The 60,948-nt window shown below is 40.6% G+C and overlaps 1 protein-coding gene across 2 annotated transcripts; it reads right to left on the bottom strand.

The window, feature by feature from the left end:
* Nucleotides 1-219: 219 nt before the first annotated feature.
* Nucleotides 220-27,722, bottom strand: LOC121446074 (cytochrome P450 3A9). 2 transcript variants are annotated; one of them, XM_041648445.1, is made up of 13 exons: nucleotides 27,652-27,722; nucleotides 24,531-24,624; nucleotides 23,141-23,193; nucleotides 22,420-22,519; nucleotides 19,697-19,810; nucleotides 19,392-19,480; nucleotides 18,408-18,556; nucleotides 15,915-16,042; nucleotides 14,169-14,235; nucleotides 9,623-9,783; nucleotides 7,703-7,929; nucleotides 3,275-3,437; nucleotides 220-315 (listed from the first exon to the last, which is right to left on the bottom strand). In XM_041648445.1, exons 1-13 carry the CDS (start codon nucleotides 27,720-27,722, stop codon nucleotides 220-222), a joined length of 1,512 nt encoding a protein of 503 aa, XP_041504379.1. The 2 variants fall into 2 exon arrangements, with proteins under 2 accessions (XP_041504379.1, XP_041504380.1); XM_041648446.1 differs by lacking the exon at nucleotides 27,652-27,722 and adding an exon at nucleotides 24,703-24,731.
* Between the last annotated feature and the right edge of the window lie 33,226 nt (nucleotides 27,723-60,948).

Raw genomic sequence — 60,948 nt, 5'->3', positions numbered from 1 at the left:
ACAACGAAGTAGAATTAGGAAGTCCCACAAAAGCCGGGAAGTTGAATGTATCTCCTTGGATTGGTGTCTTCACATCATTTTGTTCCATAGTAAGCTCGATGAATACCCAGAATCCTGCATGCATGCACAAGATTACCACAGTCTTCATTTTGAATTTATCCACAATCTAAATTGGTTTCTTGTCCAGTGGGACACAACATCATAACAAACCACTATACATCAAGCTCCACTTATGGTCCCATCTCTTGACACAACCTTTAGAAGTACTGGTTTTTCTGGTTGAAGAAGTCCTTGCTTGCTTAATTTTAAAGGGATCTGCAACAAGTAAACAAGTATAAGAAGTAGTCAATCAATGACTTCTCAAATTTTGCATGCAAATGGATGGAAATAGAAAATACTATCCTGAGTGAGGTAACCCAGACCCAAAAAGATGAACATGGGATGTACTCACTCATAATTGGTTTCTAGCCATAAATAAAAGTCAGTGAGTCTATAATTTGATATCCTAAAGAAGCTAAATAAGAAGGTGAACCCAAAGAAAAACATATAGCTATCCTCCTGGGTAGGGGAAGTAGACAAGATTGCCAGGCAAAAAATCGGGATCTTGGGGGTGGGGTGGGATGGGGGTAAGGGGAGATGGGGAGAGAAAAGTGAGAAGGATAGGATGGGGAGAACGTGGGGCAACGGGATGATTGGGATAAAGGAAGGTTGGATAGGGGAGCAGGGAAGCACATATCTTAATTAAGGGAGCCATCATAGGGTTGGGAAGAGACTTGGACCTAGAGGGGCTTCCAGGCGCCCAAGGCGAGGTCCCCAGTTAGTTCCTGGGGCAGCTGAAGATAGGGAACCTGAAATGATCCTATCCTATAGCCATACTGATGAATATTTTGCATATCATCATAGAACCTTCATCTGGCGATGGATGGAGATAGAGACAGAGACCCACACTGGAGCACTGGACTGAACTCCCAAAGTGCCAATGAGGAACAGAAGGAGGGAGAACATGAGCAAGGAAGTCAGGACCACGAGGGGTGCACCCACCCACTGAGACAGTGGGGCTGATCTATTGGGAGCTCACCAAGGCCAGCTGGACTGTGACTGAAAAAGCAGGGGATAAAACCGGACTCTCTGAATATGGCGGACAATGAGGGCTGCTGAGAAGCCAAGGACAATGGCACTGGGTTTTGATCCTACTTCATGTTCTGGCTTTGTGGGAGCCTAGCCAGTTTGGATGTTCACCTTCCTAGACCAGGATGGAGGGGGGAGGACTTTGGACTTTCCACAGGGCAGGGAACCCTGACTGCTCTTCAGACTTGAGAGTGAGGGGGAGAGGAGTGGGGGGAGGGGGAGAGGAGTGGGGGGACAGGGAGAGGAGTGGGGGGAGGGGGGAGGAGTGGGAGGCTGGGAGGAGGCGTAAATTTTTTTTCTCAATAAAAAAAAAAAGTAGTCAATGAAGAGACACCAACCACAAATACAGAGATGAGACACAAAAATGCCAAAGTACTTTACAAGCACACAAAAACGACTTTTACCTCCAGTGTCCTTCCTTCGGTGCTACCTACCCTTTTGGAGACAGGATTTCTCACTGGCCTAGAACTCACAAATTATATCGTTTGGGTTACTTAGTGAACTCCTGGAATCTACTGGTCTCTGTCTCCTTGGTTCTGGGATTTTCAGTGCATGTCAACATACCTAGTTGGTAATAGGTGTTGTTTGGTTGTTTGTTTGTTTGGTTGGTTGTTTGTTTGTTTGGTTGGTTGTTTGTTTGTTTGGTTGGTTGGTTGGTTGTTTGGTTGGTTGGTTTGTTGGTGGCTAGGTTTTTTTAGTTGCTATGTTGGGAGTTGTTTGGTTGGTTGTTTGCTTGTTTGCTTTGTTTGCTAGCTTTTAATGGGTTGTGGGGATTAAGCTTAAGTGCACATGCTTTCAAGGAAAGAATCATTATTGGTCTATGATGGAGGAAGGTCATTGGTTAAATAAAAAGAAACTGCTTGGCCCTCATTGGTTAGAAGATAGGTGGGAGGAGTAAACAGAACAGAACGCTGGGAGGAAGAGGAAGTGAGCTCAGACTCCACAGCTCTCCTCTCGGGAGCAGACTCCTCAGAGAGATGCCATGCTCTGCTCTCCCGGTCAGACGCATGCGATGAAGCAAGCCGCCAGGTTAGACATGCTGAATCTTTCCCGGTAAGACTGGTGCTCACAGATTATTAGAGATGGGTTGATCGGGATGTGAGAATTAGCCTGTAAGGGCTAGAGCTAAAGGGCCAAGCAGTGTTTAAATGAATACAGTTTGTGTGTTGTTATTTCGGGGTATAAGCTAGCCGAGCAGGCGGCCGGGGTGCTGGGAACGCAGCCCCGCCGCTCTTATTACTACAGGTCTATCTCCTGCATTTAGACAATCTTTATACTTAGGTCTTTATAGAGGGGCTCCCAGGTGCCCAAGCTGAGGTTCCCAGTTAGTTCCTTGGGCAGCTGAGGATTGGGAACCTGAAATGACCCTATCCTAGAGCAATACTGACGAATATCTTGCATATCATCATAGAACCTTCATCTGGTGATGGATGGAGATAGAGACAGAGACCCACACTGGAGCACTGGACTGAGCTCCCAAGGTCCCAATGAGGAGCAGAAGGAGGGAGAACATGAGCAAAGAAGGCGGGACCACGAGGGGTGCACCCAACCACTGAGACAGTGGAGCTGATCTACTGGGAGCTCACCAAGGCCAGCTGGACTGTGACTGAAAAAGCATGGGATAAAACTGGACTCTCTGAACATGGCGAACAATGAGGGCTGATGAGATGCCAAGGACAATGGCACGGGGTTTTGATCCTACTTAATGTGCTGGCTTTGTGGGAGCCTAGCCAGTTTGGATGTTCACCTTCCTAGATATGGACGGAGGGGGGAGGACCTAGGACTTACCACAGGGCAGGGAACCCGGACTGCTCTGTGGACTGGAGAGGGAGGGGGAGAGGAGTGGGGGAGGGAGAGAAGGGTGAGAGGAGGGGGAGAAGGGTGGCAGGAGGGGGAGGGAAATGGGAGGCTGGGAGGAGGTGGAAACTTGGTTTTTGTTTTTGTTTTTTTTCTCCTTTTCTCAATAAAAAAAATATATGAGAAAAAAAAGATAACAATTCTAAAACTGAAATACATAAACTCTCCAATAAATACTGCAAAGAAATTCTTTGGATAAATAGATCAGTATAGTTCTCTACAAATCAATAGCCCAGTTAAAAAGATAAACTCCCATAAAACATAAAACTTACTGAAAAAGCACACTGACCTGAGTTTCCTTACAAGGTTGGAAGGAGAAGTTCTGCAGGATGCTGACAAGAGCAATTTTCATGTTCATGAGAGCAAATCTCATGCCAATGCAATTCCTGGGTCCATCCCCAAAGGGCAGATACGTGTAAGGATTAATGTTGTTCTCGTTCTTCTTGCTGAACCTGGTTCCACAGGAGTAGAGGAAGACAAGTTAACAAAACATAAAACCCACAACAGTCACTTACTTGATATTTTTAGATACCCATAAGCAGTAATAAACAGGAAGCTTTTCTGATCTGGTTGTGAAAATTTTAGTGTTACTCGTACAATTTCTTGCTTGTTTATAATATATTGTGATTATTTTCCCCTTCCACATTAACTTCTTGTATAATCTCCCCAACTCTATTCACGTTATTTACAACTTGTCCCCTTCCTATTTCCATGTCTTTTTGTGAGAGTCTTTCACAGGAAGTCACAAACGTTGTATGTTCATAATGGGGATGGCCATGTTCTAGCCAGAAGACATTTAACACTCCTCCCTCATTCTTTAGCTCCTCATCTTTCCATCCCTTCTTCCACAGTGTTCTCTGAGCCTTGGAGTAGGTGATATGCCACAGGAATTAAAAAGTTACAAGTCTTCCCTCTCGCTTTACCATGGAGGAGCTTGTAGTCATATTGAGATGAGGTGAATGCTGTTTAATAGAATGTTTATCTTTAAACATGATTGTTGCATTTAGTGTGATATGTTCATTCTCTGAGACATAAGAAATAAGACCAAGTGAAGAAAAGTATCTTATTGGCTAAATTAATAGTCATAGAAGTGGGAGGATAAAATAGTCATCACTTCTGTGTAGCATGAATACTAAAAGCCCAGAGACAGATATTGGGTTCAACCTGAAGATCATAAAAGTAAAGCAGCCAGACACTGGAGAAGTCTTATCTCTACCAAGGCTGGGTGACTACAGACTGAGTCCTAAACCTCTGTTTCCTCCTGTTTTATATTCCCCTCTAGGACTAGGATTAAAGGCATGTGACTCCCTCATAGTGGGATTAAAGGTGTGAACATCACCACCTGGATCTGTTTCTGCATTGATCTTGTGTAGCCCAGGATGGCCATGAACATTCAGAGATCCATCTGCCTCTGTCTCCCAAATCGTGGGATTCAAGGTGTGTGCAACCACTGCCTGGCCTGTATGGTTGACTAGTATTACTGTTTTGTGTAAAGAAAATATACAATGAAATATCACTACACTACTGAAATTGTTTTCCTTACTCTTTCTTCTCACTGTTATTCTTTTTTCTCTTCTCTATTATTCTTTTTTCTTCTTTCTTCCTCTTATTTATTCCCTTATTGCTTTACCTTCCCTTTCTCTCTACTCCTCTCTATCTCTCTGTTCTTTCCTACTTCCCATCCTCCTTTCCTCTACCATTCTCTTCACTTGTGCTTTACCCTCCCTCCTTTTTTCTTTCCTTCTCTTTCTTTTCCTTCCTTCCTTCTTATATCCCTACTAGCCTCCCTTTACTTTCCCTCCTGTTCCTTCTTTTTCTTCCTGCACTTCCCTTTCTTCTTCACTGAATATTTTAAGTCAGATAATTTACAAAGACATACAATGCTACTATAGCATGATATTTTCATTAATTTATTTATCTGTGTTTTCTTTTGGGTATAAAATATGGTAGGGTAGATAACCTATTCAAATTAGATTACATATAAATGATATCTAAGAGAAAATTTGTTGGTTCCTAGAAAAAGCAGCAATTGCAATGTGACTTTGTGTTTTAAGCTGTTTTTTCAATATTTGAAAAATTTTTGAGTCTTAAGTATATTATATTTCCAAAAACATAATGATGGTTGTGGAGGTGTGTGAATAAACACCACACATGAATGAATGGTTGCTGTTCACACAGAATTCTATTGAGAGTGCTGTGGATATTGATTTGTTTTGATTTCAGAAATTTGATGACTATTTTATTCATCAAGTTCCATTAATAGAAACATATTCAAAAGTCTAAGTTAAAGACAGAGATTGAAAAATATTATAAAGGAAACAGACAAAAGAGCTCTAGCTGTAAATTTCTTCATCTAGCAGAAATGATACTTGGAAAATTATTTATTGATATTTTTAATGTAATAGGAAATTGTTAGTACTCAAGAGTGCTAATATAGCACAGTTGAAAAGGAAGTGTTTGGCCTCACAGAATAGGACTTGTGTTCAGATCCCCATAAACTAGGTAAAATTATAGTTTAGGAACATTAATGAACATTTCAATCTATATTAGAATACAGACCACAGAGATAGGCGGATCTGTCAACTTCATTGGCTAATCAGTATCAATGAACTGCATCTTATGTGAGAAAGACCCACCAATTGGATCTCTGGTGTATACTACACCACACACACACACACACACACACACACACACACACACACACCAGAGAGATCAAGAGAGAGAGAAACAAAATTCACATATGTGAGTACACACATATATAAATAAATTTATACTTGTACACACAGACACACAAATACACACATACAAACACACAAAAACACTATGACCTAATAAACTGTATTGCCTATCCTTTATTTCTTCTATATAATTTTGTCTTCAAAATTTTTTATTTTAAAACAATTGTTTTTCATTTTATTTATCAATCCCAGTTTCTACTTCCTCTCCTCCCCCATCCACACCTCAAAGAATGGTTTTCCCATGGGGAGCCAACAAAGTTTGGCATATCAGTCTGAGGCATAACCAAAGACCTCCCCCTATATCTAGGTTGAGCAAGGTATCCCTCCAAAGAGAATGGGTTTCAAAAAGTCAGTTCCAGCACTAGAGGTAAGTCCTGATCTCACTGGCAGTGAACCCATAGACATCCCCTGTCTCACAACTATCACCCACATTCAGAGAACCCTGGGAGAGATATGCATGGATTCCCCTGGAAGGGGAAATAGACAAGATCTCCTGAGAAAACTGGGAGCATGGAAATGGAGAAGGGAAGAGGGAAGAGAAGGGAAGGGGGAAGGGAATGGGAGAGATGGGGGAGGACAACATGAGAGAGTGGGATGGCTGAGATGGGGGAAGGACAGAGAGGGAGAGAAAGGAAATAGATATCCTGATTGAGGGAGCCATTGTGGGGTTAGCAAGAAACCTGGCACAAAGTAAATACCCAGGAATCCACAAGGATGACCCCAGATAAGACACTAAGCAACAGTGGAGAGGATGCCTAAACTAGCCTACTGTAATATTGATAATTACTTTAATTGAAATTATAGAACCTTCATCCAGTAACTGATGGAAACAGAAGCAGAGATACACAGCTAAGCACTGGGCTGAGCTCCCAGAGTCCAGTAGAAGAAAGGAAGAAATGATAATATGAAAAAGGGATAGCCAAAGAAACATCTGACCTGAGCTAGTGGGAGCCCACTAAAGATGAGTGCTGAAGATGTTGGTTTGTACACAGTACCTTTGTGAATTTGTCAAATATTTTCTGTTGTAGATATTGATCAACATATTCATTGATCTGTGTTTGAGGTAGTTTCACATAACACAGTAAACACAGACTATCTGTTTCATTATTAAATGAATATAATAACAGCAGCACAGTCAATTGTCTGTGTGCCACAAAACTATAGGACGTGTAATTACTGAGACTGGAAGGAACACAGAAGCCATCTAGTCTAGAAGACAGAAGAACTGATGAGCTCTGGTTAGCTTCTTCAGCAAGTACTATACATAGACTTAATTATATCTAAATGGTACATCATGGCCAAAAACATAAGGTGTCAGAAATCAGGAGGTGCATAATTAGAAGCAATGTCTCTCTAGATCCTAAGCCTCTGCCCTAGAAACACCATTCTTCATTTTGCTTGCCAAGAAAACAATTAGACTGTAGACTGTGACTAAAGCCTGACCTTGCCTCTGGCTTCCTAGAAGAGCCTGCTTGAGAAGAAGGATGCCTCAGACTTCTAGACAGCAGGCCACATGGCTTTGGAAAATTCACATAGTGTAAGAGAGTGTCCAGGACAACATCCAGAGGTAAGAATGGAAAGATCTGTGGTCTCTTCTCTGTCCTCAGTAGAGCTGCTCAAACAAGACCCTCAGATTACATCATCACAGTCACACTGGAGGACCCAGGAGGCAAAGCCTAGTTAAATGAAAAATGTAAATAGTCCTTAAAGGTTATAGGAGCAGTTAAAGGTAACAGCAAAAAAAAACCTAGGAATGAAAAGACTAATACATTAAAATAAGGTAGTGCTAAGAACATTGTGACAGATGCTACTCTTGTCTTAAAAGTTTGTATAGGTATATAGGTGAATAGATAGATAGATGATAAGTAAACGCAGACAGACTGCTCTTGCTACTTGTGTGTTTTCAACACCAAGAGACAGCACGTCACGCTTGGACTAGCCCAGTTTTAGGTAGTTTATCTTTCCCCACGTCCCTGTACCTTTCAGGGCGGAACTCCTCAGGCTCTGGCCAGTACTTTGGGTCTTTGTGAAGAACAAGAATTGGTACTATCACCACAGTCCTTTTGGGAATGAGAACCCCATTAACTTCCACATCTGCCTTACAGACCCTCTCTAGTCTTCCAGCAATTGGATATAATCTGAGAGTTTCATTTATCACCATGTCCAGATATTCCATCTGGACCAGGGCATCATAGGTGGGGGGTGCCTGCAAAGAGGGAAAGAGATTTTAGTAAATTACGGCTTTGAACTAACTTTCATCTGTGGAGAACTATTAGCAGGTTACACTGCCAAAGAAAAACTCCCACTGATGCAAGACCTTAGCATTTACAAATCATTTTAATAACTGAAACTTCAACCTGCTCAATATACCTATAAGAAATGTTGGGTAATTATGAAATACTGGAAGACTTTGTGACAATCCAGAAGTCAGGACCTAAAATCCTCGGTATTGCTATATACAACTTTTTCCTTCTTATGGTGAGGAACCATAACCAGCAGATCATGATAATTAGAGTCAACAACAACTTGAGACTCTTAGAGTTACCTTTCCACAGAGAGATCCACACATGTACTTGAAAGTAAATAAACACAGAAAGAAGGAAAACCCCTATTGTTCTTATTTGAAAATATCCCATGTGGTCAATCTTTTGATTATATATCACACTTGGAAGCATCAAATAGGATAAAATTTTAAATGATCTGGGGAGATACTAGTCTCTACTCTATTAAAGGACAAAAGACAGATAGAGTCATTGCTATCAAAATGGTCCATTCCAACCCTGGTATAAAAGTCACAATGAGAAAAGGATCCATCACTCAGCTCTATTCTTTGTGGCTGGTTCATTCTGGTGGCTGTTCCTTCAGGGCTTGCCTGTGAGATCTGAAGAGAATGATAAACCAGACAGACTACCACCACACAGACCACATAACCTCACACCCTGGTGCGGGAGAATTGTCTGTAATCTGTCAACCATGTTTTAAATAAACGCTGATGGGCAAGGCAGAATATATAGGTGGGAAAACCAGACAGGAAGTAGAAATGATGTAATGAGAACAGGAGAATTCTGGGAAGGAGGAAGTTGATTCTTCCCACTCCTGCCCAGACCACCACTAAAGCAGCAGGATGTGATCAGCCCCACTGAAAAAAGGTACTAAGCCACATGGCTAACATAGATCAGAAAAATGGGTTAATCAAGATGTGAGAGTTAGCCAATGAGAGACTAGAGCTAATGGGCCAATCAGCTTATAATTTATGGAGACCTATGTGTGATTTTCTTTGGGCCTAAACAGTTGTGGGGTACCGGGCAGGACAGAAACTCAAACAAGCAGGCCCCTGTTCATGTTACAACACCCCACAGCTCCCCAGTTTGGACAGAGTTGTAAAGACTAATATAGGGAACATTTGACTATTACTTTATGGGAGCTTTGAACAGATGATAATGATGGGTTAAGAGTTTGACTCAGGCCACCTATGAGTGGAGAGAGATGTGTGGGGCAGAGCTAAATCAGTCTGCCTAGCCAGGCAAGGTCAGTCACAGTCAGACAACAGCAGGCAACAGCACACCCTACAATATCAGCAGAGCTGAATATACAGACATTGAGTAACCAATGTTCACACTTCCCTGCCACTGTGATTTTGAGGCTGTTTCTTAGTAGGTTTTGATAGCATATAATAGATAAAGATGTGCCAACATTCATCTACAAAGACATTATTTTCCTAAAAGCAGAATCCAATGCCTGTTTCCCATCAATATCTCTTTCCAGAACCTTCTTACATAAAGGTGGTGACGGGATCAATACTTATCACTATTGAAAAATTCTCACTGGATGTGATAAGGGGCCATTAGTGTCAATGCATCTCCTCTTCCCTTCCTCCCTCTCCAGACCAATCCTCTCACCTTATTGGGCAGAGCTGCATCAATTTCATCCTGCAGTTTCTTCTGGACATCAGGATGAGTGGCCAGTAAATACAAAGCAAAGGAAAGAGCGCTGCTAGTGGTCTCATAGCCAGCGAAAATAAATATAACTGACTGAGCCACAATCTCCAGGTCGGACAAAGCTAATGGGAAAGGAAATACACTTTATTTTATATTTCATTCGTGTGTGAGTGTGCGTGTGTGTGTGTGCGTGTGTGCGTGCGTGCGTGCGTGCGTGTGTGTGTGTGTGTGTGTGTGTGTGTATGAAAGGGTATACCATGGTATTCTTGTTAGGGTAGAAGACAACTTGCAAGAATGAGTTCTCTCCTTGCAACATTTGGATCCTGGGGTTTGAACTCAGGTCTTTGACTTGGTATCAAGTACCTTTATCTGCTCACCTATATTGAGGGCCCAATAGATACATTTTAGGAAAAGGAGAACAGTATTAAGAAATGTATTATTTGGATAAAAAATAAATATTCCAAATCCCTGAAAAGATTATGAGAAAGCAATTCAGGATCACAGTGGCCATGGTTTTCATTCTCACAATCAATCTGACAAGGGATTGAAATGAGAAAGTCACTTCTGTCGAGTTTCCTAAGGTCTACACTCCTCTTGACTATCTGCCCCTCATTCTGACATCCTCCACCACTGAACAATATCAAGAGGAAGAATTTCTGTCTATTACACAGTTTCTTTGGTATGCCCTGTAGATAATTAGAAATATACCTTGTTTGTTCAATTTTTATTTTGTTTCTTTGTGAGAACTGAAATCGTAACTGCTCATTTACTGGAAAGCTAGTACAGCATATTTTAACTTACCATCTGCACAATTCAATTTTTATTTATTTTATTAAGTTTCAGTTTATTTGCATGTGTGTGAATGTATGTGTGCGCTCCTGCACATGGTGTATACAGGTAGGCCATGAACATGGGTGTGCAGGTGTGTATGGACATAGACTCAGGGCAGGATTTCTGGTGTCTTCCTCCATTATTCTGTGTGTCATTGCTTTGGGACAGAGTTTCCTACTGAACTAGAAGCTCATCATTTCAGCTAGTTCAGCAGGATACTGAACTCTGTGTCCTCCTGTCTCTACCCTCTGGTTCTGAGCATATTCAGGAACTTGCAGCCATGCCCAGCTTTTTATGTGGGTACTGTGCATTCAGACTAAAGTCTTCATGCTTACAAAGTAAGTGTTCTTACCCACTGAGCCATTGCCCCAACCCTAGGAAATCTACTTCATATAAGCAAAATAAATGGTACTTCCTTAAGGAAAATAATTATTCTGCCTAAAACTTAGCTTGTAACATTTTGAGTGACTATGAAATAGAAATGTTTGAGTGCATGGGACATTAGCAGACCTATGAAGTATATAGGTATTAAAGAAACTGAGGCAATGATATTAAAATTACTCAAAGTGAGGTCTATGAACCGGTAGCAACATTTTGGAGGTTCTCAGTAGTGTAGCATCTCAAAGCCACCCCATGTCTCCCTGGTCAGTGTCTGAACTTTCATAAACTGTGATGTTAACATGCATAATCCATTGGGCAAACAAGTATTACCAATCTTCAAAATGCAATTTAGAAGTTAGAAAAGCTACAGAGAAAAAAGAATAGCTACAAAGCACTGAATGATGGGCTGGAGAAATGACTGGGTCTGTTAAGAATGTAGGTTGTAGCTGAGTGGTAGTGGTACATCCCTTTAATTCCAGCACTCAGGAGGCAGAGGCAGGTGTATCTCTGAGTTTGAGGGTCTATAATGCAAGTTCCAATACAGCCACGGACACACAGAGGAACCCCTATTAAAAAGAAAACAGGAATGCAGGCTTCTCTTCCCTTGCAGAGCACCTGAGTTCAGTTGTGGGCAGCCCACAACCACCCTTCACCTAAGCACCAGGGGATCTGATCGCCTCCTCTGGCCTCCACAGGAACCTTTACTCATCCGTTCACACAGACATACACACATACACAGAAACAAGTTAGAAAATAATTCTTTTATTTAAAGGGCAATGACTAGCAATATTCTAGTAAATGGATCCTCATTAGAGAATTTTTAAATCTCAAATGAAAGAAACATCAATTCCAGAAAAATTGCATCTGTGGAGTGCTGTACCTTGATGCTTCAAACTGCAGCCCTGTTATCCAAGACCCAAAGTTTTGACTAAGGCTGAATGTAGGCCAAGCAGGACCGCCCTTATGTGTGTGCTCCTTATTTACATGGTTCTTCTTTACAGGGCAGGGATTACAACAGGGAGTTGCATGCACAATGACTCATGCTATCTTCCCACAAAGTACAAACTAGCCAGTCAAGTATAAACCTGCCCACTGTCATCGGGCATGAATCATATGCCATGGACAAGACCAACAATGAGTCCTATTTATAACTGTGAGCTTTCAGTGATAATATGAGCATGTAGGTTCAATGCTCATAACAAATATACTACTTTGATGAGTGTTAAAAACGGGAGAGTATGGGGTAGGGCAAGATGTCTCAACAGGGAAAGGGACTGCTGCCAAGCCTGATGAACTGAGTTTCATTCCCCAGAACCAAAAGGAGGGAAGGTGAAAACAGAATTGTGTAAGTTGTCCTCTGACCCTCATATGCACACCATTGCATGCGCATGCCTGCATACACACACAAACAAAATAAGTGATTTTCTAAAATTTATTCAAAAAAAGAACAGGAGACTGTGCAGGTATGAGAGCAAGAATATATGAAAGTCTGTATAAATTCAGCTGGAACTGACTGAGAGCCTATAATTTCTCTGAAATTTGTAAACTACTTTTTAAAAATTAGAGAAGAATAAGAAAGAACTCAGTCTGTTGCAAAGAGAAGTTTTTTTGATGAGGGATGAAGACTACACTCATCTGTGGGTATAAGGACAAGTGTTCAGACTGTTAGAGATTGTGATGATATAGCAAAGTAGTGGCTGTAGATTGTCATCTAAGATCCATGACTTCATGAGCACTGAGTACTTAGCTGGTTGTAAGAAACCAGGCACGGTTTCTCTGTTGTTGAGCAAGTCTTAAGTCCAATTAGAGAACTGCTGGTTAACACCAAGGTATATATGCCACTACTGCTGTGGAGCCCAGTCCCAGTAGATTTATCTCCAAAACGCTCCCATACATAAGGTTCAGGGAACATTGCAGATGAGGGGGCAAGAAGAATGTAAGAGCCAGGAGATCAGGAAATGTTCTGTGATATTGTGTCTCCTAATAATGTCAGAAACTACACCCATAAAGTCTCGGCAACATGAATGCCCAAACATGAGCTGAACAAGGACATGCCAATGTGGATGGGGAAATTTCAGGAGGCCTCTACCCTATGCAAAGAACAGTATTCAGCTAACGAATGTAGAAAGGGGGAGAAATAGTCTCCTCCAGAGAAGAGCACAGTTATTCAGTGCCAAATGGCCAGACCCAAAATCATACATACATGCAAAATTATACAGACTAAGCAGATTATACTTAAGAACATATATGTACATGCATATCTGTTAATTCAATAACAATTAATGAAAAAAGAGAGTGAAGTTGAAAGAGCGCATGGAGGGGTCCATGTAAGGGTTTGGAGAAAGGGAGGGATAAGTGTTTTGATTGTGTTGTGATCTCAAAAAAGGAACTCAGGTGCCCGTATGAAAGGTTGACTCAATGCACATGTCTGAATGAACATGAATGTCCTAATGAGTAATGACAGTGAGGGAGCAGAATTAATTTATGGTATTATGCAGGAGAAGGTGAGGAACAGGAGGAGGAGAAAGAAGGGAGAGAGAAGGAAGAAGTGTAAGAGGAAAAGGGAGAAGGAAGAGGGGGAGTTTTGGAGAATGAAGGAAAAAAGGAAGAGCAGGAAGGAGGGCATAAGGAGGAAAAAGAAAAGATGAAACAGAAAACAGACAGCTTGCCCCTCTCTTACACAGAACATTACTCATAGCTGAATGGGACAGGATGGAATTAGAAAGCCATCATTCTTCAACTACCACAGCAAAGGTGGAAAAGCTAATAAGAGTAGTGGGATATATGCTTAGTCCCAAGGCTTCCTCCATATGTTCTTTATCAGCTACATGGGAAATTAACGCTTGGCTGTAAATCAAGAGCTGGAGAAGCATTCATTCCAGGTTTCCAAAGACCATCACCACTGTGGGGCTGTTCCTCCCACTAGATGTCTAGATACAAATCTCCAGGCAGAGCTTTTGACTCAGTGGATCTAGACGAGGCCCTGACGGTATTTGTTCTGTGGTACAAGATTCAGAGGCCACTGGTAACCTCCAGGCCCAAATCACATGCTTATGGCTGCCCTTTAGGCTTTTAACACAATTATAATCCAGTACTTCTAGAAAGTTCCTCTGGCTACTACATATACTGTCTACATTTGTGGTTGGGTTGGGTTGGGTTAGGTTGGGTTTGGAGGGGTTGGAGTTATTTGAAATTTGGAGGCATATTCGTCTACCTGAAAGCCTACTGCATATTTCCAGGACAAAGCCCCCACTCTGAGGTTCCCTATCAATGAACATGAAACATCCATGCTTACCTTTATGAGACTCCTTGATGTTGGAATTCTGGGAGTTTATCATCAGTTGAAGAAAATCCACTCTTTGCTGAAAGAAAATGGTTTTTGAAAGATTCAAGGTCAGTTGAGAGGTCAGAGTGAGTCACAAGTGCTGAACTAGTCACCATTCTGAGAATAATATTTAGCTAAAATCTAGAAGTCTGGCTGTGGTTCCCAAAGTCAACGATAAACAAAAATGTACATGCACATGGTTTGGAGAAAAGAATGCTTTCCTGAGTGACACTGTCTGTGTGTCCAATGACTTTGGTCTTTCTCGTCTTTGACCATGAGTTGTCTGACTTCTGCACAGTCCAGGTGGTCCCTTCCCTTTGCATGTGTGCTCACACAGTAAGAAATTCTGGACTTCAATCTCCTGTCCTCCCATATTAATCTCAGACTGTTGTCCTTATCGAGGAAACTTGGAAGCACAATGACTGGGAGAAGCAAGCCTGAGCTACATAGTAAGACTCTCCCAAAAGATAAAAATTAAAAATAAAGCGGACTATACTGTGCTGGGTAGAATGAAATGACCTTTATGAAAATGTGTAAAATAATAGGGTTGGAAATGAAGTGATTTCTTGCCAGTATAAGGTCTGGGAAATTAAAGGACTTAGAAAGAATTTTTAAGTAGAATCATTTTCCTTTTGGGAAAGAAAAATGGCAATTTTGTCTCATTTTCTAAATTTGCATTAAATGATGCATTAAAATTGTACATGGAAATGGAATTAAATGAAATTTTGATGCATGCATATATTGAATGTTGTTTAAATAAGGTTAAGCATATTTTTTCAATATCCATTACTCATCAATGATGAGAACTTTCAAAGTCCATTCCTCTATAGTTTTCAGACTTTTTTGAATGGCTTCAGCGAGCATAGAAGTACAAATGTCTAGCACATAAGCATATGTCATTATAAGACCAACAAGAAGATGGTTGGGTCACATAGGAGATCTATTTTTTACTTTCTGCCCAACTTTTTACTCTGATGTGGACTAAGATCACTGAAGGTTTAACCCTCGAAGAAATGAGCCTTTAATAATGTTTGTTCCTGTCTGGGTGTGATGGCCCACACCTTTATTCCCAGAATCAGGAGCCAGAAGAAAATGAAAACCAAAATAATAATAATAATAAATAATAATAGTTGCTCCAGTTGGGATCTCCTGATCCAACACCAAAGTCATAAGTTCTGTTTCTGACGTGAAATTCTAGAATAAGATTAAGCTAGATACCCAGGGCAACTTGAGCCATTGTTCAAGAACGGCATGTTTGCTGACCTTGTGGAAGGGCCATTGTTTTATCCCCAGTACTGAAAAATAAAAAAAAAACTTTGATTTTTTGAGTTGTATTCATATAGTTTTCCATAATTCCCCTGATTTACATCCCCACAAATCATAAGCAAGGAATCTCTTTTTACTAGCATGTGGTAAAATTTTTGCCTTGAAGTATTTATTCTGTGCTAAACTAATTGTCAAGCATATCATTAATTTTAAACAGTTTTCCTAACTCATTTCATTTCTCTATTCACAATCACTACACTCTTCATTCTCTTCCAAATATCAAAAATCCCCTGTCCTTAAACTACACTCCTCCATCTGACTTTCAAAGATGCACAGGAAACACACACACAAACACACACACACACACACACACACACATATGCGCATATTTTTATACAGAGGGAAAACACATTATGAATAAATGAAAGTCCTTGTGTGAGCAGCTATTACCTTTTCTTTCTCTTGCATGCGATTCTCTTTCATTCGTTGCACAGAAGTTTTAAAAAAGCTTATGACATCTTTTGGAAACAGGCAGAAACCTAATACATCAAGTATTGGGGCAAGGAATGGAAAGAGTGCTAGAGGAGAAAGAAAAGAGAAACTGTGGTGAAAAGACAAATTTGACCTAGAATAATTGCATTTTTCTAATACTCAGAACAGTAAAATTTATCAGGATCTCAATTGAGACTCTGTCTCTTGGTCAGGTTTCAGGCCACTGCCTGGAAAAGGGCATGTCAATGTATGTATGACCACCAACAAAGAAGTGATATCAATGGCTCTTGACTCACAGTGTTAGGGTTAAATTCCTTGACCTCTTACCCCTTGATATGTTGGACTAAGGTCTTCTTGGATTGATCAGGGTTCAGTCCAGTGCTACAATTAATCAAAGTGCTCAAGAAAGAACTTTCAAGGCTGGAAAGATGGCTCAGTGGGTAATGTATTTGCCTTGCAAATAAATGTGAGGACCTATGTTTGGTTCCCATATTAAAAGCCAAGAGCAGTGGCTCAGCAATCGCAGTGTGAGAGGTGGAGAAATGAATTCCTGGGAGCTTAATGGGCAAGTTCACCTAACTACTTGGTGACACTCCAGGCTAGTGAGAGAGACTGCCTTGAACAAAAGGTAGCAGATGCCTGAGGTTTTCCTCTTATCTCTGCACTCTTATGTATACCCATATACGCAAGTGCACCTACCTGCCCACCCATGAATACACACACACATAAATAACAATAATGATAACATTAACCAAAAACACAAAACAAAGTAAGCTTTATAAAAGTGGAGACAAAATAATAAGCAGAAGGGAGTTTATGGGTATTGAGGAAACCCTGATCTCATGGCAATGCTTTATAGCATGTGCCACTAAAAGAGAAGAGAAAACACACTTTAGGCAGAGAGAGAGTGGGTTCTATTGACCAAAATGCAAACTAATGAAATAAAAAAACATGGAGGAAATCAATGAAAACAAAAGATGCTTCTTTGAAAATATCTTCAGAGTTTGCAAAACATTAGCTGGGATAGTTCTGGAATTCGAGTGATGGCTCAGATTACTAGCATTCACAGTGAAGTGGGAGCCAAAATATGTCATGAAAAGCACAAGGGCATAAAAATGAATCCTATTAATGGTCGGAGGACTAGGACAATAGCTGCAATTACACAACTTACTGGAATATACAAATTCTTAGAAATACACAAATTATAGAAACTAACTCAGAAAAAAGCTGCACACCATGCATAATATACCTCTGACGTAATGCAAGGTTATTTGTTGCAAAGAAAATACAAAGAGACCCATAGTTTTTCTCGCAGTCTAAAGAAAATGGAGAACTATGGTAAAAAGGAGATTATCATATAAACGTGTTCCAGGATCATACTTAATCTTTACCTCCTCCTACCTTACCATATGTACAGAATTAAAAGTGCTCCTGATTTTTTTTTAATTTCTAGCCACAGGAAAATCCTAAAATCAGAACGTTGTGATGCTGAATTTTAATAGATATTAAGGAAAGCATATGCCATTTCTTCCTGAACACTTTCAAAATACAGAAAGGATGCGAAAACATCTCCAAAATTCTCCTTAAGAAGAACAGTGCCCTAATACTAAGACCAGACAAATATTTCACAGGAAAAGAACTGAAAACTGATATCACTTGTAAATGTGGTTGCAAGATTTTCAGCACAATGTTAGTATACTGAATCAAGTGACTATAAGAATTTTATCACCCTAACTAGGTAGGATTCATCTCAAAAATTCTCTGCTGTATAGTTGAGCATATCAATGCTAGTGAAAATGAGCAAAACAGATGAATAAATGCAAAACATTTGAGAAATGTGATTAGACACATCTTTAATTAGTTCAGTGCATTATGTTAGACATTACTATATAACTGGGCACCCTTGGGTAGACATCCAAAAACAACCAAAATGTGTGCTGAAACACAAACTTGCATAAGAATATTCACTGAAGCACTATTCACAACAGCCAAAAAGTCAAAACATTCCAAATATCCATCAGTCACAAACAAAACGTGGCATGCATGTCCATACAATAGAATATGATTCAGTCATAGAAGAAATGCAATACTGATTCATACTTCAAGATATGACATTTTTAAAACATACCAATTTGAAAGCCAGACACAAAAGGTGACATTATACTCTTCTATTTATATGAAGTGTTTAAGAATATGCAAATCTGAGCAGTTAGAAAATAGATTGCTTTTTGCTTATGCCTGAGGTAAATAAGGAGTAATCATTAAAAGTATAGAGTTTCTGGGATGGCAAAAAGATTCCACAGATGACAATATTGATAGCTGAAAATATTTTAAATAGATTGAAAACCTTCTTTTGGCCTATTTAAGTGGGCTACTTACAACATATGTGGATTATATTTCACTACACTGTTACTTAAAAAAACAGAAAGAATGAAACATTAGGTCACGTACTCACTGTGAGGATCAAAGGATCGAAGACATCAAATTTTAAGAGCTTCTTGATTTTTTCCACAAAAGGGTCCTGAGGATTGTTGAGGGAATCAACATTTACTCCAAATGATGTGGAAGTGATCACATCCATGCTGTAGGCCCCAAAGATGCTGGAGAGAGAGAGAGAGATGGAAATTAACAGCCACACCTCTTCCTACTCCACCTAAGATACATAAGGTATGAAGTAGGAGTAAGTTCACATGTCCAGCCAGGACGGTCATAGTGCCAACCTTTCTGTGATATCCTTGTTCCTAACATACTCAACTGTGAGAAGTTTGTCAGGTAACAGTGTTGTGTCTGCCTTTCTGTTGTGGGATGACACAGATACATGAGGGATAGTTTTAATTATCAAAATAACATAATCTAGAAATGCCTGGGAAGAAACTCTCAAAGAGGTATTGTTTATATCAAGTTGGACAGGGCCATGGGGTGTTGCCTTGTTTGTATAAATTGATGTGGGAAGGTGTGAGCCAATGTGGGTGGCAACATTCCCTGGGTGTGATAGTTTAAATGCAATTGGCCCCCATAAGCTCATAAGGAGTGGCACTCTATTAGGAGGTGTGGTCTACTTCAACAAGTTTGAGTACTTGGTCGCCAACTAGTGGCACTGTCTGAGAAAAAAATGTGGAAACTTAGAGGTAGAGCCACATTACAAGAAGCAGGTATTTTGGCCAGGCCTTGAGTGTGTGTGTGTGTGTGTGTGTGTGTGTGTGTGTGTGTGTGTAGCTTAGCCATATTTCCTTCTTCCTGACCATAGATGCAGTGTGATCAGCTAGCTTCCTGCTCATGCCACTGTGTCTTCATGCTGTGATGAATGGATATATCTGCCTAGAACTGTAAGCCAAAATGAAACCTTTCTTCTTTCAGTTGCTTTGGCAAGGTCTTTAGTCACAGAAAAGTAATCAACACAACAACCCAACAAACAATGACTGTACTAGTACTTACTCTTTCATGCTGATGGGATCCCCATTCTCTGATTTCTTCCTCATGTTTTTCACCAACACATCTGCATACTGCTTAATGATGGGGAGCATCTATACGCAAAACAAAATACCATCCATAGTGAGATGAGGGGCTCAGTTCCCAGTAGACACAGTTTTCCCAAGGACAAAGCAAAAGGTCCCATTAACACGAAAGGATATTCTTAAGAAGTTTCAGCCCAGAGGTCACTGATTGGAAAAGGGCTGTGATCTTCCATGTCCCCTGATGTGTTTCTCATATTTACAATGACCACCTTATTATTTCATTACCTCCTTGAGCTTTCCACTGGTGAAGGTTGGAGACAGCAATGCTCGGATTCTCTTCCATTCTTCATTCTCAGCGACGGAGATGGCTTTTTTCATAATTCCCACTGGACCAAAAGTCTAAAATTCAAAGCAAAAGAGATGTTATCCTATAGAGTTCTGGGTAACTGCAAGGCTGTGGGGAACAAACATCACTTATGTACAAACTATTTAGAACTATGTCATTAAATGGTACAGGAAATGTGTGTTTCAAATGCGTCACTCTCTAGGAAGCTGGAGGAGAGAAAGGAGGGTCTGTCAGTGGTGGAGGTTCAATAAAGGTAGGTTGAATTGATCAATGTATTAATTTTCATGCATTTTTATCATGCCTAACTCCACTAATAATATGTAATAAATAAATGCAATGGAAAAATATTAAGCATATGTGTTGTATGGAAAGTCACAAAAACTTAGGAACAGCAGCTAAAAGTGAGCACAACTGTGGAAGATTAAAGTTTATAACCTTTAAAAGTAAAGGCACACTGAATATTCTGTTCATCATTGTACTGGAACTCCCAGCTAGCACAGCAAGTAAAGACAAAATAACATAAAAATTATGTAGAAAGAAAAGACTTCCCTATTTATTAATAAAATAATGTCAAGATAAAGAATTCATGGAGGACATAAACAAACAAGCATCTGGAACTTACAGATGAGTCAATGACAAAAACTCAGGCACAGTAAGGTAAGTAAGGAAAATGCAAAACCTCGTGAAATACGCAATGATTTTCACAATAATTCCAAAGAAAATGAAACACTTTACATATAAATCTAACAAAATCTAACAACAGCAATAAAAAATGCTCATTAAAAAACAGTGAAAATTTGAAGGAATAAAGAAACAAAGTATTCACAGATCAAAACAACATAGATCTAACATACACGGGAAGTAGAAAAAGACAAGATCTCCTGAGTAAACTGGGAGCATGGGAACCTTGGGGGAGGGTTGAAGGGGAGGGGAGAGTCAGGGAGGGGAGCAGAAAAAAATGTAGAGCTCAATAAAAATCAATAAATAAAAACAACAGCTGGGGAGATGGCTCTGATGGAAAGATCCTTGTTGCTAAAGCATAAGGACCTGGGTTTGAATCTGCAGCAGCCACATTTTAAAGCATGTTGGCTATGGCCATGGGTGCCTGTAACGCAGTGTTAGGGGAATGGAAACAGGTAGCCCTGGCCAGCCAGAGTAGCCAAGAAGGCAGGGTAGTGCAGTAAGACACCTAACATCTTCCTCGGGTCCTCTGCTGGTTCACACAGGCACACACATTGTACATACACATATATACAACTCTCACAAACAGAAGATTCAAAATACTAAAGTACTGTGCTTTAGACACACAAACACACACAAAGGAGTTTTATTCCGTCATAAAGAAGAGCAAAATTATATTATTTCCAGGAAAATAGACGGAATGAAGACCATGTTAAGTGAAGAAAGATCCATAAAAACTAGTATCACCTATCAATGTTAATAATAGATTTTTAAACTATGTACATATAACAAAACATTTTAGAGATTGGACCGAAGGCTCAGAACTTAAGAAGATTTGCTGCTTTTACAGAGGACAGGAGTTTGGTTCCCAGCATGCATCAGGTCACTTATAAATACCAGTAACTGTGGCTCTGAAGGACACTGCACCCTCTTCTGGCCTCTGTGGGCACCTACACACATGTTCACATGCACACAAGCACAGAGAGACACATAAAACATACACATAAACAAATATAAAATAACTATTTTAAAAAGTCACAAGAAAACCCACTATTTTGTATGATAAACATATGCCAATGGTGTAGGAACTAAAGATGAAATGCTTTCCAACTAAGAAGAAAATACAAGTTCTGTGTGGCAACTCTATAGACTAGGATATGAAAACCTTGCAGCAAACGAAAAATTCTTTATCTTTTCTACTGATTATACAGAGGTGCACAACTATATATGCATGAAGTTACATGCCTGTATGCACACACACTACAAAATAAGGACATGTAAAATTACTACTAAATAAAATATATAGGTTATACAAATTTTCTGTCACAGAAACACACTAAATTTACAGTTATGTAAAGCATTAAGACAAACAACATGAAGAACAAATGGACCACAGTTAGACATTTGACCCAATGTCCTATGAAATTATAATTATTTCATGATAAAAACTAACGTATTGACAGGCTGTGGTGGTGCATGCCTTTAATCCCAGTTCTTGGGAGACAGGGGAAGGCAGATTTCTATGAGTCTGATGCCAGCCTGGTCTACAAAACAAGTTCCAGAAAGCCAGAGCAGTTACACAGAAAAACCCTGTCTCAAAAAAAAAATAAATAATTACTAAAATATAAATGGGGCACTGGAGAGATGGCTTAGTAGGAAGAGTACTTGCTGTGTAAACATAAGGATCTGACTTTGAATATCAAACAAATACTTAAAAAGCTGGATATGACCCCATGCAACTTTAACCCTAGCTCTGTGAGGGGCAGAAACAGTGCTTGCTGACTGACAGCCTAGCTCCAGGTTCAATGAGAGACCCTATCTGAAGGGAATAAGGAGGAAAGAACAGAACACCCAATGTCCTCCTCCAACTTCCATATGTGTGTAGGGTGTGTGTAGGCACATGTGTACATATAATTCATGCATCAAAAAGACCTTACTATATAAACAAATAGAGATTACAATATTTTAAATAAATGCCTACCCGCCGATTTGTGAAGGTAGAATAACATTCCTTCACCAGCACTGTTTTGATCATGTCTGGATCCGTGATAGCCAAAAGAGGGTTTCGGCCCTCATAAAACCTGCATTGGCAAAGCAAAGAAGATTAAACCCAATCATCTGGACTTGATAGTTGGAAGCATGCCCAGGAACCCAGAATCTGATCAAAATGTTATATAACTAACATCTTAGTTATACAACATGCTGCCACATGAGAACCAGCTGCAAGTCAGGGATTCTGACCATGGGTCACTGGTATCTCATGAAATGAAGTATAATATAGCTCATTCAGGAAAGAATCAAATGCAAAATAGCTCCACAAAGAAGCCACAATCAAAACTAAATTAGAACATTTGCTAAGCCTGGATGAATATTGCCCACATACTATTTTTAATAATTTTGCATGATCAAAATATCAGATTACCAAAAATTATATTAAGTGAATGGAAAACTGAAAGTGAGTAATTTAAGTACAAAGTAGTGGATTATTCAGACACTGGATTGAAACTCCGGTGAACCATTCCCTGAACCAGCAAGTCCTGGAAAAAAGTCAAATTATGCAACTTTCTCAGCCAAATTCAGTATGTGAGACATATGAAACCTTTGGTAGAAAAATCCCCCCAAAATCTTCATAATAGATAGCTAACACTCAAGATCCTGTCAACATTTCACATCTTCCCTGTGGAAATTGACAGAATACTTACCCCCACATTTCCCCATATTTTTTATGACATTGTGTGTCAAATTCCCAGAAACCCTGGAAAGAGAAAAAAATTAAAAATCCATAACTGTGTTAAATATACTGTCCTCCCATACTGTCCTTACCTTTAGTTGGGATACAAATGATTCCAGTCTTACAAAATCAGGCTTACTATCCCTCAGTAGCACTGAGAGGGACATTCTTATTTACAGCTTTCTGAGTGGAAAGGAATTAAATGCTAGAGGTATTTGAAATAGGGATATTAAAGATTCCCACATTATCTCCCAACTTTGCAAATGTACAAAAACTCAGCCTTGGTTATGAATAATTTTGCTTGGGGTTATTAACTATGAATAATAGCATGTTTCTAAAGACTTTGCTTCTCATGCTGTCAGGAAAATTCTCAAACTCTCTGAATTGTTCCTTCCATAGACACAATGAAGAAATGGAAACTAAAGGAACGTCAATGAGATCCAATGAACTCCTTATTCAGCATCTTTTTTTATTTATTTTATGACCACTTCCTTAGAAGACTAATAGAATCATGACACTGAAAAAGTCAGGAGCCTCTTTTAATTTAGAGTTTTTAAATCTCAGGCAAGTTACTGAGTGAGAAAGCAACTGAATAAGGATGGCAAAAGAGTGACTGAAGAGATGGCACAGTGATTAAGAGCATTACCTGCTGTATCAGAGGACCAGAGTTCAGTTCCTAGCACCCACATGATAGCTAAAGTCAGTAATTTTAGCTCTAGGGAGACTCCTTTGTGGGCATCCAGCACTCATACACACACTTATAAGCACATAAAATACTCATACACATAAAAATGTTTTTAAAAGTAGCTAAGAGAATTTGCCTTTATGGCTCCCTGGAAACATAAGAAAATAGGGAGTTGCCTCCTCTATACAGAACACAACAAAGGAAAATGTTTTCTCCTCCACACATAACATTGGCGATTAAATACTTGCTCTGAGTCTCTAAAACTTAAAAAGAAAACCTCTGCTAAGTTTCAGTTATATTTTGATTATGCCAATAAAAGTTCCGGAACCATGGCTTTCCCGTGCTAGAATCTACACTGGGGAAAAAAGAACATTTCCTTTCAAGAATCACAAGTCTGAACATCAAGACCTCAGCATGCCCTTGTGGTACTATTGAGCATCCTTTGGATACATACCATGAGTGCTGATATGACAGAGGTCTGAGTTGATCAACTGCGCCAAACCAGATTCTCCAAAGACTAACATCAAGGCCTTTGAGAAGCTGATCTTGCTTCAGATGGAACGTGATTTTTTAAATGCATTCTCAGTTCTCCTCAAGATTTTATCTTTTTATTGATGGAACTAAGCCAGTATGGGCAACCACAAGGGGAAAGACCAGGAGCCCAATGAACACTCACCTTCCTATAAGCAAGAATTGACCCAAAGAAAGGCAGAGGTTTGGGCCCAGGAATTCCCAACTTTTTAAAAAGTCCATGCGAATGAGTTCCATATCTATGAAGTGAAAGAGAAAACTAGTACATTGGGATTGCCATTATATGTTATAGTGGCTCACCTGTCATGTATATAGACACTATAAAATTCAAAAGAAGGAGCAACATATAGGCAACAAATAACAACAAAAACGCCAACAGTAATAATTATTTTTGGTCTTTACTTCTCTAGAGGTCTCTGTGGGACTCTCAAAAACCTCAAAGGTTATCTTAAAAGGTAAGTAAAACTTTGGGGGTCTAAATCCTAAAGTTAATGTGGAGCACTGGACTGAGCTCCCAAGGTCCAAATGAGGAACAGAAGGAGGGAGAACATGAGCAAGGAAGTCAGGACCGCGAGGGGTGCACCCACCCACTGAGACAGTGGGGCTGATCTATTGGGAGCTCACCAAGGCCAGCTGGACTGTGACTGAAAAAGCATGGGATAAAACCGGACTCTTTGAACATGGCGGACAATGAGGGCTGATGAGAAGCCAAAGACAATGGCACTGGGTTTTGATCCTACTTCATGTTCTGGCTTTGTGGGAGCCTAGCCAGTATGGATGTTCACCTTCCTAGACCTGGATGGAGGGGGGAGGACCTTGAACTTTCCACAGGACAGGGAATCCTGACTGCTCTTCGGACTGGAAAGGGAGGGGGAGAGAAGTGGGGGGAGGGGGAGGGAAATAGGAGGCAGGGAGGAGGCAGAAATTTTTTTCAATAATAATAAAAAAGAAAAAACGAAAAAAAATCCCAAAGTTTATTATTAATCATTAATAAATGTTTGGAAAATTGAGTTTGAATGTTCATGTGAAATCCAAGCTGAATTCTTATGTATCATTTTTTTCACTTGTTTTTATTTAGAAAATTGATTAGACGCTAATCAACTATCCTTCTAGTGATCTTCAGTAAGAGTCACACCCCGCAAGTGTATTTGAGAGTTCTCTCTTAATAGAAGAGGCATATTCCCCACTTCCTCCTAACTAATACCTGAAGGTATTGCATTTCATCATGGGCTCATCCTCTTCCTTCTCCGCCTACACTAAGATATTTGCATGACTGGACAGACAGGTATATCAAACACTGATGATTTTTTTTAAAACCTGATAAGCAAGTTTATTTCAAAGCAGATGTGCAATCTGTGCCATGTATTTATGCATTAGGCTCCTGTTCCTGACACTATTGTGAACAAATGAAGTCGCTGTGAATACATCAGTTCTCACAAATATTGAAAGCAACAGTCCCACTTTAACTCTTGGAAGGAAGGTGCTAGGATTACCTCAAAGAAGTGCTACAGCTGAATAGAAGGAAATAAAAATTTTAAGTTAATTGCAAAATACCATCAGATGGAAAAGATGTTGTCACAATACTTTAAATGCCTATTTCTTTAAAGAATAACTACCTTTAAAGTGAAGCTATCTCTGAATTTTTCATGTTCATATCACTATGAGTTTCTACCTTTCCTTCGTAGAAAATGATGACAGAAGTTAGATGTGAGGGAGCATCTACTACCCACAGACTCATAGGCAGAGAGAGACAAAGGAGAGAGAGAGAGAGACAGAGAGAGGGAGAGAGAGGGAGAGAGAGAGAGAGAAAGAGAGAGAGAGAGAGGAGAGACAATACAGTGGTTCTCATCTTCCTAATAAAGTGATCCTTTAATACAGTTCCCCATGAGATGGTGACCCGACAACCATAACATTATTTCGTCACTACTTCATAACCATAATTTTGCTATGGTTATAAATTACAATGTAAATATCAGATAAACTGGATAACTGATATTCGATCCCTGATAAACGTTCATTTGACCTAAAGGAGGTCACAACCCACAGGCTGAGAACAATTGCAGTAGAATGAGCTGGGGATGGTGGCCACATATGCTTTGAGTTCTGGAACTCAGGGTAACCTCTCTCCTGTCCTCACAGGAATCCCTTCATTGGAAGGAAATTCTGAGATGGACGTTCTTACTGAAGCTCCCAGAAGCACTTAAAGGGAAAATATTTAACATTCTATTTGTTTCAGAGTGTCCGATATTTGAGAAGACCAGTAAATCTCATAATCAGGAAGGAGTAACTCCTTATGCTGATGCTATGGACTTGAAGGGGAATGGTGAAGGAAAAGAACCAAAGTCAGGTCTCCTTTACTCTAAAGATTCATCGTTTAATAGTACTAGAGAGATGCTTAGTGGTTAAGAACACTTGTTGCTCTTGTTGAGGACCTGGGTTCAATTCCAAAATTTATATAGTGGCTCACAGCCAGATATCTGTATGTAACTCCAGTTATAAGGGATAAGATGTCCTCTTCCAACCTCCTTGGGCAACAAATACACATGTATATGCACATACATACATGCAGGCTAAACACTAATATAAAATAAAATGACCTAATGTATTTTTTTAAAAAGACTCATTACTTAGAAGCAAATAGCTCATCATATTATAGGTAGAAAGACTGAGTTTGGGGAAGACAGAGAGCTCCAGGGAAGGCTAGCAAAACAAGGAATAATCTCAGCCTACCATATGGCCTTGGATATGCACTAAGGACATTGTATAAACAGTCCTAGAGGGGAGAGAAGGGAATAGAAAAGAGCCATGTGCACATGGGACAACATTATACATCTCCGACATCAGAGGACACAGGTGAAGATGGAAAAAAAAAAAAGCTCCTCCTATCCCCACAATCCTGAGACCTTGCAGAAGAGACCTCCCAAAATACACAGGGACCAATTATGTGTCATCCATGTCTGCTGAGCTCTGGTTGGTTAATCTGGGGGAAACCTGAGATTCAATCAGAGTATACCCACGTCTAACTGATGTCTCTCAATCCTCCTATCTACAGAAAGTGGAGCTGAGTAGAAGAGTAATGTGCATTTATCCCCTTAGAAGGATTTGCTTAAGACCAACAGCAACACCTTAGGTCTTTGTAGCATGCCACACTCAAGCAACATTCCCATCATTTTCTCTTTGGAGAAAAACAGGGAGAGGAAAGAATTATCCAATTCACCTTCCCAACTCCTGATCACTGAGGAGAGAAGCCTGGGCAGTTTACTCACAGGTAGAGGAGCACCAGGCTGGTAGCCAGGAGCATCCAGGTTTCCATGGAGAAGTTTGGGATCAGGTCCATTGCTGCTTCTTTAATCAAGTCTCTCTTTTGTGGTTTATTCTCAGCTGTGTGTGCTCCACCTTGCAGGACTGAGCCTGATGAGCTTTCTTTCCTACTCTGCTGTGACTCAAAAGGCGAGCCTGCAGTGCTTAAGTATGGGAAAGGGGTGGGGTTGAGTTTGCAGTCAATGAAAACACAACCGTGTCCCACCCACAATTCTAAGAGTCAGGTGCACTCTCTGATTTTGCAGTTGGCATCATGCCATGAATGTACCCACTTTCAGCTTTGAACTCATTTGCCATGAAACAATAACCAGAAAAAAATTGCAAACGGTGATTTTATTGTTACTTAGGGCAAAGGTTACTTATCAGAAACTTAAGTGAAATCATTGGCTTTAATTCTCCTCCAGCAGTTCTGTCCATGGTTGCTTTCTCTTGTGATTAAAAACAAAAACAAAAACAAAACATCATGACCAAAAGCAACCTGGGGAAAAGGGTTTATTTCGTATTACAACTTATAGTCCATCGTGAAGGGAAGTCAGGGCAGAAATACAAGGCACAAATCTGGAGGCAGAAACAGAAGCATAGCCCATGGCTGAACCCTGCTTACAGACTCGCTCCCTTTGGCTTGGTAAGGGTAATTTATTCTCCCATGTAAATGGTGCAAAAAACTGGAAAGGGCCAAAATCTCAAAAGCATGAGAGTCTCCCACACCCATATAGACTATTTACATAGTGCTTTCTGAGTTATTTTGGGAGGTGTAGTGTCTCTCTCTCTTTCTCTCTCTATGTGTGTGTGTGAGAGAGAGAGGCAGACAGACAGACACAGAAAGAGGGGGAGAAGGGAGTTCTGTTTTGTTGCATGCAGCCCATAGTCCATTGTGAGAGAATTTTATGGTTTTAATGAAAGTGGCTCCTGTAGACCCATATATTTGAAATCTTCCACAGCTGGTGGAACTGTTTGGGAAGAAATAGAAGATGTGGAATTGTTGGAGGAGGTTTGTCACTGGGGTGGGCTTTGAGGTTCCTAAAGCCGACACCATTCCCAGTTAGCCATCCTCTCATTGCCATGAGGATTGAATGTAAACTCTCAACTCTGCTCCAGTGCCATGGCTGCCATGCTCCCCACCATGATGATCATGGACTCACTCTCTGAAACTAAGTTTCCTTGGCCATGGTGTCTCTTCACAGTAGTAGAACAGTTACTAAGAGAGAGGCATTTCTACCCTTCCTCTACTATTGGTTTTCCTATATGCCAACTTGATGCCTCTGGAACCTCTTTCCCTGCTCTTCTCCTACATCAGATGTAGCTGTATAAGTTTATTTCTACATCCTCTCCTGTCGGGGCCTGTGTGGGTCCAACACAGATTCCCTAACTGGACTGGAACGGAGTCGCGAGGAATAAACCGATGCAGCTTACACGGTCATCATGGAAGGGCCAGATCTCTCTCCAAAGATTTTTCATTTATTCTCCAAACACCTTATATATCATCACATCAATTCAGCGGGAACACCTTAGGCTGTATCCTAGGTAACCAGGTGAATGGGCTTTTAGTCAGGTGTGCATCTACCTGTATGCTAGCAGTCAGGTAGGCCATGAATTAGCATCTCTATAAGACATCCTCCAAATTACAAAGGGAGGAAGCACCAAACCTCTTAACTCTTAAGTCATCAGCTTTAGCCAACATCTCTTCTCTTTTGTTATAATACAACAAAAGAAACTAGGAGCAGTACATCCTGGCTATTGTTAGGCAGAGACAGCTTGTCTGCAGAGTTATGTGATCAGCTCAGACCGGGCTAATGGCTCTTGTGCCATACAGAAATATGGGCCTACATCTCCTGTATCCTATTATTGTCAGGAAAGTAGATGGAACCAGAGATCTCAACATAAAGCAAAATAAGTCAGATTCAGAAAGACAAACATTGCATAAGGAATCTTTTTAGGTTTTACTTTATTTTCAGTCATGTTAGGGGTGGGTACACATGCACACCCATGGGCGAGAGTACCTGCAGAGGCCAGAAGAGCTCACTGGATGCCCCTAGAACTGGAGTTACAGACAGTTGTGAGCCACCTCACATGGATGCTGGGCACCAAACTCCAGTCCTCTGTCCTCTGTAAGAGCAAAAAGGGCTCTAAACCACTTCCCTATTTCTCCAGGTCCCTCCTATGGACCCTAACAAACAAAAGGCCTAGACAAATAATAGTTATAAAGGAATAGAGAGGGGACCATGGGAGGGCAACAAATGTGAGTACTTAGAGGAAATACGATCAGAGGATCTTAAGTAAAATTTTGTACTGAACTCCCTTATATTTTTGTACAGTTATGACACTAATAAAAAAGGAAAGTAGGAAAACTACTTGAGAACATTTCAGATACTGGCTGCACCTCGCTCATCAGAGATTGCTTTGGGAGCTCTAGGGCAAAGGGCTCACACAGAGCCACCTTGCTATTTGACAATCTCTTCCTGTGAAGATTAATACAAACAACTATGAACCCCAGATAAGGAATTGAAGACAGATGGAAAAAAAACAACCAATTACACTAAGTACAATTTGGCAAACTAACTGGTTTGGGGATTACTCATAGAAGTGGGGGTGAGAAGTTCCTTATAGGATCAGGGATAACTCAAAGAAATCGCCTGAAAACTGTCCATCCATTCCAGCATGGATGTTGACTCAGAAAAAAAAAAGAAAAAAAAATTGCTTGAACCCTGCAACCCTCTGTACATTTTTCAGGCAACTTAATAGGCCATAGAGTCTCGTCTCCTCAGCAATCTTATAACGTTTGAGAGGTGGGATTGTACATCTGATCAGTTTCAGGGACTGAGTCTTTTGAGTCGTTTACTTCCTGAGTCTTAATGGGCCTCCCTTTAGAAGTCCCTGAGTGTTTTCCAAATTCATTTTAGGAATCCTGAGTTTTCAGGCATTTCCTTCCAGGAATGACTTAGAAAATTGCTACACAACCATCCAAACAAGTATTTGTCCACATTCAACCATCAGGCTGTTCACAGGATGTCATAGCTATGGTCCAACTGGCCCTTTAACTGCTGTATCTGTAGCAGAACTTGTCAGCATCTGAATTCATAGAAATGCAGAGTGTGAGCATTGTGGGGGGCACAGAGGCTTCCACAATACTTCACAGGAAAGCTAGAAGCCAAGCACTGTGGCAGAGTTCTGGAGGAGCAGCAGGTGGTACCGAGAGAGAAAGGAGTGCTGTGGCAGAACCCCCACAAAGGCTCTGGCCAGACCAAGTGTGGCCTCGCCTTTCTCCGCAAATTCCTCTGTGGTGCCAACGTGAGTGGTAGACAAGGCTGTTGAGACAGGGTTGTGTCTCCTACCATATCATGTGAATGACAGCTATGGAGCCCGCGGACTCAACTCAAGGTCCAATGTCTGAATATCATGTGGACTAGGTACACCTCTTTCATGAGAGCAATATCTCTGTAGAGGAAGGGGGCTTGAATAAAAGTGCACATGCAACTTACCTCTGGAATCTCTGGGATGGTAAAGCTGTACACAAAGTTATGAAAGAAATGGAAACTATCTTGGATATTAAAGCCACACGTGGAAACCTGAGATATATACAGACGAACTAGGGTTGAAATTCCACTTAATTCTCATACATTTCTGCCAGTTTTTTCAGTTCACTAGGCAATGTCACATAGAGTCATACTGCTATCCATATTTTACAGGTATTAAAACTTGAGTTTCAGTGACTGTCAGCAGCTTTATAATAGCAATTTTTAATTTTTTTTTTAGATTTTTTTCATTGTATGTGTGTGAGTGTTTTACATCATATGTATATATGTCCACCACAAGCATGCCTGATGATCTAGGAAATCAGGAAATTGGAAGCTAGCATCCAATCCCCTGGGATTAGAACCACCGGTAGTTTTGAGCCACCATATGGGTGCTGAAAGTACTGAACCTGAGTACTCTGGAAGAGTGACAAATGCTCTTAACTGCTGAATCATCTCTCCCACCCCACATACCATCTTCTATGACCACAAAAACATCATCTATTAAGTGAATATGGAGGGAGATTTAATTCATCTAGTTGGGACTGGGGATATGATTCAACTGATAGAGGCCTTGTCTATTATGCCCAAGGCCCTGAATTTGATCCCTGGTACAAGATATAACCTGGCATGGTGGGACAAACCTGTAATCCCTTGGGAGGTAAAGGATCAGGAGTTCAAGGTCACCCCTGCTATATAGTAAGTCTGAAGCCAACATGGATACATGAGACTCTACCCAAAAAGGGAGGAGCTTGAGAGATGGATCAGTTAACAAAGTGACTTCCATGCAAGAACCAAAATATGAGTTCAAATTCTCAGAACATACACAAAAATTCACATATAGTTGTTTGCCTGTAACCCCAGCCTGGTGAAGACAGGCAGATCTCTGAGGATCACTGGTCCATCAGCCTAACCTAACAGTACGTTTCTGATTGAGTGAGAGACACTGGTTCAAAACATAAAGGCAAAGGGAATGGAGAGATGGTTCAGTGGGTAAGAGCAATTGTTTTTTGTTGTTGTTGTTGTTTGGTTTTATTTATTTATTTATTTATTTATTTTAGACAGGAGTTCACTATGTAGCACAGGCTGGCCCCAACCTCACTATACAGACCAGCAAGCTGGCTTCGAATTCACAGAAATACACCCAAGTCTACCTCCCTAATGCTGGGATGAAAGACATGGGCCACTACCCAGGGCCTGTTTGCTATTCTTGCAGAAAACTGGAATCCAGTTTCCAGCTTGTTGTAATATGAGTGGCGGGGCTGCATCCCCAGCACCCCGGCCGCCTGCTAGCTTATGCCCGAAATAACAACACACAAACTGTATTCATTTAAACACTGCTTGGCCCATTTCTATCTAGCCTCTTCTAGGCTAACTCTCGCACCTGGACTAGCCCATTTCTAATAATCTGCTGTAGCCCACGAGGTGGTTTACCAGGGAGATTCTAGCCTACATCCATCCTGGGTAGGAGCCTCATCATGTGTCCAGGAGAGGGGAGCATTGCATCTCTGCTCCAGAGAGCAGAGCTGTCGAGTCTGAGCTCACTTCCTCTTCCTCCCAGCATTCTGTTCTGTTTACTCCTCCCACCTATGTTTGAGCCAATTAGGGCCAAGCAGTTTCTTTATTGCTTAACCAATGAAATCAACAGATTGATATATGACACTCCCACATCACTTCCCCTTTTTCTGTTTAAACAAAAAAAAGGGAAGGCTTTAACTTAACATAGCAAAATTACATATAACAAAACAGTTATCAAGCAAGAATTACAGTTACAATATTTATTATCTATTTTATCTTTTATCATAACAATGGAAAACTATAACTATCTATCTATTCTTCAACTCCAAAGATTCCAGAAGAATACAATATTACCCAAGCAAACAAGAAATCCAAAACTCTAGAAATGACAGAGACATATCGCTGCTTGGACAGTCATCCAAAGTTTCTCTGTACCGTTGGGGCATCCATCTTCGGCCTACAGGCCCATATTTTCCAGCAGACATTTCCACAAAGCAGGAAATTTCAAAGGCAGTTACTATCTGCTTGTCCTGAAGAATGTCTTGCAGACTCTTTCATGAATCCGGAACCCCAAAAGATCATCTCACCTTTAGGCAAGTTCAGTAGTCCTCTCTCTGCGGGTTCCCTGTGTCCAGTTTATGCAACAGTCCAGGCAAGAGCAGTTTCTTGCCCAAATGGCTATCAAACTCCATAAGGATCCTCTTCGATGCCCATCTTCTTCCTGAAGTAGATTGGTGCTGCCAGGAGCAGAGTGTCTCATTTTCATGAAAAGTCCTAAGTTATTAAAACATTAAATGCCATATTCTGCAGTCCTTGAAAGATATGAAGAATGTCTATCTAACTGAAATGTATCTCTATATATCTAGAAAATCTAACTAACATGACTACAAGCTTGACTATTACTGATGATTATCCATTAACCTATATTTCTTAATTATACATTACATTTTTAATGAACTACACAATCACAATATCTTAATCAATAGCAGAAATATGCATATACATATAACAAAATTGACCTTAAATCTCTATCAATAAAGCAAAATCTATACTAATACAAATTATTCATATCTATATCATATCCCCCTTTAAATGTTAAAGAACGTTTATAAACCATATTTGGGAACATGGGCGCAGTTTTTTCTCTCCAAACTGCTTCCTGCTGAATGGGGCGTCGTTAATTAGGTCTTTCATGGTATAAGCTGTGTTCTAGTTTCATCTCAGTTGGCAGTTGAGCGAAGCAATTTTCTGAAGATATTCACAGCAACCCTACATTTTTCTCTGCTCCCTCCTTTTTATACTTTTAAAATGTAAACCAAGCTAGGTGAAAAAACTCAGTGTATGCGGTACTCACCACATAAGTTTGAAGATCTGAATTTGATCCCTTAAAATCCACGCAGAAAAAGCGGTGCCTATGCCAGATGGTAATGGCTCATGCCTTTAATTCCAGCAGTTGGGAGGCAGAGGCAGGTGGATCTCTGTGAGTTTGAAGCCAGCCTTGTCTACAAAGTGAGTTCCAGGATAGCCAGGGTTACACAAACAGAAGCCCCGTCTCAAAAATAGGAAGAAAGAAAGAAAGAAAGAAAGAAAGAAAGAAAGGAAAGAAAAGAGAGAAGAAAAGGAAGGAAGGGAGGAAGGGGAAAGGAAAGAAAAGGAAAGGAAAGGAAAGGAAAGGAAAGGAAAGGAAAGGAAAGGAAAGGAAAAGAAAAAACCATGCCTGTCACACCGGTGATGGGAGACAAAGAACACAAAGACAGGAAGAATCCCTTGGGGTTACTGGCCAATCAACGCAGCCAAATCAACAAGCTCCAAATTCAGTGAGAGACCCTGTCTCAAAAAGTAAAGTGGTCATGGGAAGCCTGCCCCATTCTGAACAGAAGCAGGGGATGAATGGATTGTGGGGGCGGGGTGAGAGAAGAAATGTGAGAAGAGGAGGGAGAGGAAACTTGGTCAAGATGTAAAACAAATGAATAAAATTAATAGATAGATAGATAGATAGATAGATAGATAGATAGATAGATAGATAGATAGATAAAATGAGATGGAGAACAATTGAGAAAGACACGATATTCACCCTTGGACACAAATGCGCAGTTACACACACACAAGCAAACACAACAAAGAGCAAACAGACACACAATCATGCACAAGATACAAAATCCATCTGTAATTAATCATGTTTTTCTCTGAAAAACATACTTAGTTAAAAGGTTCTTGTAGCTAAATGTAATATGACTTTCCCCTGTCCTATCCACATAAAGGCCTGTCGTCATTCCTTGTGATCAGGCTGTCACAGGGTGAGACAGCCTGGTCCTTCCTTGAGTTAAAACCCAGGCAGCATTAGGGTTAACTCACAGTGTAAGGTCTTAGCCTATAAATGGAGGGAGGCTTTTGTGAACTTTTGTCCATGGAAGGTAATAATTTTCCATGTGAGGGAAGATGTACACTGAGAACTGAGCTGAAGATGTGAAGATAGACATTGTGTACCAGAAGTGCATTTATCGGAGCACTCACTTCCTGCTATGAGTAATCTGAGTAGACAGATGACTCACAGTCAGGCCTAAGACACAGCTGTGTAACAGCTAAACACAGCCCTGGTTGCAGATAAGAACAGTTGATAATGAAATTACATTGAGCTAGAATTAATCACACAGGTATTAGAAACATACAGCCTTATCAATATTGAATTGATTATCTTTTTCTGTGTCCCTCACAGGTCAAAGTTTGATCTTTGATAACGGTAAAGAAATCATTAAGCTCAGAAATAAATATAATCATACTTATTGATCTGTTCCAAGTTTTACTACAAAAGCCTGGGCTCTGAGGATCCCAGAAGAAGAGGCTGAGCCACCCATTCCCATGTGATAATTAAGATGAAAGGAGATGCAGGACAAAGAGGGAGATTTAATACCCAGGGCTATATTAAGAATGAATAAAAGGATTCGTTGACTCAAATCAAGTCTGTCTCCTAAGGGTTATCAGGAGCTTTTGGATTGTGTGCGTGTGTGTGTGTGTGTGTGTGTGTGTGTGTGTGGCATATGTATGTGTGTGTGCAGTAACACACACCCTTATGAACTCATGTGTCTTCCTCTATTGCCACTGGTTTTTTGTACACACTTTTAAATTTTATTACATTTTAAAATCTATTTTGTGTGTGTGCATACTTGGTGCCCATGGATGTTAGAATGAGTGTTGAATACCCTCAACTTTGAGTTACAGAGAGTTGTGAACCACCATATGGGGGCTAGAAACAGAGCCCAAGTGCTCTGGCAAAAGAAACAAGTGCTCTTAACTGCTGATCCATCTCTCTATTAATCCCATTTTTTTTTTGTTGTTGTTGTTTTTTTTTTTTTGAGATCCAAGACTTCTTTATTTTTTTTTTTATTTTTTTTTAAATTTATTTATTTATTAAGGATTGTCCCCACAACCGCTTCCCATTTCCCTCCCCCTCCCCCGATCAAGTCCCCCTCCCTCATCTGCTCAAAGAGCAATCAGGGTTCCCTGACCTGTGGGAAGCCCAAGGACTGCCCACCTCTATCCAGGTCTCGTAAGGTGAGCATCCAAACTGCCTAGGCTCCCACAAAGCCAGTACGTGCAGTAGGATCAAAAACCCACTGCAATTGTTCTTGAATTCTCAGTATTCCTCATTGTCCTCTATGTTCAGCTAGTCCGGGTGTGTGTGTGTGTGTGTGTGTGTGTGTGTGTGTGTGTGTGTGTGCGTGTTTTTGCCCACATATTTATAAAGTGCTTTTTATTAAGATAAGATCTCTCACAGAATCAACTAGGCAGGTCTCATAGGGACTCAGAGAGACTAAAGCAGCAATCAAGGCGCCTGAATGGATCTGTGCTAAGCCCTCTGCATACATGTTATAGTTGTTTAGTTTAGGGGTTTTGTAGTACTTCTAACAGTGTGAGTAGGGGTTGTCTCAGACTCTATTGCCTGCTCTTGGGACATTTTTTCTCCTATTGGGATTCCTCATCCAGTCTTGATATGAGGATTTGTGTCTAGTCGTATTGCATCTTGTTATGTTTTATTAAGTTGATATTCCTAGGAGGCCTGCCCTTATCTAAAGGGAAATGGAGGAGCAATAGATTTGAGTGAAAGAGTTACTTGGAAGAGTGAAGTGAGGGGAAACTGCAGTTGGGATGTATTGTATGAGAGAAGAATAAAAGTAAAATAAATTATTGAATGTTAAAAAATTTCTTTTAATAGGTCTATACATGGTGTATGCACATGTGTGTGTGCATCCATATGTACAGAGAGGCACGTGAGGGTAGGGAGGTTTGTGTGTATGTGTGCACATGCCTATGGAAGGCCAAAGTTGGTGTTGCAAGTCTTCTTTGTTCACTCTCCACTTGCTCTAGTTTGACTTCTCATGCTGTAATTAAAAACTCAGACCAAAAGCGTCATAGGGGGGCAGGGGAGACTGTTTGGCTTATACTTCCAGATCACAGTCCAGCTTTAAGGAAAGTCAGGGCAAGATGTCACTCAGAAAAGTAGAGGCAGGGACTGTGAAGGGCTGCTTCTTGCTGGGTTGCTCATTGGTTTGCTTGCAGACCCGTGCTTCATTACCTTTATACAGCCCAGGACCACATGTCCTAAGAATGGTGCTGCCCACAGTGAGATGAGTCCTGCATCATTTAATAATCAAGACAATCACACACACACACACACACACACACGCCCACAGGTCAATAGTATCTGGCAACTCCCCAACTGAGGTTTTCCCTTTCACACCACGCCAGACTGAAAACTAAAGCTAACCACCATTGCCTCATATATTGAAGCAGGAGCTGCCAGTTGAACCTGGAGCAAGCCAATACGGCTAGTCTCATCAGCCAGCTGACTCTAGGCATCTCGTGGCTAGAATTACAGGAGGCCGGCCACACCCAGAGGAGTTCTGAGGATCTCAGTTCCAGTCATCACACTTGTGCGCAGTGCTTTAACTGCGAAGCCATCTCCACAACCCGGTTGTTTCCTTTATTTATACAGCTTGATAAGGTTTGCTGATATCACAATATATGCAAACTTGATCCTATCAGTCCATTCTCCTTCTGCCCACATCCTCTTTGCTCCCATCAGCCACTTTTCACTCTGATAATCCCTCTTCTATTTTCAGGGTGTTATCGCTAAGATCTACAATAACCTCAAGAACTCAAATATCAAAAGCTTGAGTCTCAGTGTGACAAAGTTTAGACACAACGCCTTTGGGAAGTGATTGCCCATGAGGGCTCTGACCTCACCAGTGGATCAGCCCACCAATGGAGCCACAGTTTCACAGACAACTAAGAAGTACAGGAACCTTTAGTATGTGCTACTAACTGTGCCACTGCCATCCTCTGCCAGGAAGGGCTGGCTTTGGGAGTTCCTAAAAGTTCGAGTCTGGACATGAGAACAAGAATGGAAAAGTGGTGAAATATAAAAGGAATATGTTTGCTATAGTAATGCCAGGAAGAAGAAGAAGGAACACCAACCATCCTCAGTACTGTTGCCCAGAAACCAATATTCAGAAGAAACAACCGTGGGGAATAAGAGATGGGAGGCAAGAAGCACACACAGTCAAGCAGTTATTTAGAAGTTTTCTTGTTTAGAAGTTTTCTCCAGATTGGCCACACATGATTGACAGCAATAAGAAAGCAGTTGTTGCCCGGGGGCGGTTTCACCTCTAGTCGAAAGATGATTATTCACCATGCCTGCTGTTTTGGAATCCAAGATGAAAGGAGGAGAATGTGACTCACAGAAAAGGACAAGCCCTAACAGTGAGACAGAGCTAATTCCTGTAGAGTTCGTACACTACGACTAGGGAATTCTGAGCTGTGCCTCAGTGATGCGGAGCAGGATGATGCAAACCTGGCCATTTGGCAACATGCTCCTTATTGTGTCCCCATAAATCCTGAAAATATCTTAACCACCTCGGTGTCTTGAGCCTTGAATAAGGATTTTTATTTATCTGATTGCTTCTTACATGATTCTCATGTGTACATGCAGAGTTGAGCAAAAACCCAACCCAAAACTGAGATACAAAGTGGAGACTAGATGGCATGCTTTCATCCTCTTTCTGGGACATCTGTTTACTAGAAGATGGTATCTCTGAAGTTGGAGAGAGTAGGTTACAGGGTCCAGGTTTTAGAGGGTATATTTTCTTCCCTAACTCCTTGTGTCTCTTCCTGACTGCCATAATGTGATCAGCTATGCTCTACCATGTATTCCTGACACACCACAATTGTAAATAGAGACCCAAATGACTATGGACAGAAATCCTGATAAAAAGAGTCAAAATGTTTCTTCCCTTGAGCTTCTTTTTCTCATGTCTCTTAGCAACAGAAAACTGTCTAATGCAAACAACTGATAGATAAGTAGCTGTTGTCTCTATACTTAATGCCGTGATTCACAAGCTTTTAGAATTGATTTGTGGTAGATGTTTAGAAAATATACAAACTCATGGAAGCTGAACAATTCACTCCTGGATGAAAGTTAGGCCTAAACACAAATCAAGAAGGAAATTCAAAACTCTTTAGACTTCAATGAAAGTGGAAATACAACATACCACCCTTGGAGGACACGGTGGAAGCAATTTTGAAAAAACAAGTTCACAGCACTATGTACTTACATTAAAACACTAAAGTGTTCTTGCGTCAGTAACTTAATTACTCACTTGAAAGCTCTAGAAAAATAAGAAAAAAAAATAATACCTAGAAAGAGTAATTGGAAAGAAACAATCAAACAAACTCAGGGTAGAATTCAGAAAAAAAAAAAAAAAGAACCAAAAATAAAAAAGGCAATAAAGAGAATACTGTAAAAACTCTGCATACCACCAAACTGGAAAATCCAAAAGAAAAGGATGATGGTCTTCCTTTTTTAATGTTTTTAATTTAAATAGACTTGCATCACTTTCCCCCTCCCTTTTCTCTCCCTAACCCCCCAGTCACCATCCTGTGATTCCCTGTCAAGCCTCCCACACTCAAGTCAATAGCATTTTTTTCTTTTATTATATTTGTAACATACACAAATTCATAAATATAACCTACTGAGTCATTTATTGTTGTTTATCTGTATGTAGTTTCAAGGCTGGCCACTTTGTACTGGAAAACCAAAAATGGGGCTCATCAATTACACACCATGACTGAAATCACCCCAGAAATTCGAAGATAGCTAAATACACATAAACATTATGAACACAATCCACCATATAAACAGACTAAAAAAACTGATCATCTCATTATATGAAGAAAATTCCAACATCCCTTCAAAACAAAAGTCCTGGAGATACTAGTGATAACAAGGGACATAGCTCAAGATAATAAAGACCATTTACAGCAAGCCCACAGCCAACATCATCCTAAACAGAAAGAAACTCAAAACATTTCCACTAAAATCAGGAACAAGGATGTCCACGCTCCCCATACTTATTCAATACAATACACGAAGTTTTATCTACAGCCCACTGTTGTTTTATCTTAATATTTCGGGGTATGTCATTGGACTTAATATGTCCTTCTTGGGGATTGGGTGGCTGGCTGGCTGGCTGGCTGGCTGGTTGGTTGGTTTTGTTTGAGTGGGTTAATTTTGAGGCTGAAACTCACTATGTACCTGAGTATGACCATAAATTTTTTTTGATCCTCATGAGTTCAGGGGTCACAGACATATATCACCTTGTCAAATTCCATACACTCCTAAAGATCCAACCCAGGATTTTGGGAATGCTAAACAAACACTCTACCAACTGAGCTGCATTTTCTATGCCTATTTTCAAAATGTTTTTTAAGTTGGGTTTGTGTTTTGGTTTTGCATTTTCCTTAGTTCTTCAGGAGTTACATGGTAGGTACCCAAAAGGGCTTGCATTAGAAAACAGATGTCAAGCCAAAGGAATCTGAAGTCAGAAGCCTCTTCAACAGGAGTTACAGTGTTATTGTGGGAAACTGAAGAAGGGTTCACATCCTTATTCACGTAATACAAGCTAGGGAAATTTTGTTGGGCTAGAAGATTGGGAAGAGAAGGGGACTGTATGTGTAGATAGGTGGCCAAGGTTCCTCTTCATGAGAAGGATTTGCTTCTTGTGGAAGACTTGAGAGGGTCTGTAAGGCAGATGTTGAAATCAATGGGGTGTTCATTTCTAAAAGGACTGTGGTGAGGACACCAACCTCCGCTCTTTACAAAGACCCAAAGTGCTGGCCAGAGCCTGAGGAGTTCCACCATGAAAGGTTCAAAGACAGGGGAAAGAGAAACTACAAATTCAAGCATGATACATACAGTGTCTCTTGGTGTTAAAGATATGCTTGTAGAAACAACAGTCCATCTGTATGTCTCTCTGTGTCTCTCTCTCTGTCTCTCTCTGTCTGTCTGTCTGTCTCTCTCTCTCTCTGCCTGTCTCTCTATCTGCCTGTTTTTCTGTCTATGTAAACTTTCAAGAAAGTATATCATCTGCCATTATTTTCTCAGCATGATCTTATGTTTTATAATATACTTTTCATTCGTCTCAGGCTTTCCTTGTCATTCTCATCCCATTAGCTGTCCCCATCACCTTTAGAGAACATCTGCATCTCCCACTTGACCAGACACTGCCTCCTGGATCTTCTATTATGGCTGTAATGGTATCACTGTGGGTCTGGAGTCCCTCCTCCATTATGTTTAGAACACTCCTGTCTCTAGCTGTCAGCCTAGTCAGCTCCCTTATACTTAGTGACTCTTCTAAGTCCAAGTCACCTGCTCGTCTAGAAACCTCCTTCTTTGGAGATGCCTTACGTGGAATTTTCGGGAAATTTTGAATCAAGGTCAGGCTTCAGGCATAGTTTTAAGTCTAAAAGTACTATTTTCTTGATCTTCTGTTGGTAACCAAAGCAGAGAATAGAGATCTTAGCACTGAGGCTTAAAATCAGAGGAGTTATGAACCAGATATATATGGATCCCTAACTGGATTTTCTTCCACCAGAATGCATGCCTTACTGGTTGTAGCATACCTGCTGCCACCATAATATTTTCTAAGAGCTTCAAGAGGGGTTGATCCATTCCAGATGACTTCTGTGATCCCTCCAGTCTCAGTAATTCCACTTCTTGTAGTCTTGAAACTATAAAAATACAAACCATTGATTATATTTATGATGGATTTTTTTGATAGTAAAACATATAACACATGCCTTCTTTGTAAAAGGACTACTCAAAGCACTGATAAAAATCCAAATATTTATATTAAAATATAAGTATACTAGAGAGAATATTTGACAATTGTCCAAGTGTAATACATAGAAATTATATACACAGGATTCTAAATGGATCTCTGTATGCTCAGTAACCATTCACCCATGTCAACTGTTCCACACACATCATCCACAACTCTCTCTCTCTCTCTCTCTCTCTCTCTCTCTCTCTCTCTTTCTCTCTCAATTGTCACATGGTGTATGTATGTATGTATGTATGTGTATATGTATAATATACAACCCATAAATACTTCAAAATTTCTTTCAAAATATAAATTACAGTTTGGAATACATGACCACATTACAATTGTCACCCTCCTAAAGTCATTATTCTTCTCTTAAAATGTTGTTGGAGGCTGCCTGCTCATTTCCTGGCTGCCCAGACTCCGGAAATAATCACACCAAAAATGTATTAATTAAATCACTGCTAGGCCAATCACTATTGCACATTCCTAGCAAGCTTTTACATATTAAATTAACCCATTTCCATTATTTTATATTTTACCATGAGATTCATGACCTATCAGCAAGGTTCCAGTGTGTCTGTCTCTGGTGGTGGCTCCATGGCCTCTCTCTGACTCTGCCTCCTTTCTCCCAGCATTCAGTTTAATTTTCCCTGCCTACCTCTATTATTCTCTGTGCAGGCCCAAGACAGTTTCTTTATTCATAAACCAATAAAATCAACACATATAATGGAAGGATTTCCCACATCATTAAATATTTAAATGATATCAAGTTTAAATAAAATGTGCCTACTCTTCCAGAATTTTATGCCCAGGGACACATATAAAGAAAAACTTTGATGATATTGCACTAAAGTTACTGTATATGTTGTAAGATATCTGATTTAAATACTCATTAAGTAAGGAAAAAAGGTAGGAAGAAGCAAAAAAAAGGAGAAAAACAGAAGCAGAAGAAGAAGGGATGGGAGGAAGGGAGAGATTGAAGGGAATAAAGAGAAAGAGAGAGGAAGGAAGGAAGGAAGGAAGGAAGGAAGGAAGGAAGGAGATATAGAGAGGTAGGTGTTGTGATAATTTCATTTGTATTTTAATAAATAAAGCTTGCCTGAAGACCAGAGAGTAAAACCTCATTGGTCAGCCTTACAGACCAGGTAATGGATAGAAAACATGTTTTTGTGACCCCACCCTGCCTGTTGACTAGAACGTTAGGTGTTTTCCAACAGCCTGAAGGTGCTTCCCTGTCTTCCCTGTGACCCAGCAACCACCCATTCCGCCTTTGACATAACCAATCATAGTAAATGCCCTTAAAATGAGCCAATCCCTGTGTTCGACAAACAACCCACTGTATCCCCTCCCTGAATATGTGGTTTTTGCTTTTAAAAGCAGCCTGTAATAGTTAATCGGGGCTTCTCTCTCTGGCACGGCTGAGGAGCCAATTTGTGCAAATGAGAATAAACTTCCTCTTGCTTTTGCATCAACTGGACTGGTGAGTGGTTCCTTGGAGTGACCCTCCTGAGGAGTTAGCATCCCAGAGTTGGGGTCTAACAACTTTTAATCCCAATGGCCTCACTAGTTTGCCATAGAAATCATGTTACACACCTTTAATCCCAGACCTAAAGAGGAATATAAAACTGGGGGAGACAATTTTCAGACAGTCTCATTCTGAGATTCCTGGAAGCAGAATTGCCACTTCAGACTGAGGTAGAAGTAAGAGCCAGTGTCTGATTGTTTTGCTTTTCCGACCTTCAGATTGAACCCCATATCTGCCTCTGAGTTTTTCCTCTGGTAGGAGGAAGGAAGGAAGAAATAGAGAAGGAAATGAATGAAGCAAAGGAGGGTTGGGAAAGAGAAAAGGGAGCTAGCAAGAAGAAAAGAAAGACTGGAAAAGTAGTCAAAGAAAAAAGAATTGAGAGGAGAGAATTATGCAGGGTAAAGGGAAAACAAGCTTCCAATAATAGCAGGTGTGCTATCCGCTGAGCCCAATGAGCACCAGCAGAAGCGTTAGTTGAGGAAGAACTCATATTTCTGTTATTGACCTCATTTTTGTGTGTCAGAAAAATGAATATGTCACTGGGCTAAATGCACTTTTCTTATTTAAAGGTAGGTTTTCTTAAACTGGGTGTGGTGGTGCACACCTTCAGTCCCAGCACTTGTGAGACAGAGGCAAGTGGATCTCTGAGTTTGAGGCCAGCCTGATCTACATAGAGAGTTTCAGACCAGCCAAGACTACATAGTGAGATGCTATCTCAAAAATAAATGTTTTTTTGAACACCTTTGACGCCATCTCAGAATGACTATAAGCTTCTCCATGGTAAAGAGGTAGGGAGAGATCTGTAGCCTAAAATTTCTACAGAATATCACTCCAATGCCTAGGAAATATCACAGAAGATTAGGAAGACAGACTGTAATGGCTAGAGCATGTGCAGATGTGCTATACAATGTCTTCTGGACAAAACATGACCATTGCACTATTTTTAAGACTCTTGTAATTTTTCTTTTCCATTAGCCCATGGGTATTTTAGCATTTTGGTACAAAGAAAAACATTCAGATAATAAATCCTAAATTCTTCAAGTAAAATATTTACTCTTTGATGACAACACAGTATACTGGACCAACAAAGCTAAATGGAATGTCTGCAAGAGCCTGAGGTGATGGATGAGAGCATTTTCCAGACACAGGAGAGCTGATACAAATATACAAACTCAGGGAGACTAGGACAGCATGCAAAACCCCTGCAAAGGATACAGCCAGAAAATGTCCCAGCACAGAGATGGAGAATTGGGCACAAAGTCACACCCATAACCAAAAAGTTATTTTTAATGATAACTGTTGGTAAAGGAAAAATCAGTTTCTACAATGGAATGTCACTGGGTGTGTCAAACCAGTTCAGGGTCCATGGTCCATGCTCAGAAGATTGCCAATTAAAAATGAATACCAAAAAAAAAAAATGACATTGCCATTGTAGGCACACATAATCTGTGACTTCTTGTAAAAGACTTGCATGTGCATGCCGGTACACATACACACACACACACACACACACACACACACACACACACACATACACACACACACACACAAAGTGGCAGGAAAGTAAGAGAAGACTAGTGTTTTGTATATGACTAAGAAACTCAAAATTAACATTTAAAAGCCCTAGCAGAATTTCCACAAGCAGCCCAGGCAAGCATCCTGCCTACTACTGCTGTGGGGATGTAAGAAATATCAAACAAGGGACTGCTATGAATTTTATGCTTTGTTAACTTGTCTTCATCTACTCCTGTGGGACCAGATTCAGCAATAAGAACCAGGACAGCATTGATCAATACACAAACCAGCCCTTTGGGAGTGGACCCAGGAACTGCATTAGTATGAGGTTTGCTCTCATGAGCATAAAAGTCTCTCTTGTCAGAGTCCTGCAGAACTTCTCCTTCCAGCCTTGTGAGGAAACTCAGGTCAGCGTGCTTTCCCAATAAGTTACATACAGTTTGGTTTTCTTAATTTGGACCATCTATATGCAGAGAAGAATATGCTTGCTCATTTTTTAATCTACTCTATGAGCCAAGTAACTTCTTTTGTGAAATCTGTTGAGGTTTGGGGCCTCTGACTTGGGGTGGACTGTATCTTTTGCTTTTTAAAAAAAAAAATTCTATAATGCAGGGGCTGGGGAGTAGTTCATTCAGAATACTTACATTATAAGCATGAAGGCCTGAGTTTTATCTGAAGACCCCAAATATTTAAAAAAAAAAAAAAAAAAAAAAAAAAAAAAAAAAAAAAACTTGACTCCCAGGGAATGACAACTGAGAAAAATAGCTTTCATGAGCATGTAAAGAGTATTTGTCCTTAATGAATCTCTTCCTTGCTTCTGTGCTCTGGTGACCCATCATTGCTTGGCTCTTACTGTGTTTGTTTAACTGTTACAAATCCCTTTAAAACGAAGAAATCAAGGACTTTTTTCAACCAGAAAACCCCATCATTCTATGGGCAGAATCAAGAGATGGAACCTTTTATTTTGTGGAGTGTGGGGGTGTTGAAGGGTCTCTCTATGTAGTCTTGGAACTCATTAGGTAGACCATGCTGGCCTGGAACTCACAGAGATCCTCCTGCCTCTGTCTTTGGAATATCAGAGTTGAGCACTGAGATTAAAGGACCTTAACAGCACACATGATACCCTGGTTCTGACAGAAGAGAAAGCAGAGGATGTAGCTGAAATAATTGTTCAGTGTCTACTGATCTATCCCTCAATAAGCTATCAGGCCACTAGGAGGAGAAATGTGAGCAGCAGCACCATGGTAGGCAGGTCAGGCCAAGCTGCCAAAAGGCAAAGCATGGGCAGCAGCACAGCAAGCAGGCCTAGTCAGACCGCTGGGTGGAGAAGCCTGAGCAGCTGTGTGGTGGGCTATGATGTCAGAAGAGGCCCCCCAAAATTATTTGAACACAAAAGCCTCAGCCTCAGCCCTGCCAACACCAGGAGAAACCACGATTTGAGCCTTAGGCCCGTAGGCATCAAGGAAGGCTCCCCCTGCCCACACCTGAAGGAGTGATCAATGGAGTCACAGCCCCCAACTACACAAATTGGAGGAAAAGGGACCTCCCCAACATGGATTCCACCCATTCTGATTGGAAGAAGAAATGGATAGACAACAGGGTAAAAACATGCAATACAGCACCATCAGAAACTAGTGATTCTACAACTGCAAGACCTGAACATCCCAATACAGATGAAGCAGAAGAAAACAACCTTAAAACTAACTATATGAAGACAATAAGGCCCTTAAAGAGCAAATAAAAATTTCCCCTAAAGAAATGGAGGAAAAGACAACCAAAAACTTGGAAGAAAAGAACAAATCACTTAAAGAAAACCAAGAAAAGGCAATCAAACAGGTGAAAGAAATAGTTCAAGACTTAAGAACTGAATTAGAGGGGAAAAAAACAAGAGAAATCTGAAAATGGAAAGTTGGAGTAAATAAGCAGGAACTATAAATGCAATCATAGTAAGCAAAATGCAAGAGATGGAAAAGAGAATCTTAGGCATTGAAAATATAAGAGATTCATCAGTCAAAGAAAATATTAAGACCTACTGTTGTTCCTTTGCGGAACTACAGCTCCCAGCATTCTCCTGGACTACAGACATATTCCCAGAAGCCTTTGCATTCCCTGTTAAAAAGCAAGGGCCATCATGAGCTCTCTCTCTCTCTTCTTCCCCGCCTCTCCTGTTGTGTTTGCACACCTTTTACCTGCCTGCTGTTACCCCTCCCCCATTAAAAGTGCACCCACGTGGGACCACCGCGTGTCTGTGTCTTCTTCCTCGCGTAATGTCTTTACCCTCTAACCCGCAGACAAGAAAGCCAGCCAGAAATTAGGAACAACACCTACAAATTCTTAACACAAAATATCCAGGAAATATAGGACACCATAAAAAGATCGAACCTTCTTGGAGAAGAATTCCAGAAATATTATGGAAATTTCTCAAAATAATCAGGAATCAATCTACCTTAAGACCCCTCAAGAGTGGTAACTCTTGAGCATATACCCAAAGGATGCTCAATCAAGCCACAAGGACATTTGCTCAGTTATGTTCATGGCAACATTATGTGTAATAGCCAGAATCTGGAAACAACTTAGATGCCCCTCAACAGAAGAACAGCTAAAGAAAATGTGGTATATTTACACAATGGAGTACTGCCCAGTGGTAAAATAATAATAATAATAATAATAATAATAATAATAATAATAATAATAAAATGACATCTTGAAATTTGCAGGCAAACCAGTGGAATGAGATAAAAACATACTGAATAAGGTAACCCAAAAGGATAAACATAATATTTATTCACTCATAAGTGACATTTAGACATAAAGCAAAGAATAACCAGCCTTCAGTCCACAACCCCAGAGAACCTAGATAACAAAAAAGACCCTAAGAGAGACATTCATGGATCTGCCCAGGAAGGAGAAAAGGATAGTATCACCTGAGTAAATTGGGAGTGTGGGGGAGAGGGAGTAGAAAGGGAGAGGGGAGGAATGAAGGAGAGGGGAGAAAATGTGAGGCCCAATTAAAAACAAAAAAAAAATAAAATGAAATTTTCAAAAAAGAGATATGGAACTTGGCATGAAGCCCGTTATGAGGCTGCATGCTGTAACTCAGATGCCAGCTGATTTTGTGAAGAAAATGCAGAAATCAAGGTGGCATTGATTCTCTTCATGTATGAGGGACTCTAGGCATTCACCAAACTTCTCATCTCCTCCTAGCCACCAAAGTTCAAAAATTACTCACTTCCCAAAATAGGCAAAGGCAAGAGCACATGCACACACAGGTGTGTGTGTCCTGACCAGCGGGACATGAACAGAGTCCTTGGTAAACTGGAAGAGAGGAGTAGAAAGACAAGAGACATGAGAAAGGACAGCAAATCTGCTTTCTGATCAAGCTGTCAACTTTATTTTTCCTCAGGAGCTGTTATATAGCAAACAGGCAAGGGGAGGATAGAATGCTGGAATGTCAAGTCTGCTAGAATGTCAGGTCTGGAGACAGCTCTGGCTGAGAGAGTGATAATAACTAACAAAGGAAATGCTAATTAATTGCTTCTGAGGCCTGGGGCCTGCAGGTCTCACAGGGAAATAAGACACTGGGTTAATTTCCTAGGCCTGGAACTACAGAGGCTTCTGAATAGCTTACTTAACTTGTGAATTTAAGATGGCTATAACCAAAATACATATCTTTGCTTCTGGCATGTGTGTGTGTGTGTGTGTTAATTATTTTTGTTTGTTTGTTTCTCTTATTGACTGAATTGGCAAATTGATTGTCTTTAAAACAGTGTTACATGTACCCCAGGCTGGCCTAAAACTCACTACGTAGCAGTGGATATCCTGGAATCCCTGATACCACCTCCCAAGTGCTAAGCATATCATCCTGCACAGCTAAAGCATTACCTCACAGAAGAGTGGACAATTGTATTCATTAGATAACAATGCTCCTCTTGTTTGGACATTTTTGCAGAGTTGGGATATATGGACTAAGGACACGGCTATGTGGACAAAAAAAACTCACTGTGCTAGATTAAGATCTGGAATTCAGAGCCCCAGAATAAAATTAAAAGATGAGCAGGCATGACGGTCACCCATAATTCTAATACTGAAGAGAAAGGGACAGAGCATCCCCTGGGAAAACTGACTGGCTAGAACAGTCAGTTGGTGATCTCTATGGTTCAGTAAAGTGGAGAGCAACAAAAGACTTTGTCAACTTTGAACTTCCCCAAGTACCCTGAACATATGTGTACATGCTCTGGTACACACACACACACACACACACACACACACATGTCACCACACATGCAAGTGTGCACACAACATGCATGCCCACATCTGCAAAAAAATGTAATTTAAAAAGTTATAACTTCTGGAATTTGGATGTAACTTGCAGAATATTCAGAGTAATGCTTCTCCTACCTTATTGAAAACAATTCACTCAGCCAGTGGAAGTCAATGCTTCCCATGAGTCATGGAGGGAGCAACCAATTTTTATGAAAAGCAATAGCACTCTGATTGCAATGATTATGTCACAAGGTGCAAGGATTGGAAGATCTAAGAGAGAACAATGGGTACTGGCCTACCCATCTCTATTTTGTCCTATTTCTGCCTCTAACTTTTTCCTTATGAGTTACCCTCCCATGTATTTACCTTGTCCTATAGGAAAAAAGAGACAAATTGATAACTATAAAAGAACAAAGCTAAGTTCACACAGCAATGAAATCTACTGGACAGATCACTCACTCTCTCTCTCTCACACACACACACACAGAGAGAGAGAGAGAGAGAGACAGAGAGACAGAGAGACTGAGAGAGAGAGAGAGAGAGAGAGAGAGAGAGAGAGAGAGAGAGAGGAGCTATTTCTGATGGTGAGGCTCTATCTCAGAGTAGAAGCAACCACCTCTTGCAAATGCAAACAATAGCAGCAGCAACAGCTTTCGAGATCCCCCTGCAAAAGTGGAAGTCAAAAAGGATTATTTACATCACTGATTTAGTCAAGACTACCTTTCTGCCTACTGCCGTGCCAGCGCGAGCTGGAACCAAGAGTCTCGGAGGAGGGTGTCCAGGTTGAATGAATACACAGAGCACAAGCTTGAGGTGGAACAGCTTTTTTTTTTTTTTTTATTGTCTGCTGGGCTGGTTTTATACCATGGCACCAAATGAGGAGGGGCCTGCGAAGGGCTATAACCTGACCCTAGCAGAGATCAAGGACTGGTCACCATGCACTTAAAATTCCTTCCTTCCCTGCTCCAGGAGCAGAGGGAATTTATTATGTTTTCCTTGCAGATAAGCACCTCAAATGGGGGCAGGGATATCAACTCGGGGCTGCAGTTCCCACAATTCCCCCTATTTTATTTTATAATGAGGGGTCCTGTCTTAGGTCCTGTGAGAGAAGTACCTTCCCTTACCCGTCATAGGGCCCCCGATGCCCTGTCTTAGGTGGGGGTCTCCCCACAGGTTGCCCGTCCTTGGAGACCCTCATTTTTTCAGCATCTGTAGCCACACTTCATGACTTCCGGGAGAGTCATGCGCCAGACTGAGTAACACCTGACGGTGGACAAACTCAGTCAGGGTGAAGATATTTAAGACTCGTTTTAAGAGGAGCAGGCCTACTGCCACCCCTACTAGTCCCAAGATCCCCAGGGATAAGGCACCTCCCCATCGCTGTGCCCAACCCCCAATCTGAGCCATGGTATTCCACCATCCCTCAGCAGATACAGGTTCAACACAAGTTTCATTAATTGCAATAATTTGATGTACCAAAGAGTGGGTAAAGTTTACAAAGGAATCATTCCAAGGCCCCCTAAGGTAAGCATTAAGGCGTTGCACCTCAAAGGACATATTTTTCACTTCCATAAGGGTTACACAGGCAGAATGATAAAAATGAGAACAAGAGGCTTGTTGCACCATCCACAACACATTAATCTGTTCCTGTAATAAGGCCGTTTGCTGGTTTAAATTTAACATCCCCAACTGAATATGTGAGTTAATGGTATTTTGAGTTTCTAAGGCCTGGGTAACACGGGCAGCAAGAGTGTTAACAGTCTCTGCAGTAGCTGCACTCTGGGACACGGTGATTCCTGCAACGGTGGCGGCTGTGGCTGATATGGCGATAGCTGCGATGACTGTGGCGGTGATCCCAAAGTCTCTCCTTTCTCTATACAAGATAAGCTCTCGTCCATCATGTGGATCTTCTACCACCAGGGGAACCAGGGCAGGAATTCTCACCATCAGCACGGACTCATCCATCGGGGACCAGCAGTTGCTCAAAAAGCAGGAGCTGGAAGAACAATTAAGGACACCATCCTCCCCGACCGACCCATTAAAGGAAACAAACATAAAAGGAGGTAGAACACAAGCTAGGCTGACAATAGAGAAATTCATTCCTCCTGCATAATTAATCTGGACGGAGGTTTCAAAGATGTCCGATGTGTTCCATCGGGCTGTGGCATTGAAGGCCAAGCCCCTTTGAAGGGCTAAAGGTCTAATATCTGTACATGCACGAGGGCCACAGAGAAACATGCCTGCGAACGTAGGTGAAACTCCTGCCATATTTGGATTTCTATAGGAATAATCAAAGGCCCCTCCCAAGGAGTTTTTAAAGGTAGGTCGGTGACCAAACCACCATAAATATTTATCTCCCTCCAATTTCCATGGTTCCTTAGGAGCACAATTTCCCCAAGGCAATGGTAAATATAATTTGATGGACTGTGGCATCTTCCAACATAAGGGAGCTTGTCTCAGAGGGGTAGGGAGTCCAGAAACATTTCTTTTAAAATTTATTGGGTAAAAGATATCTCTCAATCCAAAACAGGGATGCCCAGAAGAATTAGAAGAAAAGTCTCCCAGAGAATAATTACTAAGGACCACACATGGTCCAGAAAGGGAGGCACTAGGCATCACTGAAATATTGTTAATCCTCCGGAAGCAGAGGGCATGGGATATATCAAACGTTAAATTACCCAATGAGGATCTTTCTAATGCTGTATTTGCTGCAGGAACTCCCAAGGTATAATTGGTGGAGTAAAAGGATGGAAAAACAGAGCTTATTTTACTTACCGGCATCAGTATGGGTGGATTCTTCACCAGTGCCCATCTCAGGCCTCCCTCGATGTTCTTCACTTGAACCCATATTATCAGGGCCAGTAGGGCCTGACTCCACTGGCCGAACATTCCACTCTGGCACCCAGATGGGTTTTTTGGTTCCTGGAGGGAAGACACAAATGGCTCCCCCCACCCTAGCCAGCATGGGTGTGGGTGATTGCCATTGTCCCATGATACTATCCTTCCGTATAACCCAGCCCAGAGATTGGGAGGGTTTCTGCCAATGTCTTTCCATTGCTGATAGACCTTGTTTATCTACTGTTAAAAAATTTAAAATGTATAAAATTGTAGATAATTGGGTATTTGGGGAGGTGATATACTCCCCCTTCTTTATTTTACAAAAGAACTGTTTAAGGGTAGCATGTGTGCGCTCCACTATAGCCTGTCCTGTAGGATTATGTGGAATTCCAAAGGTATGTGTAATTTGTTGTTCTTGGCAAAATTTTGCAAACCGTTGGCTCGTATAAGCTGGTCCATTGTCTGTTTTGAGAAGGTCTGGGATGCCCATATAGGCAAAAGCCTGTAGGCAATGGGTAATAACATCCTTAATCTTTTCCCCTGAATGTAGGGAGGCATAAATTACCTTGGAATAAGTATCTACAGAGACATGTAAAAATTTAAGTCTGCCAGCTTGGGACAAATGGGTAACATCCATTTGCCAAAGGTGGTTAGGATGGAGGCCTGGAGGATTAACACCTTCGTTGAGGGCATTATGAAATGGAGCACAAGCTGGACATTGGGACGTGATTTGAGTAGCCGTGGCTAGAGAACAGCCAGAGTGAAACTTTAGAGAAGAGACATTTAAATGATACTTTTCATGAAGATCACGGGCTCGTTGTTCCTCAGAAAGGAACAATGCCATTGGGCAAGTGAGGGAATCAGCAAGCTTATTTCCCTCTGCCAAGGGCCCTGGCAGATCAGTATGGGCCCGAATGTGGCCAACAAAGGCAGGAAACATTCTTTGGCATATAAGACTTTGCAGCTGAACCAAAAGGTGGAAAACCTGAGAGGTAGGTAATATGTATGGTGAGGTTTCCAATGGCCCAACAATCCTTGCCACATATATACTATCAGTATACAAGGTGAAGGGTTGATCCTTGAAAAGAGAAAAGGCCATAAGGCAGGCCATGAGTTCTGCAGCTTGGGCAGAAATCGGACCTAGGGGCTGCTTTTCTTTAATTGAATCAGAGACTACCACTGCATAGCCCTTGGAAGAACCATCAGTGAACACTGAGCACACTCCCTTAAGGGGGGAAGTTTAAATAATTCTTGGAAAAATAACAGGATGATTCTTAAAAAAGGAAATTAAACGGGAATCAAGATAATGGTTATCAAAAATGGCTCCAGTGGTGGTGATGAACAAGGTCCATCCATCTTGAACCCTCTGTAGCCTTGTTATTTCCTCTTTTTGATAAGGGATTAGAAATTTATTTGGGATCCTACCAAAAACTTGTAAACTAAAATCATATGCCTTCCATAGGAGCTGTAGCACCATTTCATAATATGAAGTCACCACCTTCTTAGGGGAAGCGGGTAAATGCAGCCAATAAATGGGTCCCCCTTGCCAAAAAACTCCAGTAGGAGAAAATTGTGAAGAAAAGACCATGAAATAAAAAGGGTGGGCATAATCAAGGCGGCGGAGATGTGCTCGCTCAAGAGCATTAAGCAAGGCATACAGGGCTTCTTTCGCCTCTGGAGTCATGATCCTGGGGGAGGCAGGGGAAGGGTCCCCAGGTAGCATGTCATACAGGGGCTTAAGAGTTCCCGTTGGAATGGAAAGGGAGGAACGGATCCACTGAACATCTCCCAATAATTTCTGCCAGTCATGGGGGGTCTGTAAATGGGAGCAATCCAGCTGCAGCCTCTGAGGCTGAAGCCCAATGGATTGGATTTGAAAGCCCAGATAGGAATAGGGGGGCTGTATCTGCACCTTCTCTGGAGCCAAAACGAACCCATGTTCCTCCAGAAGGGTCTGTAAGTCTGCAAACATTAATAAACTTTCCTCTTTTGTTGGTGCTGCCAGAAGTATATCACCCAAATAAAGGACACTATGGAAGGAGGAAAACTTATGCCTAAGTGGATCCAAACAAGCTGCAACATACATTTAACAAATTGAAGGACTGGCAGCCCTGTCCTGGATTGTTAGGGTCAGGAATTTTTACAACAGGAGCAATCACTGGGCAGCACTTAATGCCTCCACAGGGAGCCTCCTCCTAGCAGAGCCTCCTCAGAGCCCAACCAAATGGGAGGGGCCAGAGAGGTCCTGTCTGAGTTAGAAAGAGGATAGGGAGGGGGCTTTTCCTGTTCCCCAGAGGTCCCCTTTGTCTTTGTCTTTATCTTTGTCTGCAATTTCTCCCTCCAAAACTTCTTCTGAACCTGTTGATTCCCCCAAGCTCTCTTCAAAATCAGACAAAGAAGGGTAGAGGCATGTTTGCTCCAAAGAATTTTGCTTGGGACAAGCCCCTAAGCTCTGAGAGGAAACTGTCCCGGGATTCACTTCCCTCCCCACTGTCTGGAGGTTTTCGCTTTCTTTTTTTTTTTTTTTTTTTTTTTTTTTTTTTTTTTTTTTTTTTTCTGCTAGCCAGTGCACAGTGAGTGTGCCTGCCTCACATTGAGCTTTTTTTTTTTTTATGATATTTTTTATTTATTTATTTATTTTTTTTTTAAATTTATTTATTTATTAAGGATTTCTGCCTCGTCCCCACAACCGCTTCCCATTTCCCTCCCCCTCCCCCGATCAATTCCCCCTCCCTCATCTGCTCGAAGAGCAATCAGGGTTCCCTGACCTGTGGGAAGCCCAAGGACTGCCCACCTCTATCCAGGTCTCGTAAGGTGAGCATCCAAACTGCCTAGGCTCCCACAAAGCCAGTACGTGCAGTAGGATCAAAAACCCACTGCAATTGTTCTTGAATTCTCAGTATTCCTCATCGCTTTCTTTTCATCTTTCTCTCCTCTACCTTACCAGGCCTTCCCTTAGCAGGCTGAGAGAGCTGTTCTGCCTCCGTGTCAGAGGCAATCTCAGAACAAAAGGATACCTTAGTCTCACAATCTTGGATCTCAGATAATACCTCTTTTGTTGCTTCCAAAGCCTGCTTAACCAGGACTTTCTCTGTAAGCAAAGCATCCCTGATCAGTCTCCATAGGGAGAACGTGGCCACTGGCAGGACCTCAGGCCCCTCCTCTCTCAACGTTTTCTGAAGATCCCCCCTGGACCTGTTCCCACTCAGAAATATTGAGGGCTCCACTGGTGACAAACCAGGGACTCTTAGTTTTTACAGCTGTTCCCTGCTCTTTCAATAATCTCTTTAACTGAAACTTTAATTCCGATTTACTCATAATATTTCCCATATTTCTTAATTAATAATTAATTCTATATAATTCCCCAATGCATCCCGGCCGGCTTATGGGACAACCCAGTCCACTTACCTCACTTTCCGATCTCGGTTGGGACCTCCAGATGCTGCGCCAGCACGAGCTGGAACCAAGAGTCTCGGAGGAGGGTGTCCAGGTTGAATGAATACACAGAGCACAAGCTTGAGGTGGAACAGCTTTTTTTTTTTTTATTGTCTGCTGGGCTGGTTTTATACCATGGCACCAAATGAGGAGGGGGCTGCGAAGGGACTGTAACCTGACCCTAGCAGAGATCAAGGACTGGTCACCATGCACTTAAAATTCCTTCCTTCCCTGCTCCAGGAGCAGAGGGAATTTATTATGTTTTCCTTGCAGATAAGCACCTCAAATGGGGGCAGGGATATCAACTCGGGGCTGCAGTTCCTACAGCCTACCACACCTATCTGCTGTTGGAACTCCTTCAGCTCACTTGGCCATGGTCTCTTATGATACAAATGCAGCTGTAAAGTTTGTACATGGTCTTTCTCTCCCAGTTGCTGGATTTGGTTCCTGTTCCACATTCATACAGAAGTCAATGACCTGTGAGACTACCCCTAAATAAATAACCCTTTGATCCTCCTGTAACCTAGGTGGAACTCTGAAATAGAACTTGTTCCAATACTGAGGGGACATAAGAGGTGAGTAAACAGCCACACAATGGGACACTCCACTCTCTGGGACCTCCACAGTGGGACAAAACCCCAGGTCCCTCTTCCAAGTTCCTTGGCTTTTCTAGCTAGCCAACAGGAGAGTTCCCTGCAGGCAGGCTCCCCCAACACCCAAACCCATCCACCCAACCCTCCAAGCTACTAGCTCTATCCCACTGCCAAACTCACCTATCTTCCTGCAACCTCAGTGGAACTCTGAAACACAACTTGTTCCAATTCTTAGGGGACTTAAAGGTTAGTTAACAGCCATGTAGCAGGACACCCCACTCTCTAGGACTTCCACAGCGGGATAAAATCCCAAGCCTCTCCTCCAACTCCCTCATCTTCTCTAGCAAGTCAGCAGGAGAGTTTCCAGCAAGTAGGCAACCCCAACACCCAACCCCATTCATGCAACCTTCCAAACTACTAGCCCCACCCCACCCTCAAACCAGACTATCCTCCTGAAACCTTGGTGGAACTCTTGCTACAATACTGAGGGTACGAAGAGCTTGCTACAATACATGGGAACCAAGATCTTGCTTTAATACTGAAGGGACCAAGAGAGAGGACCAAGAGAGTGAACCAGGAGAAAAGATCAAAGAGCAAGCTGAGGAGACCTCACAGGCTTCTTGAGACACAGACATTGACAGTACATAGCAGACCAAAAAAAAAAAAAAATCCCACACACTCAGACAGCCACTGAAAGGATTGGACCAAGAGGCAAAGACACTGCTGGCCTCATTTGAAGGAAGATATGGATAGATGCCAATGCAAGAATTCATCCAACAATCTAAAAAGCAACATTGTAATACCAGAACCCAGAGGTCACACAAAAGGAAGATTTGATCATACTAACCCGGAAGAAGCAGAAGAAAATGACTTTAAATGTAACTTTAGGAAAATGATGGAGACCTTTAAAAAAGAAATGGAAAACCCCCTTAAAGAAATGAAGGAAAAGACAAACAAAAAAAATCGGAAGAAATTAAATAATCCCTCAAAGAAACCCAAGAAAAACCAATCAAAGAGATGAAACAAACAGTATAAGACTTGAAGAATAAAATAGAGGCAATAAAAATAAACACAAACTGAGGGAATTCTAGATATGGAAAATATGGGTAAATGAACAGAAACTAGAAAGACAAATATAACCAACAGAATACCAAAGATAAAAGAAAGAATCTCAGGTATTGAGGATACTGCAGAGGAAATAAACTCATTGGTCAAAGAAAACATTAAATCAAACAAATTCTTAACACAAAACATCCAGGAAATATAGGACACGATGAAAAGACCAAACGAAAGAATAATAAGGGAAGAAGGAGAAGAACTCCAGCTCAAAAACACAGAAAATATATTCAACAAAATAATAGGAAAAACTCCAACTTAAATTGCACATAAAACCCCACACACTAATAGTAAAAACTTCAACACTCTACTCTATCCCATGAACAGGTCAATCAGACAGAAACCTAACAGACAGATAAGAGAATTAACAGATGTCAAGAATCAAATGGACTTAACAGACATCCATAGAACATTCTACCCAAACACAAAAGAATATACCTTCTTCTCAGCACCTCATGGAACCTTCTCTAAAATTGATTACATTCTTGGTAACAAAGCAAACCTCTATAGACACAAAAAAAAAAATGGAGTAACCCCTGTGTCTTATCATTTCACCATGGATTAAAGTTAGAATTTAACAGCAATACTACTCTCAGAAAGCCTACAGACTCATTAAAATTGAACAGTGAACTACTGAACTACACCTAGGTCAAGGAACAAATAAAGAAAAAAATTAAAGTCTTCCGAGAATTCAACAAAAATTGCAGCACAACATATCCAAGCCTACGGAACACTATGAAAGCAGTGCTAAGAGGTAAGTTCATAGCAATAAGTGCACAAATAAATAAAATGGAAAAAGCTCACATCAGTAACTTAATAGCACACCTGAAAGCTCTAAAACAAAAAGAAGCAGACACACCCAGGAAGAGTAGACAACAGGCAATAATCAAATTGAGGGCTGAAATCAATAAAATAGAAACAAAGAAAACAATACAAAGAATTGATGAAACAAAGAGCCGGTTCTTTGAGAAAATCAACAAGATAGAAATCTCTTATCCAAACTAATCAAAAGGCAGAGAGTGAACTTATGAATTAACAAAATCAGAAATAAAAGGGCAAACAAAACAACAGACACTGAGGAAATTCAGAGAATCATTAAGGCATACTACAAAAACCTGTACTCCACAAAATTGGAAAATGTAAGAGAAATGGAAAATTTTCTAAATAGATACCATATACCAAAATTAAACCAAGACCAGGTAAGCAATTTAAATAGTTCTATAAACTGCAAGGAAATAGAAACTGTCAGCAAAAACCTCCCAACCAAAAAAAAAAAAAGCCAAGGGCAAGATAGTTTTAATGCAGAATTCTACCATAACTTCCAAGAATAGCTAATACCTGTATTCCTCAAAGAGTTCCACATAATAGAAACAGAAGGGATGTTGCCAAACTCTTTTTATGAGGCTACAGTTACCCTGATACCAAAATCACATGAAGATTCAACCAAAAGAAAATTACAGACCAATCTCAATCAAGAATATGGATGCAAAAATATTCAATAAAATATTGGAAAACAGAATCCAAGCACACATCAAAAAAAAAATTCATCCACCGTGATCAAGTTATCTTTATCCCAGAGATGCAGGGCTGGTTCAACATACAAAAATTTATCAATATAATCCAGCATATAAATAAACTGAAAGAAAAAACATATGATCATTTCATTAGATTAAAAAGCATTTGACAAAATCCAACACCCTTTCATGATATTAGAGAGATTGGGGAGACAAGGTACATACCTAAATATAATAAAAGCAAAATGCAGCAAGCCGACAGCCAACATTAAATTAAATGGAGAGAAACTCAAAGCGATTCCACTAAAATCAGGAACAAGACAAGGCTATTCACTCTTTCTATATCTTTTCAACATAGTTCTTGAAGTCCTGGCTATAGCAATAAGACAATGAAAGGAAACCATAGAGATTCAAATTGGAAAGGAAGAAGTCAAACTTTCATTATTTGCAGATGATATATATATATATATATATATATATATATATATATATATATATATATATAATTGGAGGCTTCTTTTCAGGTGGAAAAACATCAACCTTTATTTTGCCCAGCAACCTTTTATACCTCTTCTGTGGAGACCCTCCGGCCAGAAAGAACACAAACATCCTTGTCAATTACAGACCACAAGGAAGTTCCCCTGTGGGTCAGGGGGAGTGAGGACAGCTGGATCACAATAAATATATATATGATTATTCTTTTTTCAAGGTCTGTGAAGAATTATGTTGGGATTTTGATGGGAATGGCATTGAATGTATAGATTGCTTTTGATATATATATATTTGGGGATATATATATATATATATATCCCCAAAAACTCTAACAGAGAACTCCAACAGTTGATAAATACCTTCAATGATGTGGCACAATACAAGATCAACTCAAAAAAAATCAGAAGCCCTCTTATATACAAATGATAAAGAAGAAGAGAGAAAAAGAAAAGAAACATTACCTTTCACAATAGCAATGACATAAAATATCTTGGGGTAACACTAGCCAAAGAAGTAAAAGACCTATTCAACAAGAACTTTAACTCCTTAAAGAAAGAAATTGATGAAGATAAAAGAAAATGGAAAGATTTCCATGCTCTTGGATAGGTAGGATCAACATAGTAAAAATGGCAATCCTACCGAAAACAATCTATACATTCAATGCCATTCCCATCAAAATCCCAACATAATTCTTCACAGACCTTGAAAAAAGAATAATCAACTTCATATGAAAAAACAAAAAATACAAGGATAGCCAAAATATTCCTGTGCAATAAAGGAACTTCTAGAGGAATCACCATCCTTGACACCAAGCTCTATTAAAGAGTTACAGTAATGAATCCAGAATGGTATTGGCATAAAAACAGAGATTGACCAATGGAATTGAATTGAAGACCAGATATTAATCCACACATCTATGAACACCTGATATTTTACAAAGAAGCTAAAATCATACAATGTAAAAAGAAATAATTTTCAACAAATGGTGCTTGCATAACTGGATGTCAACATGTAGAAGAAGAAAAATAAATCCATATCTATCCCCATGCACAAAACTCAAATCCAAATGAATTAAAGACCTCATTATAAATCAGACCACCCTGAACCTGATAGAAGAGAAAGTGGGAAGTAGTCTTCAATGCACAGGAGAACACTTTCTAAATATAACCCCAGTAGTACAGACATTGATAACTACAATAAATAAATGGGACCTCCTGAAACTGAAAAGCTTCTGTAATGCAAAGGACACAGTCAATAAGAAAAAAAGGCATTTTCCAAATGGAAAAAGACCTTCACAAACCCCACATCAGACAAAGAACTGATCTCCAAAACATATAAAGAATTTGAGAAATTAGTCATTAAAATTCTAAATAACCCAATTAAAAATTGAGATATAGAACTAAACAGAGAGTTCTCAACAGAAGAATTTCAAATGCCCAAAACTTACTTAAGGAAATGTTCAACATCCTTAGCCATCAGGGAAATGCAGATCAAAACAACTCTGAAATTCCATCTGATACTTGTCAGAATGGTTAAGATCAAAAACACCAATGATAGTTTACACTGGAGAGGATGTGGAGTAAGAGAAACATTCATCCATTGCTGGTGAGAATACAAACTTGTACAACCACTTTGGAAATCAGTATGGCAGTTTCGCAGAAAATTGGAAATCAACCTACCTCAGGATCCAGCAATACCACTCTTGGGAATATACTTATAAGATGCTCAATCATAGTACAAAGGCAACTGTTCAACTATGT

Source organism: Microtus oregoni, unplaced genomic scaffold (genome assembly GCF_018167655.1).
Source record: "Microtus oregoni isolate MIOR12 unplaced genomic scaffold, Mior012 000003F_ref0000135, whole genome shotgun sequence".
In the NCBI taxonomy this organism is placed as follows: domain Eukaryota; kingdom Metazoa; phylum Chordata; class Mammalia; order Rodentia; family Cricetidae; genus Microtus; species Microtus oregoni.
This window is presented reverse-complemented; position numbering and strand designations above follow the sequence as displayed.

What these genes read in the sequence shown, in the direction of transcription:
- LOC121446074 (XM_041648445.1), bottom strand. Translation starts at nt 27,722, where the DNA reads ATGGACCTGATCCCAAACTTCTCCATGGAAACCTGGATGCTCCTGGCT. An exon ending in AAATATGGGGAAATGTGGGG is followed by an intron (nt 22,520 to 23,140) that starts GTAAGTATTCTG and finishes TTGCCAATGCAG; the next exon opens with GTTTTATGAGGGCCGAAACC. An exon ending in TCCTTTGATCCTCACAGTGA is followed by an intron (nt 16,043 to 18,407) that starts GTACGTGACCTA and finishes TTTCTCCTCTAG; the next exon opens with CACTCTTTCCATTCCTTGCC.